This window comes from Folsomia candida, unplaced genomic scaffold, assembly GCF_002217175.1.
Source record: "Folsomia candida strain VU population unplaced genomic scaffold, ASM221717v1 Fcan01_Sc006, whole genome shotgun sequence".
NCBI classification, from domain to species: domain Eukaryota; kingdom Metazoa; phylum Arthropoda; class Collembola; order Entomobryomorpha; family Isotomidae; genus Folsomia; species Folsomia candida.
Genome location: NW_019091198.1, coordinates 4,003,254 through 4,063,000, shown reverse-complemented (window position 1 = coordinate 4,063,000; position 59,747 = coordinate 4,003,254). Strand labels below are relative to the sequence as shown.

The 59,747-nt window shown below is 38.7% G+C and overlaps 5 protein-coding genes and 1 long non-coding RNA gene across 7 annotated transcripts; 3 read left to right on the top strand and 3 right to left on the bottom strand.

Annotated features, from left to right (window-relative positions):
- Nucleotides 1-1,975: 1,975 nt before the first annotated feature.
- Nucleotides 1,976-30,983, bottom strand: LOC118436025. Its single transcript, XM_035852857.1, has 4 exons — nt 29,865-30,983; nt 29,006-29,600; nt 10,589-15,693; nt 1,976-9,326 (listed from the first exon to the last, which is right to left on the bottom strand). Exons 3-4 carry the CDS (start codon nt 15,584-15,586, stop codon nt 9,057-9,059), a joined length of 5,268 nt encoding a protein of 1,755 aa, XP_035708750.1. The 5' UTR covers nt 15,587-15,693; nt 29,006-29,600; nt 29,865-30,983; the 3' UTR covers nt 1,976-9,056.
- Nucleotides 30,984-33,469: 2,486 nt separating this feature from the next.
- LOC118436059 lies at nt 33,470-35,857 on the top strand. The gene is made up of 3 exons (XR_004835165.1): nt 33,470-35,093; nt 35,156-35,219; nt 35,296-35,857. It is a non-coding gene; the product is annotated as an uncharacterized LOC118436059 (long non-coding RNA).
- A 902-nt stretch (nt 35,858-36,759) lies between these two features.
- Nucleotides 36,760-39,093, top strand: LOC110851417 (ADP-ribosylation factor 1). The gene is made up of 6 exons (XM_022099187.2): nt 36,760-36,972; nt 37,079-37,159; nt 37,233-37,342; nt 37,431-37,556; nt 37,681-37,754; nt 37,821-39,093. The coding sequence occupies exons 1-6, from the start codon at nt 36,906-36,908 to the stop codon at nt 37,909-37,911; spliced, it is 549 nt and encodes a 182-aa protein (XP_021954879.1). The 5' UTR covers nt 36,760-36,905; the 3' UTR covers nt 37,912-39,093.
- LOC110851414 (protein O-glucosyltransferase 1) lies at nt 38,721-41,347 on the bottom strand. The gene is made up of 6 exons (XM_022099182.2): nt 40,968-41,347; nt 40,711-40,900; nt 40,440-40,641; nt 40,056-40,334; nt 39,760-39,992; nt 38,721-39,689 (listed from the first exon to the last, which is right to left on the bottom strand). Exons 1-6 carry the CDS (start codon nt 41,161-41,163, stop codon nt 39,503-39,505), a joined length of 1,287 nt encoding a protein of 428 aa, XP_021954874.1. The 5' UTR covers nt 41,164-41,347; the 3' UTR covers nt 38,721-39,502.
- A 92-nt stretch (nt 41,348-41,439) lies between these two features.
- LOC110851415 (pyruvate dehydrogenase protein X component, mitochondrial) lies at nt 41,440-43,260 on the top strand. The gene is made up of 6 exons (XM_022099183.2): nt 41,440-41,823; nt 41,888-42,060; nt 42,160-42,336; nt 42,412-42,596; nt 42,676-42,776; nt 42,859-43,260. The coding sequence occupies exons 1-6, from the start codon at nt 41,664-41,666 to the stop codon at nt 43,050-43,052; spliced, it is 990 nt and encodes a 329-aa protein (XP_021954875.1). The 5' UTR covers nt 41,440-41,663; the 3' UTR covers nt 43,053-43,260.
- Nucleotides 43,261-43,337: 77 nt separating this feature from the next.
- LOC110851416 (vesicle transport protein SEC20) lies at nt 43,338-45,176 on the bottom strand. Of its 2 annotated transcripts, none has more exons than XM_022099185.2 (6): nt 44,990-45,176; nt 44,475-44,765; nt 44,200-44,405; nt 44,028-44,135; nt 43,835-43,956; nt 43,338-43,763 (listed from the first exon to the last, which is right to left on the bottom strand). In XM_022099185.2, the coding sequence occupies exons 2-6, from the start codon at nt 44,724-44,726 to the stop codon at nt 43,576-43,578; spliced, it is 876 nt and encodes a 291-aa protein (XP_021954877.1). In that variant the 5' UTR covers nt 44,727-44,765; nt 44,990-45,176; the 3' UTR covers nt 43,338-43,575. The 2 variants fall into 2 exon arrangements, with proteins under 2 accessions (XP_021954877.1, XP_035708573.1); XM_035852680.1 differs by having other exon boundaries at nt 44,994-45,176.
- Between the last annotated feature and the right edge of the window lie 14,571 nt (nt 45,177-59,747).

The following is a 59,747-nucleotide window of genomic DNA, read 5'->3' as shown; positions in this document are numbered from 1 at the left end:
ATTACAATATTGCTGGAAAGATAACTACTTGGAAGGAGGGATGGCTCCATAACCAACCACATAACCAATGGTATGGATAAACTTGGCAAATAATCCTAACGTTTTAAATCTACTAAACAAGATGAGAAAGCGTCGAGAGAAATGTAAAATTATGGTGTGGAGTTTCTCTCTTGTGGATTAAATTTAACTGCTTGGTGGCCACTGACTCCTCTTGGATTTCCTCAAATCGTCTGTGTCATTACATTGTCGTCCCATTTTACTAGTGAATCTACGTAAGTATGCACTATTCTGCGAATATGTATATTCTGCGTAGGAGGAGGAGGATCAATTCTAATATTTCCAAATTTATGGCCTCCCTCTCCTCAACCTTTCGGGTTGGATAGAACGAAATTTAAACAAATTTTAAAGGTCCATTTCCCTCCGTGGTAGGGCATACATTGTGTAATACAAGGTAGCCCAACTTTAATGCTGCGTCATTCCATCTGAATTTAGCACATGCATAAAATTTTAGTGGATTTTGACTCAACTTGATTAACTTGGCTGGTTCGAATTAGTGATTCACATCCTTCCATTCCATCCAAGGTCTGAATTGGACGAGTATTAATGTAATTAAATGGTGGCTTTTGGACGGGTTTATATGGCTCATGAACCGATTTAAATGCGAGGAGTCATTCCAACACGCTGTGGAAAGACGGAGTGAATTTGGAATTGAAAATTTGAAATTAGATTAAAGGTTGATTATGACATGTTTATGCGACAACGGATTCAATTATGTGGAAAGGCCAGGACACTTTGTCCGACGACGACGACATACACTTTCCATCTTTGCCTACTTTCCCCACCTTTCCAACATGTACGCAATCTTTCATCTTATAAATTTATAAATTGGACACTGAAGCGTAAATACATACAGCGCCAATCCTGCTGCAGTAATAATGATCAAAGAAGAAAATGGCGACTTTTTAAACGACTTTGTCCTCAATTTTGTGCACCATGCTGATGAAAATGGGAGCAAGTTATGGAAAACGGTATCGAAAGGTGCTTTGTCCCCACTCACAATTATAGCTCTGATCAATTAAGAATTAAGGATTATATACCTGGAACACTTTATCGTAAATAAATATCAGACGGAAATTGAAATAAAATGAGTTGTTTAGCTTTCTCTCCATCCTTCTGGGGTTCGATTTCTAGAGAAATTGAGTCGAGGCGGAGCCGTCCAAGGGCGAGCTGTAGGAAAATTGATGAGAAAAAGTTAAAATTTCTCGCATTCCGAATTCCCAATCACCAAATGCTCGTTTTTATGAAATAAGTTGGAACGCGGTTGGAATTTATTTATGACATTGCTTAACCTGCCAGAGTCCTCAATCTTTTCGATTGTCGCATCGTTATCAGTAGTCGCTTTCAAAGCTCAATAATACTTGTACTCACTTAGTAATTCAAACCCAAAAAAATTTTTGGTTTGTCATTGAGCTGTTGGTTGGTCGGTTGGTGTGTGGGTTGGCCAGAAGCAGTCGTCCATGTAGAAGGGAAACGAGGTAGGAATGATTATTTATATAAAGAAATGAACGCCAATGTTCGCCCGTACCTACCACCGATCCATAATTGCCTTAAATTAATTCACGCTACGAGCATCCACTTTCCCAGCTTTTTAATCCACTTCAATTTTTCAATAATTCATCCCTGTGACGTTTAATATTCCAATATTCCAATTAAATACGGCTCCATTTCGCTCCTCCATTATTCATATCTTTGCAGGATATATATGCACACGTATATACGCAGCTGGGCTCCATTTTTCCTGTAATTACGCACTTGCTTATGTATAAGGTGGAAAACAAACAAATTTATTTTGCTAACTGGATAAGTACATATAGATGCCGAGCAGCCCCGCATGATTCAATTATGCACATGGAGCATGACTTGTGAAAATATGAAATTAATAAATGCACGAATGAGTCAACAAGACGAGTGGAAATCCAGTTCTGATAAAATATCCAAATTTATCCTGTATTGTGTATTGACGTATCAACAATAATTTAACAGCAGTACTTGTAACAACTCCGAAACTGTTAAGTTTTTGTCTTCCCTTATACATTACAAATTAGTTTTGCAAATTAACTATCATACAAACAAGAATGTTTAGCTGGGTAGTGTACTCCATACAATAATAACGTAATACAATAATCATAATAATAAATACGAATATTTATACGACTCAATACTTAGACAAGACTGTTGGTTGTTTGTTGGACTAGTGTGTGTGTGGTGGTGATACAGAATATTATGGTAGGAATAATTAAGTAGAATTAGTATAATTTATAAACACATACATAAATTTCCTCTCTCTCTTGCAGTGATTAACAACAACAGATAACAATAATTATTAAAATTAGACAATTTAATGTTAAATACCGTTCAATTAAATTTATACGTCTAAATTAAACTACTACTCAACTTAAACATAGAACTTAATAGATTAACATGTTAAAAAGAACGTGATGATTTGACAATATTATGTAATCAGTTAAATGTAAATCCATCATAAATATACAATAAAATGGAAATTATACGTACAATAGTTTTTACCAAAACGCAAAATCACTGCATTATGTTCTCCAATTGCGACATAACCAATTTTTGGCATACACATGATGATGAAAGTTACCAAATCGAAATGAAATGAGAATTGCATCGCAGCAGAAATCACAACATAATTACGTATGTTCGGAATCGATGAATGGCTACGAAACCGATTTGGTCGAATGTCATGAAAGTAGGAGACCGATGTCAAAATGGAAATTGCAACATCCGAATTTAAATAAAAACCCTTACTCGACGAGGTAATACAGAACAACGAGCTTTTCGCTCCCACGGGTCCCATACTCCAATCAAACTTGCATTTAGCAATTTTGTCGTTGTTTCTAGTTTTACTATGAAATCAATCTTCTGAATTGCTGGTCATTTCGTACTCTTTCTTCCATCGACTGGAGTCATACGTACGTATGTAAGTAGTAGTTTGGTTTGTACGGGAGCGTTGTCACGCGTGATACCCTGCGATTTAATTCTCATCCCATTGATTCGATTTTCATGTGGAAGGGAAACCGCTGTAATACTAATAATGTATGTATGCATATAGTCCGAGGGAATGTTTCGTCAAGTCGAGAGTGAAATGAGAGAAAATGAGGTAAGCAAGAGCATAATAACAATAAATAATCGGAGAGAGTGAGTGAGTACATTCAATCCAACATTATTTATTTCAACGTGATCCAGCCTTACTTACAAAGTGCTTACCCTATACGCTTACCCCTATTTGTACCTGACTCCTGATAAGGTAATCGTTTAAGGCATTTCATTTGATTTGATATTCTAGACTAGAACTACGACTAACAGGCAGACTCTGTCATGTTACTTTCCTAGATTGCATTTAGTTTGGTACACTCAACAACTCAACCAAGAAGATTCAATTAAATTGCACAACAACTCAACAACAACAGCAGTTTTGGGAAACAATTACGACCAACCAACGTTCGTACAATCAGTCTAAAATGCTACGCGATGAAATACACTCTCGCTCTCTCATGGCTTCACACAACAAGGACAACGTTTTCTTATTATCTCACAACAAGCACCCCTTTGATACGACAACAATTCGAGTTGCAAAATAATGGAAATTGCAATAAGTGATGGAGAACAGCTCAATCAGTCACCCACCCACAGACAGACAGTAAATAGCAGCAGCAGCGGTAGAAATATGGATGGTCGGGGTAGCAGTTTCAAAAATTTCTATTAGCGGAAAGAGTGACATTCTTGGAAGTGAATTTCACAAAACACGACAGGGACGCATGTACTTCTGCTAATACGGGTAGTTATTATCCGTATTATTAAAATGCTTTGAATCGAATAAGCCAACAACTAATTTTGTTCCCACAGGACAAGAAGAAGGGGATTGCAACATTGGCTATTATGAAACCCGGCATTAACCATGCTTCATATTAAATGAAGCCATTTATGTTTCACAAAACTCAACATTTTCCACTTAATACTTTCGTGACTCGGGCCTTTCCCTCTTCCTGCAGGGTTTACGAAATTGACTGTAATCATTTATTTGTGGAAAGGTATTGGAAATAAAATGAGTAAATTTTCAGAAATGATGATGAATTGAGTTGGTTGAGTTAATTGATTGATTTACTGACGGTGGGTGGGTGGGTGAGTCAAATTATGATCTAATGACGGGATTCAACTCCGAATTCTTCCCTTCTACCAATGTTTCCTTCTTTTCCTTCCGGATTTTAATCAATAATACTCGTTGTACAACTAATTCTAATGCAAACTTATTTCCTCGCTGCTCCGCAACTTTCATCATAACGAGTGATTGCAACATCATGTTCATTTTGTGTAATTATTGGAATTTTCCTGGTTGGAACTTTCACGTCTGTAATTATCCACCTCCTCTCCTGGATGTGAACTACATGGTCATAATCATTCCCAGACTAACCAATCGTTGTGAATCAGGGTGCTCATGTTGTGAGAAAAAGGAAAGTTGTTATACATAAAATGACCGATTAGACGACCGTCGTGGTACGCAATATTTACCCTCAAAAATTGAATAAAAAATTAACAGAAATATTTTCACGAGGATTGTTTTGCTCCGCTTGGATTGTTTTTTTTTTTAATATATCGAATGTGTATATTTAGTGCGATGGTACATTAACAGCTTCATTCCTCCTCTCGAAAAGGAGAAAGAATGCATTTTTTCTCCAAAAAGTGGAATGGGGACAATAAGATTCTAGGCAATACTGTGATTAAAGTTCCCTTAAATACGTTTCCTAGTCTGAGGTAGATTCGTGAAGTCGTTTTCAGTAATACTTGGCAAAATGTGAAAAGTCAGTTCCATCCACTACGCGATTTTCTAACCTAACCTAGAGATTTTTATGTACTAATAATAATTGCTTGCATAGATTATCAGTTCTTTGCTTTCCATGAGGCAACCACCAACTAGCTTTCATATGTATTGTACAAAGCTAGGCCCAGAAAAGGTCAAAGTGAAGAGAGAGAGAAAGAGAGACTAGAGAGAGGGAAAGATAACGAGAGAGTGAGTGAGAGAATGAGGATTCTTGCAAAAAGTGTATTTTTTCTTCTTCACAAGGCAAAATTCATCAAGTTTATCTAAATTCAGTTTCAAAGTATAAAACGGAGAGAAAAACTGGGGGACATTTTGCACAGAAAAACAAATATTTCATTCAGAACGAGACTGTAGAACAGTGGGCATTTTTGGTTTGGGGCAGGGCGAGACTTTCCAAATCAGATTTTGTAGGTTGAGATTTAATGGAAGGAAGGAAATAATGAATGACTCCTTCAATTTAATGGAAGGAAGAGAGAAAGTGAAACGGAGACAAAGATCAATCTTAAAAAAATCCAAGGGAGAAATTAAGCCGGAACAGGCAGCGATGCGATGCGATGGACGGAAAGACAATCAATCAAGAGGAGGAAGGGACATTGCATTCACTTTCTACCTTTAAGACGAAAAAAGAGGAAAAAATGGGATTAAAAATAAAATAATTAGTTGCAACCAGACAAGATGAAGGAGTAGGTCGGCCACACCGAGCCCAAGCAGCCAGCGCAGCCAGCAACGTATTATTGGCTTTCAATTAAAAGGGTCTGGCCAGTGATTGGCAGTTTAATTGGAAAAGGTGAAAGTGAACTGGCTCCTACAGGATAAAAACCAAACATCTTTGCACTCTGTATTTATTATATATGTTTCTGGGGGAAATGTCATTTTTCTCCTCATCCTCCTCCTCCTCCTTCATTGCCTTTTATTCTCTTCACGGAGCAAAACAATCCAATCCTCGGTAATAAAAGCCTTCTGCTGCTGTTTTTTTTTACTTACTTTTAATGAAGGGGAAAAGAAAACTAACGACACGTGTGTTCGACGAGTTATTTTATAAGGTAAATTTCGACAACATTTATTAACATTAACGACTCAATAATTCTTTGTGTTTGTGTTTAAAGGCCCCAACTGCGAACCATAGTGTAGTAGTGTGCATTTTACAAGACAAGTTAAGCACTCACAGAATTTAATGACACCTCATCATCTTTTGCTAGTGACTGGCTTAATGTGGTACTTGACTTATTCATCCTTACTTTCTAAAACCTAAATACTATGACATTTACTAAGCTACTGATTTGTTTCCTGCTCACAACTACGTTTTTTGCTCATCTTTAGCTGCTGCGCATATGTAACTAATCATGTTAAATCTTAACCAAGTGAATAAGTAGCGTGTAGTGTGGTACAGACTACTCGAATAATTTAAGTTGACGGAAAACTTTTGCGGTAATTGTTAACGCATCCACCCTTTAGGAACTTTCGTCTTGCATGATTCAAGTTAACTCAAGTGCACATATTGACAACACAAAACTAGAATTGTAGATTTCGGGCCAAGGGATTTTTCTCAGAGTGGATTCAGAGACTGACAAAAGTAGGTTTTTTGCGTGTGGTGGACGGAAGCCGGGTTGCCGTATCATTTGTAATTTGTAATGTATTAAAGCACCTGGTCACAACCCGTGCTTTCTCCGCTGCCACAAAATACGGTAGCTTTGAGAGTCTCTAGTTTCTCCGATCTTTTTTCAGGGGGTACGGAAAATAACAAGAGCTACATAATCTGCATATAGCTTACTGGTGGTGGTGGTTGTGGTGGTGGCTTTACAATAAATACAACATGGACCAAATTGAAATTTTAAGCAGTGACCAGAATGTTTCTTTTTTGACTGATTTTCTTCTCGGAAACTTTTACTTGTTTCTTGTTGTTAGTAGAACAATTCCAGTCTGTGATACAATTTACCGTAATTTATAATACTGACTTGCAGAGGATGCATAAAAGGTCAACCCTAAATAACTATAGTATGCTTCTTACCCTTCTATTTTGTTTATACGGCTACTCAACATTTATATAGCACTTTTTGGTGTGTTTCTCTCTTGTCTCCGCCTTCACAAATAGTGCTCCTCATGTACTAATTAAAGTATGTTATGGAGAATAGTTATGGCATAATTTATAATTTTAAGCATGTACTGGAACCACCCTGAATAACGTTATGAATTTCCCTGGTGTTTTGGTTACTTTTTTACCACATATTCACATACACATATCTACTACTTGTATCCCACTGTCTAAGTAAATACATAGAATTGTTGTAGTAATTGTCTCCCTCTCTCAATTATTCACCTTTTTCTCGGTGACGTGTATCTCAAAAAAGTTAATACATTTGACGACTTTTTGTTATCATCTTATATCTTTGTTGAAGTAGATATCTTCATTTACATATTATTTCCTTATCAATACAATGTAAAAGTAATAGCAACTATTTCTCCCTGCTTTCTCTTTTTGCCCAACTGGTAATTGTAGTATATTTTTAGTTGTAGTTGTCCTCGTCATAATACGCCTGCAATATTCCTCATTCTGTGTTTGCCACTTTCACCTCAGTAGAAGAAGTAGTGTGCATTATCTTATGTATTTCCAGTGCAGTATGTATGTATGTACCTCTTACGTAACTTCATCCACGACTATTATGGTAAATTACGTGTGCTGTAGTAGCAAGAACAGTGGCAGCAGTATCGTAAATAGTAAATAGTGCCGCCACGAAAAGTGTGTATTACAATATTGTAAGTATGCATGTATTGTTACATATAAGATTAGTTACAATTAATGATTAGAGTTCCTTCGCCGTTGGAACGTGTGAGTAAAACTAAGTCGTCGTGTCATCGTTGGATTTCACTTATAAAAGTTAAAAGTTAAGACAGATCACTGCTAATCTCTCAAAGGCGTGCTCTCATCACAGAAATTCATTATGCAAAAGCATAATTCATTAAATTGGTTCGGATGTTGCTGTTACTTTACATATGGAAGAAAAAAGCCGGGTTGCTATATCATTTGTAATGTATTAAAGCACCTGGTCACAGCCCAAACTTTCTCCTTTGCATATCCGCCGATGCAACAACCAAACTCAAATTCAGGAACTTCCGTCTTGCATGATTCAAGTTAAGTTGTAGTTTGGAACAGAGCGAACACGCCAGTTGATTTTCCCAGTGCATTCCCGGTGTCTAAGAAATAGTTTCTACTCCTTTTTTTATCTCCTCTCCTCATTATCATCTTCGTCATCATATTTTCCCATTTTTAATTAAATAACAACTATATTAACAACTGGTTCCACTCTTCATCAAAATTCATACATATACTCCACAAAATTTCAGTTAACCAATCAGTTTTCCTATCATCTACATACATAAGTTACATCATACCCGCACAACAACAACAACAACAATACTCTTATAAAATAATGTGACCTTTACACTACTACATTATGAAACAACGACCACCTCAATGGTTCTCTCTCCTGCTCGTCACTTTTTTTTCTCCATGCATTCTTATAAACTGAATAAATCCTACGTTTCTTGGGTATATTTACAACTTGCATCACTACAAATCCATACATTCTTCTACTTGGTTTCTCCTCACCCTGGCAAATTCGGGTTGTAATAGGTCAATTGTGGCAAGACCTTGGATTTTGGATTCCCTTGAAAACAATTTAGTTTGTTCCAGGTTTACATATATTCTAAAGTAAAATTCTCCTCGTGTGCCACGACAAATACTATGTTTTTTCCTTGTCATTGGTGTAGTGCTTGTTTTTTTCGTATAGACATATTTATTTATAAGCTACCTCTACGAAGGAAGTAAGGTATAGGTTTCAGCTATTAGTTTTCTAATTTAAATCCTATTTACGTAGTTTTTTTATAATTAAAAACAAGTATTTTCTCAAAGACATGTAGTCTTGTTTCAAAAAATTGAATCAAGAAGTAAGGTTTCTGGTTGCATATTTCGGTTGGTGAATGTACTTGTACATTACGGAACTTGGTAACAATAATGCTGTACTGATTGACTGATAAATTCTTGTTTGGCAAAATATGCACAGCAAAATTTTATTATTATTACGACGACGATGAGATGAAGATGATGTCGTCGTGTGGATCCTCTTCGCAAAATATTTTCTTCCGTGAGAGGTTTTTATTGTTGTTTATTCGATGCTGAGTCTTGCGTATTTGGGTCGGAGGGGGATGTCGTGGGTGTGAGGGAAAATGAGACACGGATTGATTGACTGACCTTTTCGCGAACGGGGAGATACACCACGGAAGGGACAAACTGGTTGGAGTTCTCTTCCTCCGAGGAGGTGAGAAGGAAGCCTTGCATCAGGAATTGGCCATCTTCCTGCGCCACGCCGTGACCTTCTGGCAACTCGTCGCAGGGACCCGTTCCCCTGGAAGTCGTGTGAGGCCCCTGGCAAACACAACTCAATTATTACAAGTTTTCATACAGCTGCCATTCTCCTTTCCAAATACACATAGATACGTAATCCTAATGTGCAAATATTATTCCACGTAGTCTGTTGCATGTAACACTTTAACATGTATCTAGCCCAACTAGTTTATAGGGTTGGATGACCTTTTCAAAATATGGTGTGCTAGACGGAACAGACAGTCCAAGTAGTAGTCGAACCTCAAGATAATTACGTAGTCTGCATAATGTACTCTAAATCTTTGTGCAGGTGTGTCTGGATTAATTGATGTTTCTTAGCTCATCATAATGGATATCGTTCGAGTTTTATATAGAAATACAATACTCGCGATATATTTAATGCGCCATCCCGTACCCATTGTACTTTATATTTAGACATAGCTGTCAGCCCTTGTGAGTGCTTTGCTACAATGAACATTGCAATCGTGAAACGTTATGGATTTGAAAGTTGTGAAAGGCTCAGCTGTTTGGCGTGGTGGACGGAAATGCGAGTCGAAAAATATAATAACGATGCCTTTGGATGACCTTCGTCGTCCTTCCTTCCGCTTCACTTTTGGATGAGGGGAAGGAGAAGGAGGAGGAGATGGATAAGTAGGAAAAGGATAAGGAGAGGGGAATAAGAGGAATAAGAGGAAGAGGAAAATGTGAGGAGGACAAGTATGTGATGCAATCCAGCATTCATGAAGCTAGACTAGACTAAGGCGTCTCCCGGGTGTTGTTCACGCGGGTAGTGGTCTTACTTTACATTTTAATGGGTAACTCTATATTGTCCAATTAGCAAGATAAATAGAGTGTTAAAATATTTTATGGGCCGGATGGAGCAACCAAACAACCGCAGAGATACTTTCTCTCCCTGACTCAGACACTTTCGCCTTTCTCCTCTGGTCCTTTAATGGACCACCACCACCACCTTTGATAGGATTGGTGAGATCCTTTTCCACATCCTATTTGGACTCTTCTGCTGACTATTTGTTGCCAGGAATAAAAAAAAAGAAAACTATTTTCATTGTAATGATATGCAACTTTCCTTTTATGCAGGCTACTCAAGGCGTGTATGGATCCAATTTCTTGAAAAATGATGTGCCTACCAACAAATGATGGAATTATAATGACGTGAAAGTGGCATGTATCAGAATGCATATGGATTATGTTGGTTTGTATATATGCATCATTATCCCTGAGCAAAAGTTATTGTAAAATTCACCCAAATTTTAAATTTTAAATAAAACTGGAAAAATACTTACGCGCAAAGTGGGCCTAAAAGCCGGGTGTTGTAGTTTATTGTGAACAACTAGCATTTGATAGTTAACCGAGGTGAATTTGCATTTTCGGCATCTGAAAGTTTTCTTTAATCTTCTGGACTCTCGCTGCTGCCTCCCCACACCTCCATGAACTTTATGGACGTGAGCCAAAGCCAACTCCCTGCTTGCGAAGTGAGACTGACAGTAGGAACATCGGAAACGAAGAATTTTCTCCCGTTTTCTTGGCCTAAGGTCAGATCCCAGCAGCTCAACATCTGTCGTTTCGTCGTGGGCTCGCTTTTTCCTTGCTTCAGTTGTAAGATCTGCGGGTGGTTCGTTACTCCTATCGTCTTCTTCTTCTCGGCCCTCTTCTCCTTCCTCCTCGTTGGCACCCCTGATGTGTGCTGGACCATCGGCTGCCGTCGTGCTTGGTGTCGCATTCTTAAGTGCCCAATATAAATTATCCCCCGCGCTCCCGTTGAGTAATGGAAGAGAAAGCAATGCCCTCGGGTCGGTCGGGTCACCCCCACCAGATGAGCGGAGGAAGCCCAGGCGCCCTGCAGAATTGACACTGTTCGTCAGGTTGGCAGATGACGTTGGGGTGAAGAAAGGTGCGAGGACACCTGACATTTGATGACCAATGAGGTGTTGTTGGAAGGCATCGGGTTGTTCAAACGTGTGAAAACACATGGGACACTGAAATGCGGCTTGTCGCTCATTTCCATTTCCACTCCCACCTCCACCAGATCCATGCTGACCACTACCCGCCCCCAATCCTGTATGCGTCCTTTCATGCGCGTAGAGATAGACGAGAATGGAGGTGGTGAAAGGACAGTAGGCACACCTGTAGATTTTCGTGTTGCCCGCATCCATCTTTTGAAAAAGCATGGTCAAAGGGTCCAATAACATACCAGACTGTGGATCTTGAAGTCCAGAATTCATCATGGCTGCGTCTGATAGTGCTTGTCTGTTGGCAAGTTGACTGTGATGCTCCTTGATCAAATGAGACTTCATGGTTTCCACGTCCCCAGTGGAGAAAGTGCAAAATGCGCATTTATTCCCGTCCAGCCGATCTCTTCCCAATTTGCTACTATTATGCGACGAACCCCCACCACTCTTTGACGTTGAGAGGGAGGAGGACGAGGTGTGCGGATAACTTCCTCCTCCACCACCCCCACCTTGTTTGTTGTTTGAAGATGACGAGCTGACGGATGATGACGTCTTCTGGCTTCGTCTTAGACTCCGCTCAATGCTTTTCCACCTCTCACGACCTTCTTCCCCGTGATCTTGTTGTAAATGGGTTTTGAGCCACTTTGGACTCCGGAACCTCCTCCCGCAAAAGGGACAAACTTCAGAGTAGTGGCAAAAGTAGCGATTGGAAAGGTCGCCTGCTTCCTTGGGAAATAGTGGGAGGAGAGAATTGCTGTCGGGCTGGTTGCCCCCCTCAGATAAGGAAGGAGACGTGTTTGCCGAATTAGTGGAGAGATTGAGTCCTGTCAAAGAACCTGAACCGCCGCCAGAGTTGCTTAGAAGTTGGGGAAAGTTGGCAGCGGCTGAGGTTTGCAAACTGGCCAAGGGCCCAGGTCCTGGGGTGGATGGATTGGGAGGTGACGGCCCCTCATCCACAATCCCGTGCGTATTTTGCTTGTGTACTTTCAGGAAATATTTGGAACACAGCTCTTTGTTGCAAATGTCACAAGTGACGCCACCCAACCCTGTACTGCTTTCAATGCTGATTCCATGCATTTTTAGCATGTGGGTGCGCATGAAGTATTTATTGCACAGTTCTTTGTGACAAATAGTACAGTAACTTCGGCTGAGGGAAGGACTTGGTCTCTTTGGCCCGTCCTTATTTAGCGCATTGTTATTATTGTTGTTATTCACGCTGCTGTTGTTGCTGCTTCCTTTGGGGCAATTTGGTGTCAAAAATGTAGAAGTGCCACCCCCACCGAGACTTCCAAGCGCGGAAGAATCCCCACTTCCAAATGCTTCTGGGTTGAGGAGGCGCTCTTTTAAGGTCTCTGGAGAGATGGTAATCATCCCACCGGTGGATTCAGACTTCTTGTTCCCACCACCTCCACTCATGTCAAAGGATTCGGTTTTTATGCGAATATTTCCTCCACCACCATCCGTCGGAGTTCCACTCCGCTCCCCGGAAGAATTTATGAGGGTGTTGAGAGGAGACTCGCTTTTAATCACATACGACTCCGTTCCTCCATTGTTTGCAGAGTGAAAGTGTTGAATGTGTTGTTGGAGAAAGTAGGTGGAGTAGAATTCCTTGTTGCAAATTCCACAATGGGTTCCACCCCCACTGCTGCCTGACTGCCCCATCCCCCCGAGTGACGGGGGGAGTGAGAGATGAGTGCCTAGCGAACCTACAGACCCATCAAGAGGAGGACTCCATGCAACCGCAGAAGAAACCCGATTCAGTTCCATTATCATTGTTTGGAGCCGTCGCAAGTCGTCAGAGTCAGAAGTGGCATCTCCTCTCGCCTCGATTTCTGCAATGGACGATTTTGATTTTTTATCCTCTTTGCTCTTTGAAGCCCTGTGGTCCAGTTTCATATTATTGTCATCTGCTCCGGCTGTTGCTGCTGTTGGAGAAGACGGAGAGTTGGACTCGTCATGTTCAGAGTGAAATTCTTGTTCGTCTTGGTCAACTTCATCTGCTTCGTCTCCCTCCTCAGCGTTTGTTATATCACCTCCGCGTCTCCCTCCTCCTCGTCGTTTAGAAGAGTGATGGGATTCTTGATTCACGGCAAAAACTGCTCTCGCGTACTTGTCGGCTTCTGATTCTTCTTGGTCGTCGTTTCCTCCTCCTCCGTAATGATGGGATGAGTCAGGGTGAAAGTATGATTTGTGCATGCGAAGAAGGTACACCGTTTGGAAGGATCGGTTGCACAAAGTGCACTCAAAATCACCCTCCACACCCACAGCGGCATTTCCATTGTTATTCAGAGTCAGTGGAGTATCAGCACCACCAACGCCGCCGCCACCACCACCACCACCACTCTGGTCATCAAACAGGGCAGGGAAAGGGAAAAGAAATGGTGGGAATGTGGATGGAACGAGGAGTCGATGCTTTTTGATGAGATGGTTAATGAGGTGTTGTTTTGAGGAAAAGTCACGGAGGCAGAATTGGCAACTGTTGTCCCCTATGTTGGAGGAGGAAGCGTTATTGATGGACATTCTGTACGAGCAATTTTCATCCGCGGAATTTTCTCCCAAATTATCCGGACTTTTCTGGTCGTCTCTTGTTTCCTCCTCGGCGGAAAGTTCTCCTTCTTCTCGTCCTCCCAAGTCTCCAAAACCTCCACCACCACCCCCCACACGGTTGGCTTCCTCCACATGCTTGGCTACAATCTCGAGACCCAGACTTTCCAACCCCAACTCCCGAAGGGACAGACTTTTGTTGTCACCACCAGCACCCCCATTGGAGAAGGGTCGACTGCTGCTCTTGCCATGGTTGCTGGAACTACTGCTCCGCCCACTCCCGGTGGATGAATGACTGTCGACAGGAATTCCATGGATTTTGGCCTTGTGTCGTTTGAGAAAGTACTTGTTGCAGAACTCCTTTTGGCAGAGTTCGCAGAATGATTCACGTTGCTGAGAGCCATTGCTATTTCCGGCCCCTTTCTCTAGAGTGAATGGAGCCAACGAGAAGGGGATTTCCGATGAGATGCCTCCAGCAGTCGTCCCTTTGACTAAACTATTGGAACTTGGCCCAGAACTGGAGGAGACGGTGGTATTGCCAGCAGCAGCTCCTAGCAGGTTTGCTCCCATTACTACTCCTCCTCCTCCGCCTGGTTGTTGGCCGTGTCCAGCGAGGAGAAGGGCAGTGGAAGAATTTGCAGAACTGGTGCTGATCGTGTTGGCTGCTGCTGATGAAAGGATGGCAGCCCCAGTGAGGAATGAGGTGTTGGACGACGAGTTGGCCACAATTACTTGTCCCATCCCTAAACTTGGAGACATTTCTGTGTACACGCCGTGCTTGTTGGCTTTGTGTGTCTTGAGAAAATACTTGTTGCAAAATTCCTTGTTGCAAAGGTCACAGTAGGCCTCTGGGTTGAAAATCCGGTGTGGGGGCATGTTTTGCAGGGAGGCAGACACGTTCCCCACCATGAGCCCACTATTGGAACCGGCAGATGAGGAGGACGTGGGTGTGCCAGCAGGACCAGGGTTCTGTTGCTGTTGGTGGTGCTGCTGTTGTTGTTGGGCGAATAGGTTGAGGTTTGCGGAGAAGAGGGAGCTGAAGGAGGATGGTGCACCGAGGGGGAACAGTCCCGGGGAGAAAGACACGGGGAGAGAGGGCGAGCCGGTGGTGCTCATCCGATGTGGGGAGTCTTTGGTCCCTTGTCCCGCAAGAAGAAGTTCAGTCTTGTCATTTTCACTGAAGGAGTTGAGACGTGGAGAGTTGTTTGACATGGTGAAGGAACTTTTGGCCTCATCTTCTGACGAAGAAGAGGTCTGATCGTTGCGACCGGAGAGATTAAGAGGCACGTGGGACCTGGGCCCTTTGCTAATTCCTTCGCTCCTCTGACGGCCCTCCTCCTCCTCAACCTCCTCCCCTCCTCCTCCGTGTTGCTGCAATGGGTCGCTGCCACCAGGAACCCCACCTGTCTCGTCAGAGGGGTCAACTGGGATGCGGACGGGACGAGACTGCTTTCTCCTCTTCTTGGAGGACGCTTCCGACAAGTCCATGAAATAGGCTGCGTTGTTGTGGGCTGTGGTAGAATTGTTGTTTGTGGGAATTGAAGGGTCATCAAATCCCAGGTCTGTATTGGGGGGAGCAGTGTTTGGACAGTCAACCCCTTCTCCAGGTCCGCCACTGCCGCCACCTTTTCCTCTTTGGAGCTGAATTTGTTCTTCATGCCCACTTTCAAAACTAGAGTTGGAGTCTACTCGACAAGTTTCTTCTGGGGGAGGATTGTCCGTATGAATTAAAGTTGGTGTAGCATGGAGCCCGCCTGTTGGCCCGTTTAGTGTTGCTGTTGTTGCCATTGCCACTTTAACACACCGGCATTAACTGCGGGGACCCCCTTTGACCTTTGACCAGGTCAGTGTGGGTCTCGATACTGTGGGTCTCGATACTCGATCAAAAAGTAGTCCTGAAAATAACACAAAAACATATTTCTTTCTCCAGCAAACATCCACATTTACACTCTTTCATAAGGCATCATGCAATAATGTATGCTTTCCTTAATGCATATTTTTTAGGTGGTATCGAGTCTCGGCTTAAATTTGCTTTCTCAGTTCGTCATCCGCATCAGAAAAACAAACAAAACATTGCAGCATTTCATTATTGGGTGAAGCGCACCCAGCCCAACTACCCAACCAGCGAAGGAAGAAAGAACCAAATATGATGGGTGGTGGATGTGAATGATTCATTGAACCTGACGATAAGCACATATACGTACGAACGTAGGTACCCATCTGTTAGACAGATAAGCAGTTTGATCTTTTGACTTTCTCCACCAAGAAGGCGGCGTGCAAGTTGGTAGGTTGGTTGGGGAACATTTGTCGATTTACATGGAAGCAGTAAAGATAAAGATAAGCATTTAGTGCGAGTTGTTATGGGTTTTTATGTTTTTATCCTTCCCCATCCATGATTGATAAGATATGAGTTTACAGTCTTCACTCTTTTCAGTTTAGAGACAGACACACACACACGAGACGAGTGAGAGTGAGGAGGAAAGCACGAGATTCAAGAAGAGTGGTGGATGTATGTATGTAGTTGGTTTGTTGGTTGGAAGTAGTTGGGATTGGATTAAAGGAGGACGACAGCCAGAATTGGATTACTCACTTGGTCTCCACCATCACCACCACCACCGCCAGCAGAACTGAGATGGATCGGATTTCGGAGCCAGTGGCAGTTTACTTGATAGTGGCTGACTTTCTCTACTCGATGGATGAAAGTTTTACAACATCACAACTGAACATTCAACACTGAACATACAAACTACTACAAACATATTGATCCATCTTCGCACAGCTCTAGGACGACTAAGTCGGCAGGCTGTTCATGACTCCAGTCATCCGTCTACTTCTTCTTCTCCAACCATCAACCCCTCGCCCGATCCCAAGCACAAAAATCTCGTAATAAAACATTCTGAATATTTAATTACAAATCCCTTGATTTTAATCTTTCTTTTACGTTGATGGCTGCTTTCGAGCTCTCGATAAACGTGTAATAAGGCATTTAAATTTTTATAGTTTATTCATGAATCCGAGAGGAGAGAGAGAGTGAGAGAGAGAGAGAAAAAAGGGAGAGAAAGTGCACACAATACAATTACTTACTAGTCGCTACCTATGTAGCGACTATGTTCTGCCAATACGCCGTAATGTGGCACTTGTCTCTTGTTCTTTATTTTGCTTTCCACTTTGAACAAAATACGTGTTTTCCCCAGACTCGAACAAGACTTTCTTTCTTTCCTGTTTTGTTTGATTCTTGGCTTCTGGTTTCCCTTCAACGAGACTGGTCGTCGTGGTCGTGGTCGTGAGTGGAGTATGAACCTCCTTTCGACCACGACCACAACGACGACGAAATGTCGAGCTAATTGAACTTTGTCGTATACATAGTTGTGGTGGTGGTGGTGGTGGCGGTGGTGCAAGTCGTGGTGGGTCGAACATAGTAAAAATCTTGAGTAATATTGTCATGCCACAAATTATTTCAAAAACACTCAATTCCAGACTCCATTTGCCACTTTAATAAATTAACCGGCTTTAATTTCCTCCAAATTGCAGGAGCCCGGCCTATTTATTCAGTGATGCCTACTGCCAACTATTACTCTTGTTATACCTTCCTGAGGATAATTTATGGCTGTGGCTTGATTCATAGATAATAGAAGAGAAGAAAGAAAGGACACGTAGTTGTAGCTCTCTCAATCTCATAGAAGAACATACTCTCTCGCTCACCCAGTACAATCCCCTTTTACATTGTACTCCATAATTTATGACTAACCCATTTAATTGCAACGAGTTTGATGCTCTGCTCTTTCCAACCTGAGCAGCAACTCCCTACCACCACATTTTATGCAAGTTTGAATATTTATTACAAAAAATTGCTGAACCTCCTTCCTCTCGTTTGATCTCTATCCAGCTGCCGAGCACAAACTTATTTTCATTCGATTTCATCCATTCTAATTTTACTTATTTTCCTTCAATTCTCATGCACCAGCGGAACACAATGCAGCTCTCAAGTCGCAGAGCTGCAGAAGGGCAGAAACCAATTAGGGCTTGCAATTGGTAATTAAAATAAACATTTCTCTCGTCCTTTTCCCAATTCCAAAAAATATAAACTCAATCTTGATCATTCTCTGGAACGGAAAGTTTTCCATGTTAAACTTTAGCGTGCTTTTGTAAAGAACAAAAATGCACCCTGCTAGCCAACAAGCAGGACAGAAAGGAGACAATGGAGAAAGTGACGTAAATCTGCAGAAAAAACAGCGTGCCCAATCCAAATACGTACGTACATGCTGCATGTTGTACATATGCATGTATATCCATAAGTCTTTTCTATACGTACTTATGTACTCTCTCTTTTATTAACATTTCCAGAGGCCGATCACACACCATGGAATATTTTATGCTTTCCCTTTAAGAATATTGGAAGAAGAAGCGAAACACAAGGCTCGCTTTTTATTTTAAATTAACTTTCCAGCCATAAATTATTAGCGAAGGTGCATGTTTTAATATGAATGCATGCACGTGCCCTCCCTCTATTAGCAAGTAATTAGTAGCAGCTACAAAGTACAAGTATTGACTACTTTTTTACATTATTAACTAGGCTGTGGGTTTCGCTTGGCATTAAAATACGAGTTGCTTTAAACACTGGCACGCATGACATATAATGACATCAGCCAACTCTGCATAGCATTTGCCTCTCTGACATTACATACAAACAACAGTCACGACATCATTATCGTGTACTTCACCCCGATAAGGCTTCAGTGGAACATTTAAAACTTCAAATGTTTTTAATCATTAATGTTCATTCATTCACTACACGAATTAACGTTCCTTGGTCAATTTAATAATTTCATTACGTTACATTTTTTTCAGTGAGTCTGCGACTGCCAAAAGCACGTTAGAACGGCCCTTTAATGAAATGAAATGACTCGAATTTGATAATAATGGTGGAAAGAAAGTGACTCTGGTAAGAAGGAAATTTGATCCTACTTAGCGAGTAGTTTTGCAATAATGAGAATAATAATAATAATAAATCTGACGTATTATTGTGGTATTGTTATAAATGGAGTAAAAGTAAAAGTTTGTAGTGGGATAAGTTTGTGTTTGGATGTGGGTGGAGGTGGAGGTGGTGGTGGTGATACGATATTAGTTTAGTCTGTGGTGGAGTGAGAGCAGAGAGAGTTTTAGAGTTTTGGAGAAGTTAAGTATTAAAGTAAAAGTAAAAATTTATTCCGGGTTGCTTTGCTTGCTTGGTTCGGATGAACACGTGAGAATCGATAATACCGATGTTTTTTACACACTTGGTTCTGACTCTGCTGGTCCTTCCCATCCAAATCTAGGTGCTCGGCCCATCCAAACCTGCACTAACTAACTAACAACTTTAATACACTTTAGACTCCACTTTTTACACCAAACCATCATCCTCCAAGTATAAGCCTGCTTTCTTTCTTTCTCTCTCTTTTCCCTCAACTGCTACCACTATCGCATTGATGTGGTGCTAATGCCAACTGCTCTGTGTGGAGTGTAAGCCATGCAGAAAGAAACAGAGGCCTTTTTTCCCTCTCTCTCTCTCTCTCTTTTCCAACCTATGCCAAACATTCACTTCCTCTCTCCACAGTTTTATGCGCTTTACACTATTTTGCACCACTTTATAGCTTTTTACAGGCTTCACTTTTACAATGCAGAGTGCCCTGGAGATTTGCAGGGTGATTGTGACAAAAACTATAATATTGTTCAAACACAAGAGTCGACCCAGCAAAAGTCACGCCTTGTATTTTCATGCATCCAGAAATATTTTAATTTAAGAAAATGATTTATTCAAATACGTTTTCATTCAAGTTTCATGGTTTGTTTTCTAAACTATGAGTCTCGCAGATACGATTTCGGCAAATTATAAAAGATTTCAATCTCGTACGTATTATATTGCGCTGTTATTTATAATTGTGTAAGAGAAAAAAACGTATGTCTGTGGGTACGAATTATTAAGTAAAATATTACGAAAATGTGGAAAGGTGAATTGTCGACATTGGATCCTTTCTTCAGTCTGACTGAAATTATAAGTCACATGAGGCAATAACGTTTATATTTAAATTTGAAAGTCGGAATCTTTACAAGTGCTCTTACTTGCAAGGATTCTCCGCAAAATGCTTATCCTATTAAAACTTGTAAATAAATATTTCCTTCTGACTACAAATTTTCTTTACTATTTTTATGGCTTTGCTCACATTATTAGCGTGGACCTGTATGTTCCAGTACCTTTTCCCCATCAGTAATAAAATCATATTAAGTCCTCAATATAATTGGGAGAAGTCTGCTTTTGTCGTAAATTTTAGATAGTCAATGTTTCTACATATTGTTCTTCAATATGTTTAAATTATGTCAAGACTTTTGACTTTAGCTCGGTGTCTACACATGTTAGATCTTAAACATATGATCCTTCCGATTATTATTATGAAATAAAATTCTTATCAGGCTGAATATATTTTACACTTATGAAAGGGGATCGTCGTTATTAAGGGCACCATATCATAGGTGACGACCACTGTCCATACCACGATTTCAAGTGTGGTCGCAACAACCAGTACAGATTCCTAGGGCATCAAGCTATAAAAAATTTGCTAAAAAGACGTAAAGCTGCAGTGCTTTGGTGGGAGACAGAATTAAGAATATTAGTCTATAGCCTCATCTTCAACGATGAAGGACAACCTGATTAAATGACTTTGTCGGGATAACGGCCCTCCGGGTGAAAGAAGAAGGTACGATTTTATTAATTTTACTTTATAGATATATCTCCTCCTTTCTCCAAACTGTATGCACGAGTATATGCGCACAGCAACTGTGTAACATGCCCTCTATGCCTAACTCAGGGTGAAACTTGAAAGTTGTTCCAAAACTATGAAATTTGTGAAACTTTGCCCATTTTAACATTTTATTTTAGGTCTGCTTAACTCGCAGTGTTCATATTCATATTTTAAAAAGTTATCTCATAAACCAGAACTGTTGAAGGGCTGCCGTTCGCTCGTGGTTGGTGCCGCACAAGGTGGAGCAAAATTAAGATTTACTACTGCGGATTAAATTTCAGCATAATTTTATTGATATGTGTGGTTGTAATTTGGAAAACTTTGACATAAAAATTCTCAACTCTTCTTCTTGCGACATAACTCTGCTTTGTTATTTTATGTCTCACCACCAACCAACCAACCACCCACCTTCTTACACAAGAGAAAGGCACCTTACTCACAGTTCACGTGATAAATTTATCGTGTATCTATCTTGTGGAGAAAATATAACACGAGAAAGACGCAGAGGAATCACGAAAGCTGCTGGTGGTGGAAAATATGGGGGAAATTTATTAAAAGTAGAAACAGCGAAAATTCCTGTGAAGTTGTATTTCGCTCGATCCTGTCGTAGACTGGCAGTAAATTTATGACATAACGAAAACGCGGCCTCATCAACATTAGAAATATCGAACAAACAAGTTAACAATTTCATACTAGCAACAAAACGTATTCAAGTTTGAGTCTTTCAAATTTTTATGCAATAACTCTTCCAGCAGCAGCAGCAGTCATCAAATGGAGCGCAGTATGGGATTAGTCACGGTATTGTTTACCTGCTGGACTCTCTTTCAACATAAAACACATCGATTATTTCCAAGTGTGGATCCAGGTACATGGCTGAATGTACAACATTTAACAATCTGCTCAGGCTTATGAAAGAGCATTAATCGAGAAAATATTCTACAGTCTACCACCCGTGAATGAATGCAAAGGCCTTAAAAAATCTCAATTCTTCTCAAAAAAATAATATTTGCTTTCACTTTGCATTTAAATCAATCTTACGTCCTAGTTGGATCGATGGATTGGATAATGTGACTTTTTTGTTAAAGTAGATACTTACAAAAAAACTTGTAGAATTTAAATTAAAAACTTGAACATTTTCTCTCATGCGATTAAACTATTATTTGAAATATTTCTCTTGGTATTTATAATTCCATCAATGTCGTAGTCCGAGCCCGGAGCAGAGTTGGTTGAGTCGAGTCAATGTGTAACAAAAGAGAAAAGTGAAGATAAGAGTTGGTCGGAATAAAACAAAATAAAATTTTCTCCTCATCTCGATTTCTTCCCTCGACCCTAATCCCCAACTGGAAGACAAGACAAAGATCCAATCCAATCCCACAAACTTCCAGGAACTGGAATGAATCGACAGAAAAACAGAAATATTCGTCATTCGTGAAAAAACGGGAGATTGGAAGATTGCTGGCAATGTGAGGAAAGTGATGGGAGTGGTCACAAATTGTGTCGCCCCATTCCACCAAAATGTACGGAATGGCTTTAAATGTTTAGACCTTCTTTTAATTTTGAACATACTTTGGACAAGCTGCTGCTGCTATTTTTTTGACGATCACTTTAATCTCACGACTGATTCGACCGTCTCTCTGGCATCTTTTTCCGTCGAGTTGAGGGTCGTGAGCACTGAGAATACATGGAATCCGAAAATAAATAAGAAATGTTTGGTGAAAGGAGGGAGAACATGACGGGTGTTGGACCCATGCTCATGTTCATACTTTATAGTTCATAGTTTCATAGTTTTAGTTTTAGCTTTCTCATCATCATCCTTCAGTCTGTGAGTTTGTGAGAGAAAGTCATGCGCCACTCTGTCTGCACTCACTTGAAGTAAAGCAAGTCTTCTTCTTCTTACATGTGTGTGTGTATGTGTGTGTGCTTATTTCTTCCATCCTGCCACGGTGTCGGTGGTCTCTTCTTTCTTGCTTCTGCTGGATGAAATTCTCATAACATTTTTTGTCATTTTGCCAATGAAAAGAGCCAATTGATTTTCCCCAAATTTCTTCACCTCCACCAACCATTCTCCCCACTTCAAACTCTCATCTTCGCCTCACCACTTTCAACCCTGATGCCACATAAATAAATCTACAGCATGGATACAGAAATAGATATGGCCACTCACTCCGCGAACGATGAAGATGACCACTGTGCATATTATGATGATGCGGTAAGGTTGTTATTTTGATTTGGTGCTGATTTGAGGAACGAGTTTAATGAATTTTTTAGCGTATTCGTTGTTCATGTGTTCTCTTTTTCCCCGTCTGTTTCTTCACTTACTGGGCAGCAAAGCACACATATTCACGACTCGTCTGCTCTATAACCTCCTCCTTTCTTTATTAATTTACGTGCTGTGGGAGACGGGGAAAGTGTTTCATCTCTTAGACGAGATAAGTCATGCATTTATTTTATATTGAGGACCGGTTAAGATGTATCTCAAGGAGGAAAGTTATTTGTGTGTGTGTGTATGTCTGTCTGTCTCATCTTTACAGAACCGGACTGGACTTTGGCTTTAAGATGACCTTTGTTTGGCTTGAGTTGGCTAAAATCATCTTTTGGCTTTTTGGGATGACGAATCTTTTATTTCTTTTCTTTTCTATCTCTCTTCCAATCCACTACTTAACTTTGAGCATTCGCTAACTTGGGAGAAACTGACAAAGTAAAAAAGTTTTGTCTTTAATGGCCAAATAATGATAAATTGATAAGTGAAAGAGAGCGAGTTTAGTGTATGGCCAGAGTAGTTTGGGTCAAAATTCGACAAGCGGTCCATCAAATTATTGTCGCACCAGTGACAAAGGATAAAAAGTTTTTTTAGAGGATGAACCCAGTTTGAATCCATCCATCCATCGTTAAAAAGCGAGTGCCCAACTGGCTGGTCACAGCAAAGAGGGAAACTCTGCGTTAAAACTCTTCATATTTCATTCAAATCGGCCTCAAAACTCTGGGATGCCTTTTGTAGGAAAAAAATTGTGAATATAAAACCTTAAAAACTCAAAAAACTGGAAGAAGAAACGAATCCTGAATAAATAGGAGAGCGAGCGAGAGGAGCCCCGCACACCTGCCTACCCTTCGAATTTGGGAAGAACACGCTGAACGTGGCACGAGTCATTTACTCGGTCGGCTGAATGGTGGTTGTAAACAGAGGAAGAAGAGTGAGCAAAAGATGAGAAGAGTTTGGTAGTAGTTGGATGGAGAATCGAACCAACTGAACCACACCTGAACTTAAATTTCACAAATTTGGATCATAAATATGCATTTGAGGGGAAAACTCGGATCGATCGATGTTCAACCAAACCCACGAGTTTCCAGTTTTGTTCACAAATCATAAAAGTTTTCACTTCCATTGGACACGAGCTGTGGGGTCTGTCCACACAGTTCACACTCGGTAATTTCCAACGCTACTTTGCATGCTTGGAAGCAAAAGACGTGTACGTTTGTGTACGTAATAAGTATGCACGTTGGTAGAAAAGTTATTCCCATGATATACTCCATTATCCACGGTTTAAATGTCAAAAATCGTGGAAACATTTCATTCTCGAAAAAACTTACAAGAATCAAAATGCGTGGAATCAGTGAAACTTTTACAAACGTCGAACCAAGTGAATGTTCCAAAGTTTTAGCTGTCATGCATATCCAAATTCTCAGTACCCAAAAAGGGTCGTCGTCACCCATCCCCTGCCAAGCAATGCCCTGTTTAGGCGAAATAGTAGGGAAATTGAACCGAATATTCAGAATATGGCCTGATTTTTTGTTTATTTTTCGTATTCCAACATTTCGGATTTTGTATAAATCATTATTTACATTTTTCTATTTCTCTCTCTCCATGCCACGCCAGAGAGACGGATACAATTAGACAACAATGAACCCAAACTAGGCGTATAGAAGTTGAACTGCGGCCTCATGCAGACGAGGGACGAGTTTGAGCCAGGATAATTATTATGTTGCGTTGGGTCTGCCTCGGCATCAACCAAACCATTCTCTGATTCTCGCTATTCATAAATTTAATGTATAAAATAATACGAGAATGAATAATATATCTTCAATCCCTTCGCTCATTTTTGAATTTTCATATTTTGTTTAAATTCCGAGAATGGGTGGATTCCACGCGATGTTAAGGGCGCAGCCTGCAGATACGAGTTACAAAGAAACGCTGGCAATAATCCTTGAGTGACAATGACAGATGTTATAACAAGTTTCTCTTAATAACAATTCCATTTAACCACCTTTTTTTCTCTCGAAAATTGACGACATCCTTCAACCTCTTCCTGTATGTATGTCGATCTACCATGCGTACAAAATATGTACATACACGTATATTTACATACATTTATTAATTTCGTAAATTTATTTTATCAAAGATAACCGAGCTCAAACTCTGCTCTGCTCTGGTCACGTAATAAATGCAACACATTTGCCCGTAACATGGTTTTGATTGGAAAATGCGCAGATATGTATGTCTGATTTTGCATTTTCATTATCTCCTCTCTCAACCTGCATGGAAGCAGGTTTTGATCCATCCATACGCTGCTACAATGATTCTCTGGATAGAAGGAGGGTTTGCGAGATATTTAGTGAGTTTGGGTTGCACGGCAGGAAGGATAAAGCAGACAAGGTGAGAGAGATAGAGAGAGAGAGAGCCAATGCTACGATGTGATATTAGATATGGGCAATAAACTCGTCCGAGACTGCTAACTACATTCTCTCTCTCTCTTATTCTCTGACTAAAACTGTGTCTCTTTCCCTTCTTTCTCCACCCATACAGTCACCAGCAGCAGCAGCACGAGCCATCCAGCAGCAAGCAAGCACCTCAGCCAAACTAAACTAAACCAACGCATCGATTTTTTAATCAATCTCTCTCATCCACCAACCAATCCATTCACTCACTCACTCTCAGTTCACTTTCCAATTTAACTACGGGAAGCAACTGAGTCTCTCTCTTCCACAAAAAGCATTTTAATATTTTCCTCCTCTGCGCCCAGAATCAACACGAACGAATATGTATACTGCTGATTTATCTCTTTCCTCTCTCTCCTATCTCTCATTTAACTCGCTCCTCTCCTCCACCTCAAATTAAACTTGCCCATCTGGTCATGCGAATTTAACTGGCTTATTAAATATTATTGTGTACAAGTCCTATTTTTGTTGGACTTGTTTGAGTCGAGCTGATTGCGAGTTGTTATTAATTTTTTGTTCGTTTTGAGCCAGAGAACAGACTCACATTAACTGCATGCATAATCACAAATAATGTAATGTAGAAATCAATAGAGACCAATTTTGAGATAAGGTGCCTTCATGTGGACGAAGCATTTAGTTTTCACTAAAGTAGTGGCAGAGGTGACTCTCAATTATGCATGCGTCATATTTTTATTTGTGTATGTACAACGTTTCGTAAGCCTGGCTAAAACTTGGTACTCGTGTACTGCCTGTACTTCCGTATGGATAAATGTGCATGTACTTATAACGCTGTTATATTTAGATGCACTATGCGGAATCAAGCGATACAGTCGTAGTCGTCGCCTATAGTCACGTCCTGCTCAACCAACCAGGCAAGAATTCATTCATGAAAGAAAGCAAGGCAATAATATGTACGTGGCTTGATCATCTAGTCCCAACACTCACTTGATTCAGCCGACCTGTCTCAATACGCATACATACCTCGCTACCTGAGGAGTCGGGATGGATGAATGTGTAAAAAGCGGGAGGAGAAGAGTCAAAGTCTCCGTCAATCTAAAGTCTCTCAAGGTCAAGGAGCTATGCAAGCAAAGAAGTGTTAGGCAAGGAGTACATAAAGCGTCCAAAGTAAAAACATGGCACCAAGCACGATTCTTTCTTCGTCCTCTTCCATGTGTTATGTAAGAAGTGGAAGAAGAAGAGTGAGAGCAAACCGCAAAACTACCAACATCACGACCGGTGCTTTCCTCACCGAAAGAAGTGCAACTATCAGTAGGACTCAACGTCATCCACTATTCATGCCGCCGCACTGTACTTTACTACCACCACAAAGATCAGAGGAATGCACTACGACTGGTACTACTACTCCCGTCACCGTCACCCCCACGTGGTGGTTGGCTACAAGTGCGTTTGCAGGATTTCCTACTATATCACCATCGTACAGATGCAGTTACCTACGAGCCTCAGATTGATATCATGAATGAACGGTTGAAATCCAAACAAAAATGTAAATAGGTTGAGCAGTAGGTACACATGGTAGACTGATCCCTTTGAGGAGAGTCGGCGAGTGTATTTACTCATACCGGTCGACCGACCAGCACCACGGGAGAAAGCAGTGGATGAAGAAAGAGAGAGAAAGAAAGAGCCAAATGCCACCAGTTAAATCCAGGATTCTCTCTGAAGTGTCGGGCCATTTGAACCATTGAACCTCACCAGTCCTACGAGGCTCAGAGCACTGGATTGAAGTGAGTGAAAGCAGCACAAAGAGTTTAAAGTGTTTAAAAGAGCTGTAGTTGGTGATGTTATCCGTGATGGAGTGGTGTGTAGCCGGGTGTAGTAGTGGGAGTTGAGGGGAGTTTGCGAATAAAATATGCATGAGCTCTTCTGTAGTGGGAAGGAACGGGTTAAATCGCCTCTTCAAACTTTCAACTCCCAACAGCTCCTTCACTCCCTCCGTCACTATTACTCTCTCTCTCTCTCTCTCTCTCTCCTCTGGCTGTGGCTTTCCGTAACCTAGGTCATGAATCTGGCCTCCGCCGATTTCTTCTTCTCCGAAACCGTAAACTCTTTCCATTCATCTGTCCGTACAACGGATCCCGTTGGCTTGTTTCTTACGTAAACATGTTCCACCACCGCCACGTTGTAAACTCGTAACTCTACGTTATGAAGGCATTCACGTGCTCATCCATTTTTAATATGCTTTTTTGCATGTGAAATCAAATAAGCATAAATTGCTCAAAATGCGATCAAACTTAAAATGAAACCTAATATGTACGACCAGTAGCGTAAGTAAACGGGGAGAAAGCGGGGAAAGAAAAGAAGTGTGTACACTCGGAGACAGAGTTGTTGGTAGTTCCCCTCGTTCAAATTTAAACAACAAACAACACGCCAAAGCCACGTAGTAACAAACAGTGTGTAAATAGCGTGGTTTTCAATAGTGAATGTTCTTGTGTTTGAATTTGTGTTTCTCCACCTTGGAACCACAATGTACACGACCCACACGACACATTCACTGTCCAACGACATGCATACATCCATATCAAATTTAATTTAAACCCGACAACCAACTCACTGTTGTGCGATTAGTTCGATTTGTCCGTTTATGTAAAGAGAGACACATAATACTCTGCCATAAAGGAGGAACAGAATGAAAATAAATGGGTTTCGCCAATGAATTGCTCACTTGAAAAAAAGTAGAATGTACGTACTTATTTCTTCCAATGTTGTGCCTCTCTAAAAGGCAAAAAAAGTATCGCACACTTACTCACTCACAAGTTGCGGGCAGACTTTTCAACTTTTTTAATAAATACAAAATTGCTTGAGCTCAAAAGTTGAGGACTAACTAAAAATTATCAAATTGTCAAACCAGTCGTCTCAACAACAACAAAGTATTAGAATTAAAGTCGGAAGGTTATCCATTTCACTTGACGAAGAAGAATGAAACTTTTTTTCTCCTTATTCTCTTTTTTCCCTTTTGTCAGTGAGATTAAAACGCTTATTTCTTTCTTATTCGTAAACTACCGACCAGCAGCTTAAATAGTTTTGTTGGAAAGTAGAAAATTGTTTCGATTCTATAAAGTCTTGAAAAGTTTTTAATAACTGTAATTGAAATTTTTTACGAGCAATTCAGCGAGACTTTATGTTGGATAAATCGTGCCATGAGTGTTACAAAAATACATACATAGACAATAATAAAGGGGGAATTTCACTATAGTTTTTTTAACTAGGTGATAATTTAGGGTTCATAAAAAATTAAAGTGAAAGGTAGAATTATTGTCGGCTCAGTGTTTTGTTGAATTTTTAAATTCGCCATTTGCTGAACAACTCTATACTATACGCAAAACCACTCTTAATTGAATTGGATTGAAGTTTTAATTTTTCAATTCAATCAATTAATTGCTAGTTATCTCAACTGTATCAATTTCCCCGTACGCAGTTATTCTACTGTCACAACAAGGTCTCTAGTTCCCTCGTTGTTGACAATTTTATTTCCGGATAAATTTAGAATTTTTTATTGGATACGCTAGAATTGTATCTGAATCTGATCATTTTAACGAAACCTGAGAAAGTTAAATGTAAGCCGAGCTGCTTTCACCAGAGGAAAATAGGATACGGCACACCGAATGGCTGGCCTTTGTTGTCCGCCACGTCGCCGTGTGTGCTCTCGCCTTAGCTCTTTCTTTTGGGTGAATAAGGGCAATTTAGTAAAATGTTGACTCACCTCGACAACAGTGGTGGTGCTTGAGAGGCCAAAGAGTCACAAGCCGGTGTAAGTGGCCTGCTTCAAGACGACGTTCAAAGTGTCCCTTGTCCTCAACAAACACTTGCCCACAACCACTCATACTCAACATCAAATCAACTCCACTTTCGTCTCTAGACAGCCAAACCACCACCAAATAAAACACTTTCAACTCTCAGTTTTCTCCCGATTTTTAAAACACTTTCTCAATCACAAAGCGTCCACCCAATGTTACTCCTCCGTCGAGAATGAAAATGAATTGGGGCAGTGTGTACTACTTCTTCCTGTCTACATAGTCTGCTGCTCTCCTTAATAACAAAAACATGGAGAGGGTGGCTTTGGTGGTGGGAGGAGGGCGACGAGGTCGTCGTCGTCGTTGTTGTCGCCGTTATATTATTGTTATTATTATTATTTGCAATACAGGATCAGATTGTCGTCGGTCTGTTTTTGTGTTGAAGAAATCTCACCCGATCCGACGAGTCAGACGAGTGAATTTGTTGAAATGAGAAAGAAAGAGCCAGCCAGCCACAGGAGGTGAAAGTAATTTCCAGGACGGTGTCACAACTGCACACAGATTCTGCACATACACAAACACAAGTCATATTCTAGTACAGCTCGAGAACACAACATCTCTATCATCAATTGAAGTCGTAGTGAGATAATGGCTTCAGGAGCAATAATCAGGCTTAAAATTGTGGACATACACTTCCACTTTATTACAACTCTCGGACTTTAATTAAATAAAAAGAGAAAAATAGTAATAATAGAGCAGAATCAAATCGTAATAAATAAATTTTTTTAGAGGAGACACATAAAAAACAATAAAAAACCAGTGACTCACCTTGCCTCACTCCTTGAGAGAGAACTGCAGCAGCACGGGCTTGGGCTCAGAGATATATTTATATATAAATATTTGGGATTGTAAATCTTCTCGTCTTCGTTATTATTATTTATTATTTATTATTATTATTATTATCCCAAAAAGGAAATACAATTCAAAATTTAAGGCAGTTTATATATAAAACACGACAAAAAGTAGTAGTATTTTAAGTACGGCAACAATTCCTGACTGGGATTTGACTAGAGTTATTATGTTGTATTTTGTCTTCTTTTTTTGACTTCCGTTACAAGATAGAATAGTTTTAAAAGTTTCTCAAAGTCTCACGTCTCAGACTTGTTGTAATTTGTATGAACTTATTTTTGTTTGTCAACGTGTTTCAGGAAATCAAGTGTTTCTGTCGTGTCTTGAGGTAGACCGTGTGTAGGAGTTGGGTTCATACTGAATGTAATGCCTTGAGTTGTTTTCTCTGTACAAGTTGGTGTATTTTTTTAGTCGTTGTAGTAGAGTTTCATTTAATAGTGAAGCCAACAAATAACTGGATCCTATCTTCTCTCACTTGAAATATCTAGTAGTACGAAGTTCGCTTGTCATTTGCATCCCATCCAGGACAATAAACAGTAAAGTGTGTGTGTATGTGTGTATTTATGTATGTGTGGCTACTAGACGTGTTTTCTCCAAGAACGCGTCTGCAAAAAAAAACCAGTGGTGTCAGCCTCCCTAAATTACACACGCCCAAATACAAACCCACCACGATGCTTACATCCTAACTCCGAATGACTTGTGCGTGGTGGAGTGGGTTGTATGTAAAAGTTTTTTGTATTTTTGTAGTTAAACGGACGAATTGAGACAGTGGTTTGACTAGATGGTGGTTGCTCTTAATTGCTAAGGTACTCGGACCACTAGACTAGATACTAGGTAAGATTAGAGGTAAATCACATTGGACTGAAAATACACAAATGTGGAAAAGGTCCAACCAAGAGAAAACTGGAGAAAGGTGGTGGTGTGTGGTCGTCCTCGGTGTGTTCTCTCTCCGAGAGTGTGACTGTGAATGAATGGGAGGAAGGATGGATGATGACTGAGAGCACGGCAACCCAACCAGCCCAAGTCCTACTCACTCACTACTCCCCAGCAGCACAAAACTTGGAGTGCAAGAGTACGGAATACGGGAATGAATGCACTTTCAAGCTCTGAATTCACCAGTCTTATTACGGCAAAAACTCCACACGAAATCCTGGAATCCTCTCTAAGAACAACGGCACTGACTCTTCTCTCTCTTTCCTCGGGCATTGTTGTTCCCGAGATCCTGCATGAACAATATGACGAACGGGGAGAAATCGCAAAAATCGGGGTGAAACGAAAATTAGAGAGGAGCAAAGTATTTATTTAGTGTTTAAAAGCAATTTTATTTGGTTGGGTTTTACTAGGTTTTGGTAAAAAATTCTGGTAAACTATTTACCCTAAAATCGTCTCATGCTAAGAATCCAGCGTTAGTGCCGCAAAGACCCGTCGTAGCATCATAACAGAATTATTATTAAAGAGCGAGCACAACGTGGCATGATGGAGTAGGAGAGAAGAAGAGGGGTTGGAAAGATGCGATGTTTTGGGTAGAATTTTAGACCCGAATGAAAATCCAGTTTTCGGGATTTCTGATAGTGGTGTGGAACATGATTTTGGTTTAGCTTGGTGGACTGCATGAGGCCGGCTTCGGCCAGTAATGGTTGAGTCCTCCCTTCATTGGAGAAGGGTCTTCTGCATTTTGTGATATGAATGAGATCCTCGTCGTCCTCCTTGCTAGATTACTTTCTAAGCTGCATGCCCATCTTCCACAGAGAAAGGATAAGACATGAGGAGCATAGCCTGCAACTTATTACGGCTGCAAGTTAGGACTGCTAATTGCCCAGGCGTAGGTTCTTTTTTTATTGATTTTTAATGAATATTATCGAAAATAAATTGGATATAGATTGTAACACACGGGTTTTTCGCCATCACTGCGAAACCAACGAGGAGTGTGCAAAGGTGCGTGTAATGACTCGTTAAATGGGACAAGACCCAGTGACGATGGGAAAGAACAAGTTGTGTACATGCAGAAGTGTATGGGAGCATTTTATCCTCTTCTCTGTCCGTCCGTCCAACAACCGTAGAATTGCACTAAAGGTCTCCTCATTCACAACTTGCAGTCTCTTGTGACTTCAGTTTAGCACATTGGCCTTGTTTTGGCAGGGTGATGCTGGTGCATGGTTCGTATGTAGTTGTAGCAGTTGGAGAGGAGCTGTGCTGTAAGTAACGACGACTGAAATCTTGTATTCTCATCCTGCCTCCGCCTCTTTCCTGCGAATCACACTCACACCAACTTCACCTCAACACAAACGATGTGAAAATCCGATTACATTGAATGCAACTGACTACACAACCATCATCCATGCACCGGGAGAACTGCATTTGCTTTCATCTCTACATTTTCAACAAACCAAATTTAATCTCAAACATTGTTCAATTATTTGTTGATATATAAGTACATAAGTACGTGTGCAATCTGCTCCTTTCCCAAAAGGGCTGCGTAAACTATGTAACATTTTTCATGTGAAATTTGTTTTGTAAAATGGTCTAAAATTATAGAATGCAATACACTTATTTCAATTGGATAATACAGAATTTAGTAGGATTCATTTTACGAAAGCCATTTTACTAAAGACAGAGCCAAGAGATGTAATGCCACTGATTTTCTAGATTCGGAAGTGCGATAGTGTTCGTGTCCTGCATGAGGGTGACTTTCTGGCATACACGCGCACGGGTCGGTGCAGTGCAAGAATGCACTTTCCTCTGACATAATACTACTCGAGGTATATGGCAGGATAGGAGAAAGCAGTCCGTATGCATGTAGCAGTAGTAAAGGAATAATGCTCCACCGTGGAAAGTATATGGGTGAGTAGTGAAGAACGGCAAGAACAGCAGCATTCGAGATAAGGAAAGGAAAGATCTCAGAACAGGAGCTCCCCACATATCACGTCCCTTATTCAAGCAAGATTATGGAGAAAGTGTGTAAATTGTAGGATTATAAAATGGAGAAGCAGGTCTTGTATTTTTCGTTAATTCATAAAATAGCTTAAATTTGCAGCAGCAGCAACACCCAAATTGCTTTGTTTGTTAGTTACTGTGAACATTTAAGGGAGAAGTCATCTCTTTTATTTTGCTAATAACTATGCAATGAGATGAGTGTGTAAGCCATACAGCAAATGTCACACCGTGATGAGCGAACTTTCCCTGTTCTGCTCTAATGTGGAAATGTGTTTGCACTGATACTGCTGCTGTTGACGAGGGTGGAAAAAGTGCATCCCATCCGACTGACTGTGTGTTTCGTCTGCCTGCATAGTGTGTTGGCTGGCTGGAGCTAAGTTAGTTAGCACTACTACTAGTTGGTAGAGAGTAAGTGGAGACTTTTCCCCGTGTAATGCTTATAATTTGGTGGGGCATAGTTTTATAGCGGTTAGTTGGTGAAAATACCACGCAATCGCCCGCCCGAATACAATCGATTGGACGGATGACGGAAAGCAATGTGAAATTCTCCTTTGGATTGGCCATGTGGATTTTTGGTGAAGAATTTTGCCCATTTCCTCCTCCTACCATTTCCGATATATTTATGTATTATTATAATACACATTTTTATATCTCTCACTACAATATCTCCATTTCTAACCTACACCACACCACCACCACCACCACCACCGCCACCGCATCATCACACTACTCATACTCTTAGTACCATTACTAAGACTGCAATCCCAACTGAACTATTAGTGGTGGTGTGGCCAAAAAGAAAGCAAAAACCCGTGCTCCTCATTTTCCGACGCATTTACACGTTTGTCTCCGCTGGAGAAAGTCTTCTGCGGCGACTACCCCGACTGCGAGCAGCAGCAGCAGTGTCAACCACATTATACTCGTCATTGTTTATTTGTTAAGGGTGCACCGCCGCCACCACTTCGCAGCATGTTGACAACTGACTCCACTCCATTCTGACAACATTCCGTTAATCTCTGTATTATGCAAAGTTGTACCAGCTCGTCCTCTTCTTTGTCTCAACGACAACCATCACTGCTCACATCCCTTTGACGACGAGGCAAAAATCGCACGAGATGTGCTCGCTCCACACCACTCGGACGAGGCATATTTAGCATTAGCATTTGCCTTCCTGGCTTAAAACAAATACTTGATAGCCTTTCGCAGATTGTCGAGTAAACCAGAGTAACTAACAAAGTCTAACGTGGAGAAAGCGGGAGGAGGAGGCGGCTAGGAGCCAAAATCTCGAATTTTTACAGAATAACATAACACTAAAATCTAACGCTTTCTTCTTCTCAGAAGGAAAAGAAAGGAGTAATGTCATGTCGTCGTCGTTGTCGTCGTCGTCGTGTTTCTACACTTTCTTTTTGGTTTAATAAGGGGATGGACTTGACACACGGGCCAATGCGAGTACGCCATCATCATCGTCGCCGTCGTCGTCGTCGTGTGTAGTATGTTAGAGACAATAGAGTGACACATGCAGTGCTGCTGCTCTTCCTGCTAATCAATGCGCCATACTCGCACTCTTTTCGTCGTCGAGATGCTCGTTCTTCTTTATTGCAAGCATTGATTTCGTTTCATTATGTTGCACCTTCCACCTCGCACTTTGAGTTTCCACTTTGAGTCTGTATTGCATTTTTGTTGGTTTTTTCCCTCTAAATGTAAGCCACCCTATCGGCAAGCCATGCACATGTAGTGCATTGCATTATATATGTGTACGATAAGCTGGTTCATTGTTATCCCTGACTTTCATCCGGTTAAAAGCTATGCCATCACTCATTTCATTAATCTGCACTTGTGCGTCTTGCTTTCTGATTTTGAATGGTTATTGCGGTTGTTCATTGGGCTTTGGATGGAAGCTATTTTCCTTTGTAGTTTCGGAAAAATAAGAATAAGAAGACCAGATTTGGATTAGAGTATACAAGTTGATGCTCAGTAACTGGTCGTCGTTCCTCAGAGGAGTGAGTGCCATACCGTACCATATACTTTGTTTAAGTAGTGACGTTCCAAGCAAAAAAGTGAGAGACGCACAAGAGCAGCAACTAATAATAAACAAGTGCTACTACATTATTCCATCACAAGTTTTTGTTTTTAAATATCAATTTTGCTTCCAGACCATAACTAAGCACGAGATGTGAAGCAAGATAAAAACGTATTGACAATCTCGTAAACATGGTAAAATTCAAATTAGATAGAAAAATGCAATTAAAAAATGAAATTGTAAATCCTTTCCTGAGGTGGAGGGAGAAAGCTACACGCTTTCCTTATTCCGTCCCAAGGATTGCCATTTATATTCAAAAAGTAAATTTGACACTTAGTCGATAGTGGAGCAAATTTAAATTTAAATTGAATTGCATAAATTACTTCTGTCACTTAGGAAATGAACACGTTTAGAAGTCAACCGCAAAACAGCTACCAGATACTGGATGGATGGATAGGGTTTGTAATGTGGGGAAAGCAGCTACTCCGAACTCTGAACGAAATTTTATCAACTTTACGTGCACGTAAAATTTGTTAGGTTACTTATTTCAGTGGCGACGCACAATTAGAAAGCCATAAATCTGTGAATACACAAAGTACGAAAATCAGATTTAAGTAGTTCTCATACATATATTCACTTTCTCTCTTCGTGGAAAATCGTTCATTCATTCGTAATGATGATGATGATGTTTACAATTTAAGACCATGCAGGTACATAGATACATATGTAAATACGTATATATTATGGTGTGTTTCCTCAAATACTTGCAAATTAAATGGTTATTTATATTTAAAAAATTAAAATTTCATATTTTGTATCATACATTCTTCAACTGCAAATTAAAACTGGTCATGAATTGGTATCCTCGAGAAAGCAAACTGCTCTGGCTATTCGTATCCGATTTAAGTCGAATGAGAGGCTTGCTGCATGGCTGCACAAGTTTCATTAACGCTGCACTTTGTTCAGTTTTTGGTAGGACGTGGTGGTCAGTCAAGTCAGAGTGTCACGGAGAATGGAAAAAGGGGACCTAGCTGGACTCTCTCCTCCTCCTACTTGGTGCAAGTTTCGTGCGGTGTGGGTGGTGGTGGTGGTGGATGGAGGAGAAAGGAGAAATGAGATGGAAATGAATTAGCTAGGCCAGGGATTGATTCGATTTTTCTTTTCAACAGAGGAAAGCCCAGAGGAGCAACTCGGGAATTAAAACTAAAAGCCACTCGCTTCACAATTTTTCCACCGTCTCTTTCTCTCTTTCTCCACAAAAGTGTAATTTCACCCACCGACCGACCCCAACTAAATCTTCGCCACCACCACCGCAATACTACTCCCATCAACCTTCCTTATGGACCAGCAGCCCTGCTGTACGTAGTGCACACAATTAAAAGTGATTTCTCCGCTTTCTTTCTCTTTCTACATATGTGGATTGATGCATGATGAACGACTGGGGGTTACCAAATTACACTTAATTTTACCCAAATATATATTTTTAAAAACTAATCACCATTATATTTTGTAAATTCTACTAACTGAGTCATGTTTACCCGAGAGAAAGTCGCTTTCATTCTACTTGCAAAAAGGGGCATTTTACAGAAAGTTGAGGTTTCTAACTCGGAAAAGTAGTCTTTTATCGCAAAATTGAGGCATGGGCTCCATCTCGACACAGAAACTGGCAGCACTTCTCCATCCAAGTAGAGGGAACAAACATAAAAATCGTTGTCATTATTCAATAAATATTGCCCAAATTACAAATCGACGTATTTTTAATTAGTAATTTAACCATCTGCAAAGGTAAGTTGGAAGGTTTTGTGACGCACAGGCTGGACGGACCGAGCTTAAAATTGGTTCATCCTATTCTGCCAATTCTCGTCTGACGGACACTCAACTGTTTTACTCGGTGGTGCCGACACGTCATTCCAAGTCGCAAATTAATTAAGTGCAAATTAATTTAACCTGTTTGTCGTCTAGGAATATCGCCTTCCCCGTCGCGAGTCCCACCCACAAAGTTCATCATGGGATTGACACTTTCCAGCGTGTTGTCTCGCCTTTTTGGGAAGAAGCAGATGCGTATTTTGATGGGTGAGTCAATTGACGGATGGCGAAAGACGGCTTTTTTAAATATGAAATATGCTTCATGTATGGTTATATTTTTAATTTAATTGACATGACTTTGGTTGGTTTACAGTGGGTCTGGATGCGGCTGGAAAAACTACAATTTTATACAAATTTAAGTTGGGAGAAATCGTGACGACAATTCCAACCATTGGTGAGTGAGTCATAAAATAATGACACGGTGTGGAAACTGGGTATTGACGCATCTTTGAGAAATCTTCTTTCAGGGTTCAACGTCGAAACTGTGGAGTACAAAAACATTTGCTTTACGGTGTGGGACGTGGGTGGCCAAGATAAAATCAGACCTTTGTGGAGACACTATTTCCAGAATACACAGGTAATATTTTTCTTTAAACATATCGCCTATTGATACCACGCCTCTAATGATAAGTAATGTCTTATTAATTTACTAATTGTATACGTAGGGTTTGATATTTGTGGTGGATTCCAATGATCGAGAACGTATAGGAGAAGCACGAGAAGAACTAATGCGAATGCTGGCAGAGGATGAACTACGTGATGCTGTTTTGCTCATCTTCGCCAATAAGCAGGTTTGTTTAGCTATAAATTTCGGAATAGTCCTGAAATATTAACGTATAATTCAAGGCAAAGCTTTGCTTAAACTTTGTGCACATCAAAAGTAACATATAAAATTTGAATCGTTTTTGCTTGTAGGATTTGCCAAATGCAATGAATGCTGCAGAGATAACGGACAAACTTGGGCTACATTCATTACGAAATAGAAACTGGTACATTGATATAATTTATTAGTATGAAAGTGTGCAGTATAGTAATCTTTTTATTGGTCTGTATAGGTACATACAAGCTACGTGTGCCACGTCAGGAGACGGTTTATATGAGGGTTTGGACTGGTTATCAAATCAGCTGAAAAATGCTAATCGTTAATTTATCAAATCGTCTAACTAAAAATCAAGTCTGGCTGTAAAAAAATCCATTTGCTAGGAAAATATTGTTTATAATGAATTAGTGAATAAGAAGTACTCGTTAGAACGAGTAATATCTTCCATAAACCTCCACCTCATAGGCAAATAAGCTCCAAAATCCGTATGTTGTACCAATTTGTCAATTCAACACTTGTATAATTTTTTGAAATCTGTAATCAAAGAAAATCCGATATTCTACCAAATACAATTTTACCATGAAGGTATTTTACCCTTTCCTAATCTATGTCACGCATATAAGAATGAAATTTATTGGTAATACATTACATATTATATAATATCAAATTGCTTCTTATTATTATTTTATTGGGATCGGAAGAATAGGCATTTTGCTTTTTGTGATGATACCTTCTAGGCAGACAAATATGCTGTATCATCTTGTACCTATGTTACTATATTTATGTATATCGGAAGGCGTTAACAATGAAACATAAAAGTAGATAATGGCACCGCGATAGAGTTTGTCAGTAGATGTAACATTGTTACCAACATAGGATCAAGGCTAAATACAACAAACGGAACAGATTGTGTTAATAATTTTCATAATTTTCCATTCAAAAAGTAGGTATGTAGGTAAATGTATCGGCGTGTGTTATCACTTTTGTTTTGACATCATCAGCATAATCAATTTTAGAGTATGAATATAGTTTCTCTAAGCTATGCTCCTAAATATATAGCATTTATATTCTATAATTTATTTGCTAAATGTTTTCCGTACGAGTGGAAACATGTTAAGCCAATGATGTCTGTTGCATAATTATTTATTAAATTACATAGTACTGGTATCCTTTCATCTAAAGAATTTGAACAATGAGAAGAAGCATTTTTCAAATTCCATCCAATAATTTAAATAATACTTCTAAGCTGACAACAGTTATAATACATAAAATAGTAGTAAAATAATTACAATAAAATAAGGTTTAGATTTAATTAAAAGTACTTGCGAATGTAATCAGTTAGGATATTAATGTTTATTTTCGTTCAAAAAAATGGCATAATGTAAGAGATAATAATATTGGTAAGCGGTTTTGCATAAAAGTTTGCGGCTGAAAATGTCGTACGACTCTCAATTTTTAAACATGTTTTATCTATCACCTACTGTCAATAAACATTCAATCGTATTTTATACTGTTTCCGTCCTGCTAAAAGTGCTCCGAAATCATCGAAACTCTTTCTTCATCAGTATGCATGGGGTTATTAGTAATAATGCTAGATGATAACTTATTGTCTAGTACAACTCTATGTAGTCTTTCTAAGTTACTAATTGTAAGAAAGAGTCAAATGACTTGACCCAAGTCACCATCACCGGCCGGCATCGAACGGTTTCTGTTGCTCAATGAATGAATGAACCAACATCTTTGTCAGGGTATTATCCAAACTTCAAGAAATTCAACACAAAAAAGACGAGATCACTCCATTCTATGCAACATGTTACATAATTTATAATTTTTGTCATTATTAAATTAAACAGACAACATGAGTAAATTGAGTAAAAAAGCATTATAAGTTGTTGACCAATAATTAAAGTGACAAAATCATAACAATTTAACATCTTCATGCTTTTTAACATCGTATACCAAAAGCTTTGAATATTTTAACAACAAAGTTTTCCAGTAGCACAATATATGTTTCATTTTCAAGTGTTTCTTAATAAAGCTGTAACCCCGTTCAGCAATGGACGCAACAAGTTGATCATTCTCTTTTGCAAATTGAAGCAGTGACCTAAAAAAATAACAATAAAGTTCACAAACTATAGAAGGAATGAAAACTAGATCTAAACTACAAGACTTACCTAAGTTCGTTAACATCAGAGTTTGGATTTACAGGGATGTAGTGTACCCAAGGCTTTAGCTCTGGATAAAAGAATTCGATCCAATCTTCACCAACATGGAAAACTGCAGATTTACACACAAACAAGTGCTTGAATCTAAAGCTGGCAGCAACTCCACGATAGTTGAACAGGTACTTGTACTTGCAGTGATCTTCAAAAGACACTTCTGTTGCTGCCGGAGCGTTCAGAGTGTCCTATTGAATTATATGAAAAAAATTATTCACAAAATAAAATATCTCAAATTAATCTCTTCCCACCGCGTCAGATTTCCAAGCTTGATTCTTTGTATATTGAGCGTCCACGAGGTCAGGATACTTTCTCGAAAGATAAATTAAAGCGTCTCTCTCTGATGATGTTCTTGATCCACGGAAGAATGCTTTTACTTCCTTTTTATCCCACGGATATTTTTTGGCTGCATCAGTAATGGATTGTCGTAATAAATCCCATCGACCAATCCCTTTAGGATAAAGCGAAATTGATGGCCCCCCCTCCCAGAATGTCCAAGCTGGATATATAATGTCTGCATAGTCCTTTGTCTGCATTATTTAATGTAATCAATATACATACACTGACTCGTAAATTTTTAAACGTCTCAAAACTGTCAACTGTCAACTTTCAACATACGTACGTACATTACATACCTTGCTAAAAGAAAATACCGGCAACGGTTCTGGAAAATGAGAAGAAATTTGAGGCCAGTCCGAAGTATTAACAACAAATTCCACGTTTGGAATATATTTGGCAATTTTCTTTAGAAAATGTTCAATTCCTTTGCACCGTGTGGGAAACTTGCAGGTTGAATCACGATACAATTTTCCGTCGATTATTTGATAAAATGATCCCCTATAAAGAATTGGAACGAAGTTCGACGTAATTGCACTTTCGCCTCACATAGTTATTTTTTGTGTCTACCTTGACCGAGCAGTTTGAACCAAGTGAGAGGTAATTCCTTCCTTAAACGCGGATAAATCTTGTTCAATAAGATTCCAATATAATGAGCAATTACCATTCGGTAGTGATTTTAGTTCTTTTGCTCGAACTGCATAATTATCCAATGCAGTCTCAACTTCCGTCAAAATATTATTCCACTTTTCGTTGTTTCCTTAAAAATTTTGGAATACTGTTATATTAAATTTCATAGACAAATTACAAATTAAATGATTTAAAACCTCTTGAATATCGCTGCTTCACTGCATCTCTAGAACTTGGTATTTGATTATTGTCAGCAGAACCTTGGACATCAGTACAGTCTTTATCCTCTTTTGAACAATGTCCCTGAACAGAGTCACTTTCTGCACAAAATCCCCACGAAAGAATTACAATTGTATAAACAATTATACAACCCGAAATACTTAATCGGCTCATTTTTACAAATAGTGTTCCCTGAATCAACAATTGACCTTGTAAAACCGCTTACAATTAAGTCTATGAAAATAACTTGTGTGACTTTGTGATTAAAAAATCTAATTTCATGCAAACCTAATTAAAAAATGTAATTTAATAATCGTATGGTGCATGCAAAACGGTTGACAGCAGTAAAAACAAAGTTTGTCAACCTCGCACCCGCTTCATCAGAGGAAGAAAGTGAGAATTTGGGCACACGGAAAGAGCAGCAGCTCCTTCAATGTTGTTCTGCTGGAGAAAGTTCAGACAACATTCGGTGTTCGCAATAATTTTCTAAAATTTCCTTTTTTCCCTCATTCCCATGAAATTTTAAAACGGTAGCAGCGGACAAGCGTGTTTGTCTAATCAAACACTTCCGCACTGGACAAATTTAAGATTCACTTTAAAACCATCAATAATCTTGCCGTTCAGTAGTCAGTAACTGAATTTCAGTTTAGTCAATTCCTTTGAGCTGCTTTGAAATGACGGGTGGACGACTCGTCGGGCCAGCGGTCAACCTGTACCTGAAACAATACGGGTTGAAGATAACTCAAATCACAGCCTCTGGACCGAAGGGATCCGTTTCCAAAGGGGACGTTTTGAAATATGTCAAGACCAATAAACTCCAACCCCTTCCACAAGGTTTGCAGTTTAATATTGTAATATGCGCAGATTTCTTAACTGATAAAAATTAAACTTTGCATAGATGCAGGCTCCATTTCTGTCAAGATCCCAAGTGCCATGAAACCTCCACCTTCAGCAACACCTGGGAAATTGGCATCCGTTCCTAAGTTGAGGAGGGTGGGCCCAGCTGCGTTTCATGAGGTTGAAATTTCAAATATGCGAAAAACAATTGCAAAACGTTTACTTCAATCTAAGGTGAGGTTCTTATGTTGTTGTTAAATAAATATAAAGCAACGACATTTGTATAATTACTAATCAGATCAAAGTAATACGCCAATTTTGTTTGATTTTTAGTCAACAATTCCTCACGCATACGGTATCGCGGAGTGCAATGTCAAAAATTTAGTTGCAATAAGGAAAAAATTGATAGCGGAGAATATGAAAGTTTCTGTGAACGATATTCTAATCAAATGTACGGCGAACGCTCTTTTGAAAGTTCCAGCTGTAAATTGTGTCTGGGAAGGAGATAAGGTGAGTGGAGAAATTGTTGATAATTTATGAAGATTGTATTTGTGATACTTACGCTACAATTTGTTCTTGTTACAGTTATCTGAAAAGAACGCTGTTGATATTGCTGTCGCAGTGGCAACTCCGAATGGCTTAATTACCCCCATTGTTTTCAATGTTGGAGATAGAGATGTTGTTAAAATTTCGGAAATGGTGAAAGTTTTAGCCGGAAAGGCTAAAAGTGGTAAACTACAACCAAATGAATTCATGGGAGGAACATTTAGGTAACTATTAAGCGATATGTCTTGAAGATAATTTGTACAAACTTAAACCTTATAATTCTGACTATTTTGTATGATTCAGCATTTCAAATCTTGGAATGTTTGGAATTCATTCGTTTAGTGCAATTATAAATCCACCTCAATGTGCAATTTTGGCAATTGGTGGAAACATCCTGTCGATTGGTTAGTACCAAACGTATTATATTATCAAACAATAAGCTCATTTGGTTAGATTAATGAATCAAAACTTGTGTCCTTCATATAGATGAAAATGGAAAACCAGCCACTCACGTGCAGCTAACCTTATCGTACGATGCTAGAGCAATATCAGATCAAAACTCCGCTAAATTCTTGGGAAACTTGAAACATGAAATTGAAAACTTGAGCGAATTATCAATGGGAATTTTCGACATGAGATTCAAAAAGGAAATGTTAGAATTAGACGCTGTTCTCAATTAACGTGTCAACTAAAGTCAACCGTGCGTGAATAGTAAATTTCCAGTCAAAGTTGTTAAATCAGGAACAATTAATCGATACCAGTGCTTCAATGATATTGCTGTGATTGGTAAAAAAAGCTGTTTTAATTCGTAATGAACTATACTTGTGTGTAGTAGTGACCCTTCCAAAACAGTTGAATAAAATACACAACTAGTAGTCGTCCACGATACAAAACTATAAAATCTATTCATTCATTCATTCATCGCTCATGCTCATGCAATATAAATTATCCGAATTCGTTTTGGCTTGTTTGATTATAGCTTAATTATTCATTTTGGTTTATTTGGTAATAGTTTTTTCGTCCGTCTAGTTCATCAAGGCAAAATACAATAATTTTTTCAAGTAGGATTGGCATTATTAAAAAAGTTTTATGAACACGACTTCACTTTGGTGAAACTTGGTACTCATAGTTGGATTATTAAGAATCAGAGTAATATCATCGTGCTGCTGAGCGTGAGGATTTGAGGTATAATCGAAATCGGAATTAAAATATCCTTTTCTGTACAACGTAGACCACACAGGCAAGAAAAAACACGAGAGCCAGGCATATCAATATCTTGTCCGTAAATTCTCGCCGCCCATACTTGGTTAACAATTTCTTACTAACTGAGATCAGGGAGTTTTGACTTTTGAGCTCCTCTTGATTTTCTTGTATCGCAGTTGACGAATTTGCTATAAAAAATAATTCAATATTAGTATACGTAGAACAGTCAGAAGTGTTCGTTATTAATTAATATATGTACCAAGGGTACCAATCGTTCCTGCGCTGCGTTGCACCGTTTCCAACAAAATCCGTCTGGAATGAAGCATGCTCTCAGTAGCCCCTGAAGAAATTTCTGCCGCACCGGCACCCCGTCTTCGAATTCTAATATATTAATCAATATACTATAATTAAACAATTATTCATTAAAGTTTCTTGAGATTAACAGCACTGACCCGTTATCTGCGAACGGACTACGAGACAGCGTAAACAAATCTTGGCGTTCTTTGGACGTAATTGCCAATTGAAAGTCTCTTTGTAATTGTTTTAGTGAAGTCTTTAAACTAAAATAATAAAAATAGCAATAAAATTTCAGTATTTAAATCAATTATCATAATCAATTGTTACCTATCCACAGTTAGTGTGTAAGTCTTTGCTTGATCAACCAATCTTGGGCTTGAAATTTTTGTATCCTTAACAGCATTCATATCATCCGAGATGTCAACCATTTCATCCAAAAGTAGCTTAATTTGAGCCATCAAATCGTAAATTGTGTCTTGATCATTAACCTTTTCTGGATCATGGATATTTCTTTCTCGGAACGTTTTGAGCAACTATAAAAGCACAACAAACGAATATTGAAATTGAAATTTTAAAAACAAGTCACAACCCTCTTTTCTCACCTGATTTGCTTTATATAGTAGGTTTTTGGATGTGACATCAAGTCTTGTGAAAGTATTGCGAATATCTGGAGAATCTTTGGAGAGGTTCTGTGAAGTAGTGGGAGGACTTGGATTTCTGGACGAGGAGGCAGATGAGGTGTTGCTGCTTACACTTGGCGTCGATGATCGATTAATTGTCACGTTTGGGGTTCGAATATACGTTATGGTCCCACCGTTGTGACGAATGTTGGGTCCTTGACCCCTTTGTGCCATCGGTCGGAATGCTCAGAAACGTTGAACAAACCACAAGACCTGACCAACAAACAAAAATACAACATTTAGATTTATACAAAGTAATACATAATATTCTTATTAATTTTGCAAAACATAGCTCAAATTTCAAGTGATCAGATTGCAAATTTTGGTTTAATAAGATAAGGTCTGCATATATATTTTGTTAAGGTCAAATAGTGTTGCACTTTGGTTTAATTCTATTTAATTTAAATATTGTGTATTGACAAACTTTAAAAACTCACCTACTGGCTTTTCACCCGAATTCCAAATTTGACTCAACTAAAAATCTTGAAATGCACTAATCACATACTTATTTATATTCCCTAATCATGCACGTCCTAATTTATTTCATTATTCCAAATTATTTTAATCACCGATCGAGAACAGTCCACTTCCTGGTCTGCTGGCTGGTCGGTTTAGAGTCAATGGTTTTTAATACGTGACGTGTAAATATTGCTTAAAATCTCCCACGATACGTAAAACTCGATGTGCTGTAAAGATTCGTTGCGTTGAGAATTTAATCTTTCAGGGTTTTTGAAAACTTTTACTTTCCATAATTCTGAAGTTTCCGAAAGAAACCATTACCGAGTCTGATATATCAACGAATTCAAAAATCTCAAAAATGAGAGTGGGTGCGGCTGGATGCATGCAACCGCATGCTATCCGAATTGGGGAAGTCGAGATTTTTTTTATGCAAAATTAGCAATATGTGTAAAGGCTCGCTCTCACTGTGGAGGCAAAATGAGATATATACATAAAAATCACTTTGGCAAAGATATCATTGCAAAGCTATCATTGAAATCATGCGTATTTGAACGGCTAGTTATGCAGTCCGAGGAAAGTGTTGAGTCTGACAAATTCCTTTTACTCCATATACAAGCAGTGTTTAGAAGAATTTCAAAAGTTGCAATAAAATAAGACAACGTCTGTGCAAATGTGTTACAGAACTCAACAACTGACACATGATATATGTCGCAAGCATGTCAAAGAATATAGTTCCCAACTATTTCCGGTTTAGTTATTCTTACAAATATATAAATCATTTGTATTAAAAACATGCATTTGTAGTAACGCATATTTTCATTGTAAACATGTTAAATACAAGAAATTTACTTATAATATTTTCACTTAAATAATTAAAAATACATAAACGAAGCCGTTAATTACCACACCATATATCGCGTTATGAAAAGAAAATTTTCGATTTCCGATTACATTTTCCTACGGACTATTTTTGCCTATGGACTATGTAAAACAAGGAGAATTCTTGTATAATAATAAGTGTATGAAATATTTATAATCTGGATCAGTCTTCTGGGTGGGCTTCTGCGTCCTAGTCTTCTTTTCGTGAAATGTTTTTCTATCATTCTCAAGTAACATGAATAACACGGGGCACGTACATATCTATAATGCATTCTCAAACTTTTGTGGATATCTTGTGGGAGTTTGGACAAGTTTAATAAGTAAATCATTATTGCTTCTCTTGTGAACTTCTTGGTGCGTCCCACAGCAAGTTTCACTCGAGTAAGAAAGCAAGCGATTGGTTTCTAGTCGCAATGATTCAATATTTCAAATAAATATATCCGACAGAGACGTAAGCAATAAATTATTATGTATCAGTTGAAAATATCTGTTTCGTAGTAGGTCAACGCTCAAAGTAAGTCGTGCTTCTTGCCCAGCAGATAACCATACCCCGGACAAATATTTTTTTATCCTACCCTACTCGTGTTGAGCTCAACATGAGTAGGGTAGGATAAAAAAATATTTTTCCGGGGTATGCAGATAACTGATAAACGATCAGATTCATTTCTTCAACGTACGCAAGAGTGAAACGTGAGTGCAGTGAAAACGAGATCTGTATTATTCTTGTTGCACAGTGCCACACTTATTATTTATAATACCAGAGATTTGCTATAAATTATCGGGTTAGGTTGGAGATGAAGAAATTGGTTGAAAGTTTTAAGTGGTTTAATCCTAAACATTAGATAATGGGAAAACAGGAACCGGAGGCAATTAATTTGAAACTATGATTATTTCATTGATCATTGTAAATACATATTAATGTATGTGTATGCTTATTTAGTGTGCTTACTGTAAGTGTCAAATTTAAATGGCTGGGTTAAATTACAATCTTATTGGTGCATCATATTTATTTATTCCTGATTCAATCGTGATTAAGTCCTCATGATAATTTCTTCTAAGCAGATAAATTAAGATAACATTGAAAGGAAGCATCGTACTTATATTTTCCATTTCCATAATTGGAGACAAATAGTTAAATTGTAATTTCTAAACTATAAAAGCTACATTGTTTTAGTTGAAGGGTTTACCGCTTGGAAATAAATGGTTAGAAAATGTGGTTAAACACCGTTCATTTATCTGAATGTTCATTTATCTGAATGTCGAGATTTGCATGCATGCATAATTTGCTTACAATTCCCTGGTATGTATGTAATATGTAATATTGCTGAGCTTAAACTATGCAATAATAGATGACTCTTTCAACCAGGACAAATGCGTGATTATTAATTCAGTAGCAGGCAGAATTAAGTATCTATCCGTAGGTTTTCAGATATCATTTCCATGTTGATTAATAAATACATACACACTCGAAAACGTGTCAAAGCGTTTAAAATAATTCGTCGGATGATTAGATTAATCAGATGTGTAAGATTTATTGCCAATATGATGATTCACCCATAATTTCCACGTAATTATTTACTACGCTTCCATCGAGTGAAAGCATGAATGCTTCAGATTTCCAATTCTGAACTGATTAAAATACTAATTTATATCATTACTTGCTACCATTATATGTAAATTATTTGGATTCTTATGATGCATTATGCATATCATATTTGCCAAACCTTTCGTGTTTGGGACAAAGCGTTTAATACATGAATTTACGTATGTAATATGTCCATTTGTTAATTGTTAAACTCTTGTATTATTTTTATGATATTTCTTTTAAACAATTCTATACTCTACAAAAAGCACTCAAAATTTTTAAAACGCAAAATGTGTTTAAATGACCACGTCTGCACCACAACCTAGCACCAAAATAGGCAGGTGTTTTGCGTTTTGGAAATTCCAAACGCCAAATGTCATGCGTATGTACAAATGTTTCACATGTCTCTCCCGAACTACTCATAAGCTCATTCCTCAATTAATTGCTACTTATTGTAACGCTTGCTACAAGAGAACACTACTTCCAAATTTATTAAGTGGGAAACGCTCATTCATCATACGAACAAAACCATCAATTCAACTGCACCCGACATATCGCTACACGGGTTCAACAATAATGACCTCCGTCCGACAAAAAGAACATCGGTGGTAGCATAATTACTCCCTTTTCTCCTCTCAGACAAAATAACAACAGTCTGCCAGGCATGATTGAGGGTGAAATTGTTCGAATATTAGCAGCAACCACGGCGTTAACAACGAAATCACTAAACCGATCCGTCTTTGTATTGATTTCAACACATTTCAATTGTTATTTTCTTGAACACCGCACACAACCCGTGGTACATAATTTGTGGAAATGAAAATATACCTCGTGACGCTTTTTAGGATAACATTAATTGCTGTAATCTATGCTATGTCATGACGTACTTACACGCATCCGCTAATGGAACATTTGATGTACATACATAAATATTGCAAATATTAAGCATTTTTGCATCATTCATGAAACCGAGTACCTTAATTGCGACCAATGACGACGGCTCATTGAACCAAATTCTTGGGGGTATTCGACCGGTATCCAGTCGAATCAAAGTAAGGAATTTGATTATATCTACGCCGCATCCTGACAAAGGCTGATCAACTATAATTGCAACTTTGCGTTCGAAACGTTCTCGCATGTTGAATGATTTAAGTCCGTTGCTAATTTCAGCGAATTCCATGTCGAGATCGAAAGACATATTTAATTGAACACTTGAATGGAACAAGGGTCGAGTTCAAAAAATAGTTTGTGTTTGTGACGTCAAAATTGCAAACACGATGAGACAAAAAACAATCCGTGTTGAATTCAACGTGCTGATTGATAACGGAACATAAATAAAATTCCACACTGCATGAACAAGTTTTTATCTCTTGCTGGGAGTTATTTGCTCGTAATAATAGTCAGTTCAAATTAACTGCGATTTTTGGTCGTCATTGTCAGGGTCAGATATTATTACTGTTGCTGGTACAGTTGGACGCAGTTTTCTGTTGTTTACTAGTCTCGTTATTAAATAGTCGCGTTATACATATTTGCATATATTAAGGCAGTCAATGTTATTTTTTATCAACGTACACTTTTTTCCACCATCAAATACTTTTATCGCCGTACATACATGATTAATATTATGCACATATTTGCTACTACTTCAATGCAGAAGAAAGTTGGAGCAGTTATAGTGAGTAGATGATTGTCAAAGGTTTAAAGATCACAAAAATGCAGGTTGTTTCCAGTTGGTTTTTCTAGGAATTAAAAGCAATTAATTGAATGTTTGATTGTAATGTCAATAAATGGAACTTATTCATATTCTGTTCCTACATGTGTGCACATATTTCGTTGAATTTGTGTTATCACATATTCTCATGAATTCCCATTGCTGATTATTTTTTATGCCGAATTCCTGAAAACGTTGGACAAATATGCACCCAAGCCTAGTAAATCTAATTAAGCACCATTACAAGGTATTGAGTAGATGTACGTCAAGTTCTGTTGAATAGTAGTGACACAGGTAAGGTGAGATATCTGTGGATTGGGTTTTGACCATGACGAAAGTTTGTGGCAAATGGAATCAAAGTCAGGAACGAGTCGTGTCATGAAGGGCATGTGTTCCTTTCCAAACCATTAGATTCTACTTCGAATCGTGGAATCCAGTTATCATGCAGTATTGGGTTCCTTAAGACCAAATTTGTGAGGGAAAATATCCCAACTTCCACAAATGGGTTTGCTCAAATGGAAAATATCTGTATTGAATTGTTTGTTATGTTAACCACCTCGCACTTGTGCTCAATCCTGTTTCATTATCCATTACCTACATACAACCACAAGCAGAAAAAACCTCACATTTAAATAGTACACGCTCATATTGCATTTCCTCCTCCCATTGGTGAGAGAATCTATAAATCTGGTCTTTTCTCAGAGGAATGAGATGGTTTGTGAAATAATGTGACGACTTTTGGTATTGGAAAATGTAATAACACCAAAATACAGTCTGACAAGAATGGATGTTGTCGGAGCATAAAATTGGACATTGAAAGTTTTGTGTTGTTGGAATGAATTCTAATTTTATGCATATTTGTCTCTCCAACAGAATACGAAGCATTAATGCCTCGTTCTTTTTTAAAAGAACGTCATCCAACTTATAATAAATCCGCTCTTTCGATTTGGTCCAATCTTTGTAGACATTTTCCTAAAAATAAATAACATTAGAATAACAATAACCTTGTAAAAAACGACTCAACATCATTACGCACTGACCTGAGAGAATGACGTTATCTAATGCAACGATAAAATCATGACTCTGCAAATCTGTCAACATTTCATGTCCGTTGCCCCAATAACTTTTACTTTCAGCTTGGACAATCTTGGCGTTGCAGCAATAAATAATCCTACATAATATGCCTTATTTACATGCATTTATACTTCTGCGGGTCATATATGATAGGCCTCAACATTTTTTAGATTCAGAAAATAAACACAATTTTCATTTTTCCCTTTGAGCACCCATTGAGCCTGACACCATGAAAGATTACCCAAAGATTATACGCTTTTTATCCAGTCAAGGGTTAATAAGGAGTCCAAGTCGGCAGGAGATCGTCCATGAGGCGATTAGGAGAAGAAAGTAAAGTTCACTTTTCAAAATATTGATAAAAACTTTAGAAATTCAGACAACCACAGTATTTATATACCTACGACCGAGTTTGTCGTTTCATCTCAATGACTGTGAGAATTCAACGAGCATTATGAAAGTGGTGAATGTTTGAGACGCCGACAAATTCATTGAGATCTCTACAAATTGTGTTTTGATCCCGCTGACAAGGTAAATTGAGGAAATCATTTATTATCTGGTCCATCACAGGGCAACAGAAGCCCTGGAGTGAAAGGAATGAGACAGAATGCACACAAAGTATGTATGTACATACTCGTATTAATATCTCCAAGCTCCAATGAACTGAAATGCACATTTATGTAGCCTTTGCAACTGACCATTTCAGGATACATGCAACATGACTATTTTTAATTTTGGAATCTCCCTGTTTTTGTTAGTTTGATCAATTGTCCAACTTGAGAAGGATGTTTTCATAACCATTTTAAATAATCATTTGTTAATTTAAATATCCATGTTGTAAGGTGAGGTTGTCCTGTGACTTGTGACGCATGAACATAAACTATGTACACAAAAATGCGATCGTCAGAGATGAGGAACTACCCAAAAACATGTGCGATTATGCATATAATGTATGCACGTACTAATCGGATTGCAAATTATATAAAGTGTTTTACTACGAATTACAAATACATACATCTAAGTGCTCCATGTTAATATGTTAATTATGAAGTAATGAGTCTCTTAAATAATGATGGTACATATGTCTCATCTCGCATTTCAGCATCTAAACTTACTACATATCAACAACAATAGTTTGAGCAAAAAATCTTACTTGGTTTGCAAGGCGCCAGGTCCTGTCACTTTCCATTGCATGGGCAAAATAATTGGAAACGTGGGAACTCTATGAGAATCCATTAATTTATTTGGCAACTTTTTGACGTACCTCACTCTCCAGCATGAATATTTTGAAGGCTATTTTGTAGCAATTTTTTAAATATTTTTGCAAAATTGTTACAACGGCTCCTTCCAGTCGGGATCATCTTTACATATCTGCGCAGTTTATTACGTCGTAATTTATGAGGTTAGAAATTACTCCATCATCAAGATTTATTGTTTCAGAGTGAATATTTCACATATTTGCATATGGGTGGTTCCATGAGAGACTCATCATGAGCATGGGATGAAATTAATGTTGATAGTTTATTAGAAATCATCAGAGGTAGTTTAGTGGTAGCTGGGGATTTATGAATTTGTATTTGCCCAGTAATGAAACATTGTATTGAAAGGTTGTGTGTGTGTGTGCTGTCACCCTTCTCGACGATATAAGATGAATTGTGTGGTCGCTTTTAACAACTGTTCTTACCATTGTTGGCCGAATACCACCAAGGCGTGTCGTACTATTGGCAGTGTTCGATCTCGCTCGTCAAGCAAATGGGGATTGCGGATAACTTTTCTCCAAAGAGAGTCGAGTAGTGACAGTGAGGACCACTTACCACTAACCAAACTGATGATGAATGTAAAGCCTATACAATGAATTGAGGGAAATAATTGAGATTTCGGGAGTGGAGACACAAGAGCTGTCAGTCATTAATGATGATGGATTGGCTTCATTTGCTCTGAATTGACAGTTGAATAATTTTGTACTACAGTTTTTCCAAAGTCTTTACGAGATCACGTTCTCATCTGCCCTTTAGCAATTTTATTCTGTAATAAATACCGCAATTAGGTGGAAGGGTTCAGTGCATAGTTTTATTTGAGATTGGGAAATTGGGGGGATGTTACCACCACACTGCTTTTCTGAATAATCGAAAATTTTAGGATTTTCTTGAATGTTTAAAACGACTTCTATTTCCTGTAATTGTCGAGAAAAAGTGGTAATATAGGCATGCAGAAGATAATAAATAAATACACCACGTCCTGGATAAAATGAGACTCGTTCTATTAAGAATAACTCGTAAAGCATGTGTAACTCTGGCTGATGGAACTGGTCAATGTTTCATCGAGTGCCTCTCCGTAGGTGAAGGTTTAACCTAAAGCAAGTAAAAGTGGCAGATCTGCTGGGCGGCTGTGGATTTGGGCATTGTCTGCATCTCATTTGTTTACTAAACTCAAACACAATCCACATCTGAGGTCTGACCATGAGCACACAAAAATCTGCTCTTCGTGTGTGATCAATCGGATGCCAACGTGGTCAAACAAATAGTGAGCATCTGACAATGAGCTGCCTTGGCTGCCCCGTGTCGCAATATAGATAATCTGGTCCAGTATAGATCCGATTGAGACATCTGCTTCGGGCAACATTATTATGTTGAATAAGAGACAAGCGGTTATTGTGTGCCGGTTCTTGGTGTGCCTACGTACTTACGGCTGGAAGTGGTACACATGTATGCACATTCATCCCTATCCACCATTTATGATGGATGAACTTTGACTCTGATCTTTGAAAGCAATAGTCCTTGCCTTCTGCCCGGCCAATTGTACTTCTTACCATTTGGGTAACCAATAATATCCATCTTGCTAGATTTAGATATTCAGATTCTCCTCGAATTGTTTATGGGTCAAGCATTCCTGGGAATATAAATTTGAAATGGATTTGCTGGACACCACGAAGCAGAAAAAATGCTGCTGTCCAGTGTGAGAGCGGGCAGACCTACGTAATAAATGGCGTAATAAGATCTTGGGCGGTGCTCTAGTCTCTGGTCAAGTGGTCAAGTTGATGCGGTTAATTGCCACAAGATATTTATTTATTTTCTCAAAGACACGTATGCATGTGTCCATTTGTTATTTATGGGAATCCCATGAGTGGCCACACCGGATTGTTCATTCTAAATACTCACCAGTTGCATAGACAGATTTGGACCTACGTGGTGAGTAGATGGAGACCTGGTACATATGAACGTATGTACATACATATAAATAAATACAAACATTACACCTGTAAACTAAGAAGAAAAATAATTATGCATGTACGTATGATGTACTTACGTGCATGGATTCAATGAGAGCAGGGCTCTTGAAAGTAATAAGTAAAAGCTAATAATAGGAAAATACGTACGACCACGACGACGAAGACGACGCATATATCTTGGATCTCACCTTGGTTTGCTTATGCAGGTCTGAATTGAATGATGGCTGGTGCTTCTTCCTCCTCACAAGCAAAGGTTTCTTAGAACTGAATGTTTATTATTCGTATTAGATAAATGATACTCAAATGTGATGGCTTAAACTATGAAGTACAAGCCAATCCGTACTTTTGTGGGTGTGGGAAGTAAAGATACTATCATGAAATGACAAAGATTTAATACATAAACATTTCTGCGTAATGTGGCTTCAGCGAAACCAAGTCTTGTAAGAGACCCAAATGAAAAGTGTCCACTTGACCTTCTATTTGTGGTGGTGGTGGTGCTCTTGCAACGATGATAGCTCGAAATTTATATCACTATGTATGACATCCTCTCGACTATTTAGTGGAGAGATGATCCTAATAATTGTAATCCTCAACTATCCGTATTACGAGATTATTTCTGAAGAAGGGTGGCTCAGGTAGGAAAGCAAAAAGTTTTCACTTTTCTATTCAGCCCAAGAACATACATAGTGCGATTATGGATTGGAATATATTAATATATACCATCTGCAGTATTTACTATTGAAATTGGAAAAATACTTGAAACGCGGAAAAGGTATGGTATCGGTTACATCGAGATTCTAAAGTGTTTGATTAAGCAATTGCAAGTAGCCGTAGGTTTATTGGACGAAAAAATTGTAATGCTCATTCTCAGGCCTGAGTAACATAACATCACATTAAATTAATCGACTAAACTCAACGCAGACATAAAGACACAGATTAACATGCCTTGCCTACCCTCTCGATCCTTTGTCACAAACCAGGCACCCGTAGTTAATTGTAGTCGAATTCAACTTTTCAAGATTTCAATTCTTGGTGGCAAAGGACGCATCAGAATGCAAATGTCTGAATTAGAATCGCTTGGCAGTTCTGAGAAACGCCAGGGACAATGTAGCAAGGAAATGATTTGTTAACATTGCCTTACAGTTATTAGTACTATTAGAAGTCACATGTCAGGAAACAAGTTACGAAACCCAAACAATCTGTAATTCTGTTCTGTTCTACACGTTAAAACTACCAAGTGATTTTCCACGTGTTTCACATGGCAAAATGTGTTTCCAGGAAAGAAATACTTCTCCAAATAACTTTTATTTTCAATATTAATTGGTTTAATGTGAGACCTAATCCCTGATTAAAATCGTTAATAATCCTTCTGAAAAAAACGGCGCACTTATTTCATGAAAATGTTTGAGCCTCTTATATATTCAAAGCTGCATTAGAAATGGAATGCACACGCACAGCTTACTTAATGGGTGCAGCACCCAATCTGTAGTTTGGCCATTCCTGTCCAGTAACTGATTTTGTTTGCATGAGAGATAAAATAATTCAGTCAGAGGTCGGAATTCAGAATTTATGTAGAATGGAAATAGAAGGAAGAAGGAGTGTGTGTAGTGGAGACTGGAATAAATGGAAACGGAGGAAGGGGAAGGATTTTCGGATGAAAAGGTGTGAACAAACACAAAAAGGTGTTAATCACGATTGGCATTTTATCATGTACATCCACCAGAATCCACCTTCAGCCCACAATCCACTCTGACATTATAACGCACAGATTCACGATTCACTCACTCAACACTTTATACAATCCACTGCTTATTGCACAAGTCAAGGTACAAACTTCTACTGCAGATATAAAAATACATAAAATTGTACACATAATGCTCACAGGACTCTAATCGTCAATAAATTTCAATCCTTAAGTTCATACTTTTATTGCTAGAAATTCAAACCTTTTATTTCAGCTCTAAAATTCATTTTGCCAAAAATTACTGAGAACACAATCGGAGTAATACCTTGCCCTATAATTTTCATGGTGATCAATTCGGTCAAAAATTCAGAGGCATCAAACGCAAACAAGAGTTGGAACCCTAGTTTTCACCCTGAACTCGAACGCCCCAGTTTACCCAACTTTTCTTAGCAATGTTAAATGTGTATTACGTTGGATGTTAAATATTAAGGGAACCAAATTGCCGCATCCTACACACAATTTAGTACGTCGTATTTTAAGGTGAAAGAATACGAGGTAATTAACCATTAGACTCGGTTTTCTTCAAAATCATTCAATTCAATCCATGCTACAAACAGTACAAAATTCTTTCCTGGTGGTCCCGAGGGAACAACTTCTTTAACTATCTACACATAATTGCAACATTATTGCCACACATGTATCTTACTCTCAGTCACTTCCACCTGTCCTGCCAGTCTTTGTTAAAACTCCAGCCTTGTTGTGTAGTCTTTTCTCAGGTTTAATTTAAATTTTAAACACTTTCCACATCACCATTTATTTTCCTTCACTTCCCGTGGAATGGTGCACACTTCATATTTCTAACTTGGATCCGAATTAATTACAAAAATATACGTTGATGGATAACGTTCAAAATTCAAAAAGTATTTCCCATTTCTTGGCCGTACATAATATAATTCAATTTATGTAATACTCCGTAAACTACATAAATACGATAAAAAGTTGAACGATTTTTTACTTGGCCTACATGCATTGCTATTTATTATGCCTAGCATGCTGAAACGAGGGAAGAAAGTGAGAGCCCATTTAAAGTTAGGACTGTCTGTTCATGTGCGATACAACACTAATCAAATACAGTCGAGACCTTTCCGCTGATTGATCACCTCATCAAAATTTCAACATTATTGCAGGAGCACCCCATTGCCCAAAAACTTGACTCCCCATCGTCAGTTTCCCCCATGCTCATTCATTTTCTAACTTAAGCGATGAAAAGAAAGGCATGTAAGCAATAAAGCGAGTCCCTTCATCATGCCACACACCTCAACCAAGTAAAACTTCTGCTGGAGGAAGCAGCAGCCATAAGGCGATGGAGTTAAGTAAATTAAATTTAGCTGGTAGGACGGGGCAGAGATAATGTATCAGTAATATGTAATAACAATAAATAAGTGGGTAAGTGAGTTGGTTATTGTTCCCAAGGTTTGGAGAAGGATGTTCAACACCTCGCCCTAAGTGCCCCTTGAGCACACCGCGTCGTTAAGAATTCGTTAAGAATGTGATGTTAATGGAACTAGCCAAGGGCTCCCGAAGCTTCGCGCCGTATTCGTGCCAATTTTATTTTAGGATTTTTTGAGAATTTGAATTTTGTTGAGACAAAATTAGGAGATAAGTGCAGTGCTGGGATGAGCGAGCAAAAATTTACCCATTAAATTTGGCACGGTCAGAAGTAAAGGTCTATGCATAAGTGTTTTTAGCCTTGCAACAAATCACAAAATTATTAGCCTCCTAATTTAATAAGCTTTTTTAAAAAAATATAATAATTTAAGGCTACAATTTTTTTCAGAAACGGCATCATACTTTTAAAACATATTGAGTCGCGTACTCATGATTCAGCTAGCTTGAGCTTTTTCGTATATTTTACACTTTTTTTGCAAATTTATGTTAGGCTTTTTTGCCAATTTGGGCTTAGCATTTTTTCAATTTTATTTTAGGCTTGCACGTCAACCGAACAAGGATGAACGTAAAATAGTAGTATAGATTAGTCTGGTCTCTGGACTGGCCGACCGTCTCACCTTCTTCCGCTCTGTATATTACGACCTCCTCGACTACTTGGTAATGGATTTGTTCTACAAATCTCCGGCAGCATTAAAATTAATTGGATTCCAGAATCAATTCAGAATAATGTCGCAACTCGAGCTGTTTATGAGATGGGAACAAATTATGTCAACTTGCTTTCAACGGTGAAAATTATTCAAATAGTAAAAACCGCTTCCTATCATGATGTGTCTTCTGGAATTGTTAATAGGCAAATTTTTCTTTCTTTGGTTGCCTTTGAGCAAAAAGAGGTTTTACTTTTCTGCGTCAACTGAAATGAGACTTGATTGTTGAGATTTGCTTTCAATATTTAGAATAAAATAAGAAAAGGAATCGGTCCTTGTTATACATTAAAATAATTCCGTCTTTCAAAGGGTATCCTTCATAATATCCAAGTTTAATCATCTTCATAGTACTTCACTTCCTGCGTGGTAGCTGGAGGGCAGATTGGGCGACAGTCTTAAAATCAGCGTTTTCCCCTAAGTTTAACATACAACTTTCCAAATCTGAAAACTAGTTCAAAAAATGTAGTATTTATGGATAATGCTGATTTTAAGGCTGCTGGAGTTTACATACGTTCAGACTCATCTTCATTTTTTACTGTATATTTATATATATACTCCAATTGAAAGAGATAATAAAAAATATCATTTATCAGAGCTTTCATGTGTGTGGAGGACCATATATATGTTAAGCCCAGCCGTATTACCAAGCTCTTCTATATACTTAATTAAGCTTCTTTTGTCTTCAAAGCTAATTGGTGAATATTCAAATGAGTCTCTTTAACCCAACCCGTTCAAATGTCAAAACATCAAGTCGACTGACGAGAAATGTGATCTCCAGGTTTCCACCATCAATCTCAGAACCAGCACCACCACACCGTAGCACAGATCATGTACTTGCATTATAATGTTGCCACAGATTTCTCAATCCATTCTAAAGTCTTGCGGCAATTACGCGATGCGTTTTTTAAATACGTTTCACAATGTATTTCCTTTTAATTAGCCTGATGCGGCATCAGTGCAATTATATGCATCACTGCCCAAAAGAACAGAAAAACCATCCCTTGACATTGAACTACCTTGAAAATCGGAACATCTGAGAATGTGGGGTAAACTAGTACAGTGGAAGATGAGCAAAAAATTCACCCCTGATCACTAATAATGAATTAATGACAAGCATCACGCAGTAATCGTCGTCACAATAATGCTCCCAGCTAAGCTCGTCTTCATGTCACTTGTCACAACGTTAAACCGACTTGACACAGAGCACTCTTATCTTGGAATCTAAATTACTTGCATCTCATTTAAGTTGCAATTTAAATTATGTAAATTAAAAAGAGAGCAATCGTCAATTCATATGTTATTCTATGACTACATGGACGGACTACTCCATTTCTTGAGATGGACAAAGACTACCGATGACGATGATTGGCATTTTTAGCGGGCCATTGATGACATTTCTGACCTTGGATGCTTTTTGGGTCACGATTAATCTTGTTGATGTTACAAACACGTAGATATTTTGAGCCCTTCTCTCACATTGGACAATCGCAAGAAAAACAGGCTAATGTTTCCACGTATTTTAATTGTGTCACAAATGGAGTCAAGTGGTTCCATTGTCATTAGTTTGTTTGTGAGATGTATTGAAATGTGGACGTCACTTTAATGTGTCCACTTACCTATTTGCCTCGATATCCTTATATATTCCACTGTCTGCGTATTTATAAAATAAAATACAATAGCTTTAGACAATTACTCAATTTTGCTTCCTCCATGCATTTGCCTATAATTCGATTTCTTGTGGCAGTGCTGTTATTCTAAATAGTTGACTTTTTGTGTTCCACATCAGCAACAACTTTGTTGCTACAATGCAGGCCAAAAAAGACATGAGGATGAGTCTGGCTTGAACTGCAAGATCTTCTTGGTGGGAATTTGCATATATTTCTCATTAATCCGTCTGAAATCCAAATAAAGAATCCTGGCCGGTTACCTGCTGCATCGTTAGAAAAGTGAAGTAATGCATGAAGTTTGCATTCTTTCCTTTACTCAAAGGTCTCCAGTTCCGACCAAGCACAACAAACCAGTGCAGTGGAATAATTGCAACTGCGACATTGAGACTCCAGAGCTTTTAATCCGTGATGTATTGTCCACCAACGAAACTCTCAAATAAATTACGATTGGTCCTTAATTACTAGCTGGTATTTTTCCTATAAGGCTCTAGCACGTAGCTCATGACGCATGCATGGATGGTTTACTATCTAAAGCTTATTTTATGTAAATTCTGTTGGTAAAGCTGAATTTGCTGCTCCTTTCAATTTAATTGTACTTAATCTAAACTTGGTTTGAACCTTACACGATTTTTAAAATGAAAATGAATTCATGCATTTCAAGTAATAAAATCTTATTTCCCAATTGTAATATTTTCATGTACATAAATTGTGTAATTTGATACAAATTATTTTGTAATTTAATCAAAGCCAAAGAAGT

Bases quoted from the DNA above. Each gene is read 5' to 3' on its own strand.
- LOC118436025 (XM_035852857.1), bottom strand. From the start codon at position 15,586: ATGGCAACAACAGCAACACTAAACGGGCCAACAGGCGGGCTCCATGCT. The intron at 9,327-10,588 runs GTAAGTATTTTT...TGTGTTTGCCAG, and splicing joins CTTTTAGGCCCACTTTGCGC to GGGCCTCACACGACTTCCAG.
- LOC110851417 (XM_022099187.2), top strand. From the start codon at position 36,906: ATGGGATTGACACTTTCCAGCGTGTTGTCTCGCCTTTTTGGGAAGAAG. The intron at 37,160-37,232 runs GTGAGTGAGTCA...ATCTTCTTTCAG, and splicing joins GACGACAATTCCAACCATTG to GGTTCAACGTCGAAACTGTG. The intron at 37,755-37,820 runs GTACATTGATAT...TGGTCTGTATAG, and splicing joins TCATTACGAAATAGAAACTG to GTACATACAAGCTACGTGTG.
- LOC110851414 (XM_022099182.2), bottom strand. From the start codon at position 41,163: ATGAGCCGATTAAGTATTTCGGGTTGTATAATTGTTTATACAATTGTA. The intron at 40,901-40,967 runs GTTTTAAATCAT...AAAATTTTTAAG, and splicing joins GAAGCAGCGATATTCAAGAG to GAAACAACGAAAAGTGGAAT. The intron at 39,993-40,055 runs GTGGGAAGAGAT...ATAATTCAATAG, and splicing joins AAGCTTGGAAATCTGACGCG to GACACTCTGAACGCTCCGGC.
- LOC110851415 (XM_022099183.2), top strand. From the start codon at position 41,664: ATGACGGGTGGACGACTCGTCGGGCCAGCGGTCAACCTGTACCTGAAA. The intron at 41,824-41,887 runs GTTTGCAGTTTA...AACTTTGCATAG, and splicing joins ACTCCAACCCCTTCCACAAG to ATGCAGGCTCCATTTCTGTC. The intron at 42,061-42,159 runs GTGAGGTTCTTA...TTTGATTTTTAG, and splicing joins AACGTTTACTTCAATCTAAG to TCAACAATTCCTCACGCATA.
- LOC110851416 (XM_022099185.2), bottom strand. From the start codon at position 44,726: ATGGCACAAAGGGGTCAAGGACCCAACATTCGTCACAACGGTGGGACC. The intron at 44,406-44,474 runs GTGAGAAAAGAG...GTGCTTTTATAG, and splicing joins TACTATATAAAGCAAATCAG to TTGCTCAAAACGTTCCGAGA. The intron at 44,136-44,199 runs GTAACAATTGAT...TTATTATTTTAG, and splicing joins TACACACTAACTGTGGATAG to TTTAAAGACTTCACTAAAAC.